This window comes from Mytilus trossulus, chromosome 12, assembly GCF_036588685.1.
Source record: "Mytilus trossulus isolate FHL-02 chromosome 12, PNRI_Mtr1.1.1.hap1, whole genome shotgun sequence".
Classification (NCBI taxonomy): Eukaryota; Metazoa; Mollusca; class Bivalvia; order Mytilida; family Mytilidae; genus Mytilus; species Mytilus trossulus.
The window spans coordinates 37,601,791-37,669,016 of record NC_086384.1 but is presented as its reverse complement, the minus strand read 5'-3'; the positions used below and the strand labels follow the sequence as shown (position 1 = coordinate 37,669,016).

The window sequence follows — 67,226 nt, the reverse complement described above, 5'->3', positions numbered from 1 at the left end:
ACAGATATCATCGACATGAGCACTTATGCAACCACGAAATCTGCTGGTCGATTGAATTCCATCGACAAACATGTATTAGCCCTCGATTGTGGCTGTAAAATGGGTTGATTGATAGCACGGTATTCTTTTAACACGTGGACTACTTTTTTTCTATGAAAATTCATTCATTTTTGCACCAATTCCAAGTAAAAATGATTGATTGGATAGATATTACTTTTACCACACTATTAAATAAAAAAAAAATATTGATACGAAAGACTGGTGTTTCATAATTTGATCGATAGTTATTTTTTAGCTCACCTGGCCCAAAGGGCCAAGTGAGCTTTTCTCATCACTTGGCGTCCGGCGTCCGTCGTCGTCCGTCGTCGTCGTCCGTCGTCGTCCTGCGTTAACTTTTACAAAAATCTTCTCCTCTGAAAATACTAGGCCAAATTTAACCAAACTTGGCCACAATCGTCATTGGGGTATCTAGTTTAAAAATTGTGTCCGGTGACCCCGCCAACTAACCAAGATGGCCGCCATGGCTATAAATAGAACATAGGGGTAAAATGCAGTTTTGGGCTTATAACTCAAAAACCAAAGCATTTAGGGCAAATCTGACAAGGGTAATAGTGTTAATCAGGTTAAGATCTATCTGCCCTGAAATTTTCAGATGAATCTGACATTCCGTTGTTAGGTTGCTGCCCCTGAATTGGTAATTTTAAGGAAATTTTGTTGTTTTTGGTTATTATCTTGAATATTTTTTTAGATAGAGATAAACTGTAAAAAGCAATAATGTTCAGCAAAGTAAGATCTACAAAAAAGTCAACATGATCAGTGGACCACTTTAGGAGTTATTGCCCTTTATAGTCAATTTTTAACCATTTTTCGTAAATCTTAGTAATCTTTTAGAAAAATCTTCTCCCCTGAAACTGCTGGGCCAAATTATTTGAAACTTGGCCACAATCATCATTGGGGTATCTAGTTTAAAAATTGTGTCCGGTGACCTGGCCATCAAACCAAGATGGCCGCCACGGCTAAAAATAGAACATAGGGGTAAAATGCAGTTTTTGGCTTATAACTCAAAAACCAAATAATTTAGAGAAAATCTGACATGAAGTAAAATTGTTAATCAGATCAAGATCTATCTGCCCTGAAATTTTCAGATGAATTGGACAACCTGTTTTTGGGTTGCGGCCCCTGAATTGGTAATTTTAAGGAAATTTTGCTGTTTTTGGTTATTATATTGAATATTATTATAGATATAGGTAAACTGTAAACAGCAATAATGTTCAGCAAAGTAAGATCTACAAATAAGTCAACATGAACGAAATGGTCAATTGACCCCTGTAGGAGTTATTGACCTTTGCAGTAAATTTTCAATCTGCTTCCTTTGTTTAATATTCACATAGACCAAGGTGAGCGACACAGGCTCTTTAGAGCCTCTAGTTCATGTTTTTCTGTCACTTCACGTGTACATGCTGCATTTTAAAAAATACCCCCATTTTATCTGTATATAAGTGCATAAGAAATGCAATAAAAACATCATCTCTAATTTAAAATCGGGCATACCAGGTAAGATTGGATATAGAAGACAATATCAATGTGATGCATATATCTGTGTGTCTTTTTCTTTCTAACTGTCTTCGTCTAGTTTAATAGTTCTGCATTGTATTTATTTGCCTCTTTCCTCTTTTTATACTTGTCAACAGAGGAGCGATACAAATGTTTAAATTCAATCAATCATAAAATATAATGACCAGGAAAAACTGTTCAACTATTCAACAAAATACTTTCATTTGCAAAATTGCGGAACATGATGACTAAAGTCGGCACGCTATTTCTAATAAGAGAGTTAAGTATTCAAGTTTGCAAAGGCATTTTACATTGAAGCAGACCATGTTAAAGTTAAAGTTTTTAAGTTCTAATATCATTTGTTTTGGTATGAAAAAACAATTTATAAAATATCAAAAGTTCGAGTTAATCAAACATTTGATAAGAAAATAAAACTATGTTGAAAAAAGACCAATTGGGCAAGTATTTAACTTGGTACAGTTTTCTAATTTCATTATTTATGGAAAACATTGTCTTATATTGTTTCTTTTGTCGACTTGTTTATATTCTTCTTTATCTTTACTTCTTCAAGCAACTCAACATATTTATACAATTTTGATTTATAAAAACAAAATAAATTACAATTTTATGGGGGTGTAAAGAAGTTGAACAAAGCACACTTTATATAACGTGTATTTGTCGTGGGAACAATTATTTAAAAACCTATATATTGCAATTTTATTTAAAAAAAGTGTTGAACCTTATTTCAAATGGTAAAAATCACAATAGGCTCCCGATGCCTCCTTTTTCCTTAAATCTCAGTGTGTTACCCTCGTGATCAAATCTAAAATATTTTTTTTTATTCTCAGAGTTTATTTTTATATAGGTTTTATTATTGCTTTTTTTTCTCTGTGTGTATTGATTTTAAATGTTCGTGTTGATTTTAACCCTTCAAATATTATACATATTCTACTTTTCTAAATATCAGTTCATGGAAGCCTTGTCATGTTCTACAATCATGTAATTATACTACATGTGTTTCAAACCAAGAAAATGGTTAACTATAAAAACAAATCTGATATACATGTACTGCGACATCATCTCATTTTAGATAATAAAGTAAGAACAACATTGTTTTTTTTAAGTTTCAAATTATACATATTTATATTACAGATCTATTTTAAATGAGAATTTCACAATTAACATATAAAACCACCACTTATGCAATGATGTAAAAGAACAAACACTAAAAAAGAGAGAAATATTTTTATAAAAACTTAAAACAACCTCAGATCTCAGAATGAATAATCGAGGTAATATATATTCTTTGTATGTTTATAATCTTGTATGAATATTGTTAGTGCTTCATAAGCCTCTAAAGACTGGCTGATATGGTATACTATTGCTAATGTATTGAAATGTAATTGTAATTTCATGTATATTGTATCAGGTTGCACTTTAAATAAAATAAAATCTAATCTAATCTATACAAATTATTTCTTATTGAAACTTTCGAGTTAACGAATTGTAACTACAATTCATTTATTATTCTTTTGTAGTTTCCGTAACACCGCTGTAAAATGAACGCCAAGTGTACATCTGTGACCGTAGCAGTACTATTGTTAGTCAACAACATAGCAGCACATGGTGCATATGGCCCCGTTGGGTATTCTAGCGGCGGATATGGCGGAAATGTCGGTGGATATGGAGGATATGGCGGCGGTCTTGGTGGGATCGGAGGTCTTGGTGGAATAGGTGGTTTGGAGGGATTTTGTCATCAGGATTGTCGTCAGAATATGCTAATCCCCGTTTTTGGATGAAATACGTACCTAAACAGTATGCAGGAATTGTACAGAAGTATGCCACTGGTAACATTGCCAGATCTTTTGTTGTTCAATGGCTCAATAGCCAGAATAAGAAATTGTAAAATTGTCATATGTACATTTGTTACAATCTTTTATTTGTACCTGTTGTTTTGTATAATATAACTATTTCAATAAAAACTGTTTTTGTTTGATGTTTTTTAAGTTTTGTTCATAGCGATTTAGTAGTGTAAAGTTGTACTTTACATTAATTTGTCAAGTATCTATAATACTAAAATTACGAGGTCCAATTTGTCAGCCGTCATCACGTGAAAACGACGAATCAAAGAATTCAACTTTATATACAACTTATATAGTACAAAGGTGTAGATTAAAAATACACCACTCCAGGCTCTTTTGTTTTCCACGTAATTAATATTGCCAATAATTAAGAAGTGCCGGGTCGAATCCGATACCGATACCAATAGTATAATCACCTGTTACTTATTACCTTATCTGTAGGTTCCGCATCTGACAGGGTCACCACCAAACAGTGTATGCAGGATTAATATGCTATATACACGGGTCATAATCCCAGGGTTGACACTACTAAATTGTCAAATTGTTACCTTTATTTTTTTAGAACAATGAATTCTTTTTATCTTAGTAGAAAGTAAAATCACAAAAATAATGAACTCAGAGGAAATTCAAAACGGAAAGTTCAAAATCAAATGATAAAATACATCAGTAGACCTTTTTTTTTATTAAATCATTGGTATATGCATGTACAGAATGTTAAGGGAATTATGATTTTACTTAATTACGTTTTTTCTATCACGGATGCACAATTAGGGACTTATTGCTGTTGATACACGAAAAACGTTTTACGAATTGTGAAACAAGTACATATGTATAGACTATATGTATATGATAGCTTGTTCTAACATGTACATTAAACGAATACATGGTACTGCTACATGTATGTAATGGTCAGTTTCAAATTATGTACCATAATAGTTATACGGTTTCGGTACATACGATATATTATTTCTAATCTAATGTAACATTATGATTCAAAGGAATGTTCGATAATTGTCCTGAACTTTATTTGTCCGTCATTTCTTGGTATCACGAAGGTTTCTATAAAATATTCACGTCATGATAAAAAAATATCTGAGGCCACAATGAAAAAGTGATGGATGTATGACGTCAATATTTCAAACGTCGCAGTCTATCGGGTCAACCGGCACAGATTAAGGACAGCCGTCCAAAAAATAAACTTGTATATGTTTCTGTATCAATGAAATGTTATAAGTCTCTCCATGTCATTTTGGTCAAACAGTTGCATATTTAACATGTTTAATAAATGTTTGCTTGCGTTGCAGAAAGACAACGCTATGAATAATGAAGCTATATTTATGAGTCAAAAGGTGTTCACTAGTAACTGCTCTGGATATCTAAAGAAACGTATTTCTGCATTATCTTTAACAATTATGTTTGGAGCATAATTTTATTTCTCAGCAAAACTGTTACATTCTACAATAAACTACAATAAGCATTCAACTACAATTAACATTTAGATACTTAGATTCAGTAGGTTAAGGTTAATCCTTCCTGATTAGACGCGCGGATTCAGACAAACGCGTACCCATTGCTACCTTAAAAAAGAGGACATAAGCATATCAGAGAAGTAAGATTTCAGTAAAGTGTTTGTTTTAATGAATATATGAATAATTTAAGATGCTGAAATATGATCTTCTAAATATAATTTTCAGGAGCTCAATTTTCCATCAAATCCTGGATCCATGCAAGAATTTCACTTCAAAATATGCTACTTGGTCACCTATTTTCAAGTGCACTTCTGATGATCTATAGAACTTACATATATTTTGTTTATTTGAGTGAAAATAATTCAAATTTGTAAGTTCTTTTCAATTTGTGACGATTTTTGATAAAGTCAATAGATAAACTCATCATTGATACCAGGACTAAATTTAGTATACTAGTATACGCCAGACACGCGTTTCGTCTACAAAACACTCATCAATTACGCTCGAATCCAAAAAAGTTAAAAAGGCCAAATAAAGAACGAAGTTAAAGAGCATTGAGGACCAAAATTCCTTAAAGTTTTGCCAGATACAGCTAAGGTAATCTATGACTGAGGTAGAAATGCCTTAGTATTTCAAATTTTGTTTGTATTTGCCAGTAAGTAAGGAATTCACCATTTTGTAATTACCTTTGAGTTTGCATTAGTATCTTTAGTATTCACTTCATACATGATCCAACAATTTCTTATTTTGAACCAATCATGCTGTTTGTATTATTGAACATTCATTGCACAATCATAGTTTACATGTTAACCTATTATTTATTTTATTTTTATTTATTTTTTTGGGGTGGGGGGGGGGGTGGTTAATACATCGTTTTTAATATAATAGAATTTAATGCAATTGTCATATTAGTTAAAGGTCTGGCTAGCTAAAAAAAACGGTTGTTTTGCACCATTTTTCTACAGAAGAAACTGTCTTCATCAATCTACGAATATGATTGTTGCTAACAATTCCTTGGGTCTCTTCATTATTTGATTTTGTAATTTGCTTATAAACTTTCCGTTCATAATTCGGATTTCGGTATTTTGTGAGATTTTACTTTTATTTTACTTAGTCTCTCCTCTTGCAAAATACGGATATCTTTACTATTCTGGTTAGTCAATGAACGAAAGGACGTTTAAAATATTCTTAGAACCAAACAGTTAAAAACACATTTTGAATGCAATTGCACTTCTTTTAAAGAATATGAATCCGTCAGTACATGTAAACGTAAGATTATTATCATCATGAATTTGTCATGTGGGTTATTACCTTACTAAATTTCATCAACACATATACTACCAAATTGTCAACATAATGTGTTTATCATGTTGCAGCTTGTTTTGTAGTGTAGATTGTGTGTAAGGGCCTCGTCCACCTATCCAGAAAATTGAAAATGTGGAAAACTATTTACTAGTTCAGTGATAATTGACGTCAAACTAAACTCCAAAATAATGTATAAGAAATGAAAAAAAATAAAAAATCATACGAGACTAACAAAGGTCAGAGACTTTTGAATTGGGACAAACATTGGCGGGGGGGACTTTTTTTTTTAAAAATAAACCATTTCCCCCTACCTGTGGTTGTCATGTTGCTTCGTGTTTTGTATTGTTGAAGGTGTTTTTATTTGTATTATATTTAACATTGAAATTAAAGTGCGAGGTTTGGCATGCCACAGGTTCAACCCACTATTTGTTATATTAAAATGTCCTGTACCAAGTCAGGAAAATTGCCATTTAAGAAGGGATATAGTTACGATACTGTTGTAAGGTCATTACATATTGCATATTTTGGCTTTAATATTGATTCACTTATAGGGTCTTTGTATCGTAAATAAAAATATTTATTTAAAAAAAAACAGTTGTTGGCATGACACGGGTTATGTTCATCTCATATATTTTATGATAGTTGTAATCTATTAATCAGTGTAATTGAGGTCTGGAGCTGGCATGTAAGTTAACTGCTAGTAGTCTGCTGTTATTTATGTATTATTGTCATTTCATTTATTTTCTTTTGTTACATTTTCTGACATTAGACTCGGACTTCTCTTGAACTGCCACTGGACGTTAAGCAACCAACAATCAATCAATGAATTATTTATGTAATATTGTCATTTTGTTTATTTTCTTTTGTTACATCTTCTGACATCAGACTCGGACTTCTCTCGAACTGAATTTTAATGTGCGTATTGTTATACGTTTACTTTTCTACAGTGGCTAGAGGTATAGGGGGAGGGTTGAGATCTCATAAACATGTTTAACCCTGACGCAATTTTGCACCTGTCCCAAGTCAGAATCCTCTTTCCTTTGGTAGTCTTGTTTGGTTTTTAAATTCAATTTCTTGTGTATAATTCTGAATTTAGTGTAACGTCCATTATCACTGATCTAGTATACATATTTTTTAAGGGACCAGCTGAAGAATGTCTCCGGGTGCGGGAGTTTCTCGCTACATTCCCTATTTCCTTTCCAAATTTTATTATTATATTATAGTTCGTTTCTGTGTGTGTTACTTTTTAGTGTTATGTTGTAGTTTTCCTCTTATATTTGATGTGTTACCCTCAGTTTTAATTTGTAATCCAGATTTGGTTTTGGTTTTTTTTTCAATCGATTTATGAATTTCGAACATAGGTTTACTACTGTTGCCTTTATTTGTAGGTTTCGGCCACTTACCCAATCCATTTCAGTTTTTTTTTTATAAAATATGTTATAAATTACCTAAAGTGTAATAATTGTAACTTATATTGCAATATTTTATTTGCATTGTTTTAAACTCAACAAAAAAGATAATACGAAAAATCATATACAATTAATTAAAGACCAAGTGTGACCAACCAAAAAACGGCATAACATACACAAAATATAGTGATTAATTTTCAACCTTCATATATTTCATTAGCGATAACGACATATATACTGCCCATATGTCGACAAGATATAATTAATGTAGCAATATATAATGAGATGTTGGTATAAATAGGAAACAAACATTTCTACAGGTTTAACAGACCTACGACTCCAGTTTACCCAAGGTAAGAAATACATGCAAAAATTTGTTGAAAATTTGTTTTCTAATTTTTAACATTATGATACTCAATAAAATGAGAAATTTTTGCAAGTACTTTTAAGCGTATTTATTTTTCAAGTACTATTAAGCGTATTAATTTTTATAAAAAATACGTCTTTTGAAAAATTATAAAGACCTATCTCAAGTGCACTATTGTGTGTGTATAGCAGGACGTTTTAACGTCTTTACGTTTTTCAAAACAAATATTTTATCACTTTTGTGGAATCTTAATATTTTGGGTTTTTTTTTGTCTTGTTGTAAGCTTTTACATGCTAAAGTCGACTAAATTTTATTTTCTTATGTGCTGTTTTAATTGAAAGAATAAAATATAAATATAAGTATTTTATAAAGCACAATAAAATTCCAAAGTTCATAAACCAAATCAATTAAGATTAATCAGCTTGTCTTAACTACCAAATGAATACAGATATCAAAAATATAGTATGCATACAATAATTGTAGACATATAAGACATAAGGTAAAATAATACATAGTTGCGAGGATGATACAGCAGATTATTATCTCGGGAAAAGAAATGTTTACATTGTCATATAGGGGTCAAATCCAAGCTATCACACTCATAGCTGTGTGATATTCATTCTTACTACTAAAAGTTCTGTTAATGTTTTCCTTTATGTTAGATTATAATTGAAATATTTGTTTTTTTACACTTTTTTGAATTTGTTATCATTGTCTGTTATATAGTGATTTCGAAATTGAATTATAATCAATTAATTGAATAATTTGTTAGCGAGAGGGTGACAATAAAATAGTACCCACTGAGTACGTTTTAATAATACTTAAACCTACTTCACGTTTTGAATTATTCGTGTTTATTCGTTTATGTTTGGTAACAGAACTGCAAAAATGAATATGAATATTTAGGGTTCCACTGTATAATGATTATCATTTTCTTTTTTAGATCTCCATCAGCAGAACTGAAGATGAATACACAAATATTAATGGCCTTTGGCCTTTTGTTGGTAGTCAACTACTCTGCAGCATTTTTTGGCGGTGGTGGCGGTGCAGGTGGTGGAATGGGTGGGATGAGTTCTTTTATGAAAATGATTCCCGGCGGAGGTGGCGGTGCTGGTGGTGGCATGGGCGGTATGGGCGGCATGATGGGAGGTGGAAGCGGCGGCAGTGGAATGGGTTCTTTTATGAAAATGATCCCAAAGGGAATGCGTGGCGAAAATGGTCAGGAACCATCATGGATGAAATTTGTTCCTGGTCAGTTTAAAGGAATGGTAGGGGGCATGATGAAAAATCAAGGTAACGGCGGTAATGGCGGAAATGGCGGACAAGGACAAAACCAAGGTGGTGGTGGATTTGGACCTGGAGGTGGATATGGCATGTGAATAACGAAATCGTTTATAGTAAAACATGAACACAAATAGTTTTTATTTTGTTAATTTTTGAGTATTTGCTACACATGTTGTATGTTTCATTGTGAATAGTCTATTTCAAATAAATTATGTTTTATTACATTGTTATAGTTAATGATTTAAGTTTCATCCGTTCCACACAATTCAACCTTCATTTTTCACCGCAGAACTAGTATTTACTGATTTTGTTACATTGTTTTTATTGGCAATTCCCAAAACAATAAGAAATCCGACATTACAAAAATGTGATTTTTTGAAATTCCGTAATAGCATTAAATAAAGGCAACAGTAGTTTATGTATTCCCCTTTTCGAAAGTCATAAATTGATTGAGAGAAAACAAATCAAAGTCACAAACCAAAACCGAGGAAAAAACATCAACTTTAAGAGGAAAACATCGAAACAAACAGAAACATCAAAGCGCAACAAAAAACCAAACGACAATGTAACACACACTGAAATGAAATACAATGTAACAACTGACAATTTCCTGACTTAGTACAGAACAGTTTAAGAACAACATGGTAGGTTGAACCTGGTTATGTGGCTAGCCAAACCTAGGTAAACATTACATGACAGGATTACAGTTCAAATCAATGCAGGACAGATAAGTTCACAAATACCTGTATAATAAAACAATACAATAATATATTTCGACATGCTATTAGTTATCATGGGTACCAGACTTACAATTAAATCTCCGAAATAGGAACAGATTTGATATTAAATGTCTTTTGTAGTTATATAGCTCTGCAGCTGCTTCGGGTCATATACATCCATGGCTTTCAAACATACGCCATTTGGAGTTCTTGATGATATGTCAAAGAAAGCATTTTCGATGTTTAAAATTCACAAAAGTAATAAGACAAGAGTTTAAAAGAAGAAACATCTGTAATATTAGTTCTATAAAAATAAAAGGTGATGTGGTATGATGGTTATATATACCACATGTACAGTACTCTACTTTTCGCTATACAGATGATGTTCTTTCACTAACTAACTCAAAATTTGGTGACTATGTCGAACGCATCTATCCCATCGAAATAGAGATAAAGGATACTAAAGATACAGTTAAGTCGGCATCATATCTTGACTTACATCTAGAAATGGACAATGAGGGTCGGCTGAAAACAAAACTTTACGAAAAAGAGATGATTTCAGCTTGCCAATTGTGAACTTTCCGTTTCTAAGTAGCAACATTCCAGCAGCACCTGGATACGAGATATATATCTCCTTATTAATACGATATTCCCGTGCTTGCATTTCTATCATGATTTTCCTGATAGAGGTTTGCTGCTCACAGGGAAGTTATTAAACCTAGAGTTCCAAATGGTGAAGTCGAAATCATCCTTTCGTAAATTTTACAGACGGGTTAGAACATATCAGATATCATTTGTGAAACAGTTATTCCATAACGGTCAACCATTCTCAATTTTATAGGTTGACCGTAATGAAATAACCGTTTCAAAAATGATATCGGATATGTTCCTAACGTCGTAACTACACTCCCCTTTCCTTTCATGAATGTGACCTACCGAATTAGACTATTTACCGGATTTGTTATCACATAAGCAACACGACGGGTGCCACATGTACGGCAGGATCTGTTTACCCTTTCGGAGCACATGAGATCAACCCCAGTTTATGGTGGGGTTCATGTTGCTTGATCTTAAGTTTTCTATCTTATGTCTTGTGTACTATTGTTTGTTTGTTTGTCTTTTTCATTTTTAGCCATGGCGTTGTCAGTATATTTTCGATTTATGAGTTTGACTGTCCTTCTGGGATCTTTCGACACTCTTTTACAATGTTAAGCCACAATACGCCCTTCAACAAAGCAGAAAACCTATACCTAGTTGACTATAAAAGCCCCCGACAAAAAATATCGAATGATTCAATTGAGAAAAACTAACGGAATAATTTATGACAAAACCATTTACGAAAAACAATTATGACAGAAATAAAACAACGACAATCACTGAACTGCATGTAACCAGAATGTGGCGTTGATTAAATGCGCCAACGTTCTCCTTTCATAGGACACTGGTGTAACGGCAAAATACAAACACAAATTATAATAAACAATAGAACAAAACCGAATATAAGAAACCGTAAATTAACACCAAACAAACCTTAAACCACTTAGTGAAAGACTCCATACTTTGAACTGGAATTGGAACATATAGAATATGGCGGCATTAAACTTGTTTGAAACCGTCAACCTGTCACCCTAAGACGAGAAAGTAATATAACAGTACAAACTACCAAAATCAGTTAAAAACGCCTCATTCGTTAGATCGATACAAAACAGAAAATATCTTTAAAATACACAGACAAGACGTGACAGGGAATACATATATCTCTCAGAACAAAACAGACACAATGTGAAAATAAATCTAAGATTGATATATTTGATATTTGATTTTTTTTAAATGGCGGGAAAAGGCCGACTCGGACGTTTATCTTATATTTGCATTGGTATATAACGTGCCTAAAATTTAAACAAAAGAAATCTAGAAACTGCTTAAATTTTGGTAAATGACATTTTATGAGCTATTGAAGTCTTACATGAAAAATATTTGTGCGTTTTGGGGCTACATATGTTACCCTGTATTGATGGAAAAAATCGAGTCCGATCATCTGACACAAAGGAGTAGGTCTGGTAAGGACCGATTTTGGCCTCAAATTTCAGTTTCATCTGACGAAAGATTTTGAACACTTTTTAAACACTCAAGTGACTATTTCATTTGATTCAATTAATTTATCTGAAAGATTTTTACTAATGTAGTCATGAAAACGCTCCTATTTAAGCTCAAATATGAAAAATCGACCAAATATGCCAAAACATGTCACTTTTCAGATGTTTTTTGTCAAACATGAAAGTGGCCGCATGTCTGTTCATCCTCAACCTTTATATATGTTATGTATTATTATCAAATACAACTTACATTTCAAAATTGTGGATGAACACGAATGCGGCTATTTCGTTTTACACGGAAACCGTCTAAAATTTAACAAAAAAACTAGAATTGTGAAGATTTCAGTAATTTAGCAAGACTTAATGGTGCTAGTACCCGATATATGTGCATTGTATTGTCAAAAACAGCCTATATGTATGTAGCAGAAGCATTATACTATCCAATAAATAACGTAAAGTTCATTTTTAAACAATTTTGTAAAACTGCTTTATTTTGGGGCCAAAAAGGGTTAAGAATAGATCACTTTCGAGTTCATCTGTCACCGGAGATAACTCGTGCCTACTAAGTTTCAAAGTTGATTGGATTCCAACTTCATCAAAAACTACTTCGACCAAAAACTTAAACTTGAAGCGGGACTAACGGATTGACGAACGGATGCACAGATCAGAAAACATAATGCCCATAAATGGGGCATAACAATCACATCAATACAATCTTAGGTATAAGTATTCCACGTTTGCAAACATGAGAATTGCCGTGAGCACTGATATTAGTACCATAATAATTTTGATTCGAGCACCAGTGACGACTCGTATGTAAACGAGACGCGCTTCAGCCTGTAAAGTTATAAATGTGTTATCTTTGATGATTTTAGCCATCAGTTTGTCGGTACGGTTCGTAATAGAATAATACTTAATGAGTATACTTATATGTCTAGCATACTTGTCGGTAATACTTTTTGAAAGTTTGTAAAATGTTTGGGATTTTTCGAATGTTATTGTTTTAAAACTTGGGATGTAACTCATTCGTGTAGAGATAATGTTATACATATATGCTTATCGACGGCCAATTGGTCTCAGTAGTTCAACAATAGTATCACTAGCCTGTCAACACTTAGGTTGAGATTTCTTACTAAGTTCTTTGGAATCCGAACTTCATCAACTATGCAAATTTTACTGTCGTTGGTCGGTGGTTCTTTCCGGGCACTGCGGCATCTTTACCCATCAATTAATCTATCAACCATCTATTGTGTGCAAATTTGCATGTCGTTGGTCGGTTGTTCTTTCCGGGCACTGCGGCATCTTTACCCATCAATTAATCTATCAACCATCTATTGTGTGCAAATTTGCATGTCGTTGGTCGGTGGTTCTTTCCGGGCACTGCGGCATCTTTACCCATCAATTAATCTATCAACCATCTATTGTGTGCAAATTTGCATGTCGTTGGTCGGTGGTTCTTTCCGGGCACTGCGCCATCTTTACCCATCAATTAATCTATCAACCATCTATTGTGTGCAAATTTGCCTGTCGTTGGTCGATGGTTCTTTCCGGGCACTGCGGCATCTTTACCTATCAATTAATCTATCAACCATCTATTGTGTACAAATTTGCCTGTCATTGGTCGGTGGTTCTTTCCGGGCACTGCAGCATCTTTACCCATCAATTAATCTTTCAACCATCTATTGTGTGCAAATTTGCCTGTCGTTGGTCGGTGATTCTTTCCGGGCACTGCGGTATCTTTACCCATCAATTAATCTATCAACCATCTATTGTGTGCAAATTTGCATGTCGTTGGTCGGTGGTTCTTTCCGGGCACTGCGGCATCTTTACCCATCAATTAATCTATCAACCATCTATTGTGTACAAATTTGCCTGCCGTTGGTCGATAGTTCTTTCCGGGCATTGCGGCTTCATTACCCAATATAAATTTGTCAATCATCCATTGTGTGCAAATTCGGTTGGGATAAACACTCAGTAACGTGATGTGTTTATTTAGATTTCCAATTTCTTTGGTTATGGCGGTACCTGATGAAGATTACTGCAGATCATCTATTTTGCGAAGTGAAATATTTACGTCTGGTTTTCGTTTGTTGCATAAACAAGTAAATGAGCTGTATGATAACTGCATTAAAGTTAACAAAATAATCATATTTGTACTTTTTTTATTATTTATATTACTGTGGAATCATTATTATTCGTTGGATACCAATTTTCGTGGATTTCGTGGGAACAGACAAACCACGAAATTAAATGTTCAACGAATACCAAATTTTCTATAGGCTTGTATGCAGATTTCTCCAAAACCACGAAATTAAATATCCACGAATATATAAGTTTTCCTCAATCCACGAAAATTGGTATCCACGAAAATAAATGAATCCACAGTAAACACACTGTTTGCATTATTTTCATATTTATAAATACTTATTTGATTATCTAAATAAAAAATAAAACGTTATAAAATGTGTACGTTCAACGTAACTTTCTGTATTTACCATTTTTAAAAAAGCACACAAAAAAATGAACACCAAATATGGTTGAAAATTTAAAAACAAAAAAGAGCTAAATGACCTAAAGGGACTTAAAAAGAAAATGCAAATTCACCTAAGGTAGACTCTACTCAAAGTCAGTAGTTGAATATGAAAGGTTCAGATACCTGGGGTAAAAATTCAAATCTTTTCAAACACTTTTTAGTCTATTAAATACCTGATCACAAAATTTAAAGTTCAGTCAATAAAAGTCGACGACATTGAATTAGGTGTCTTCCTAATTTTCATCTTCAGTCTATTTATAATCGAAGAAAAACTTGAAATTGTCGGATCCTGGAAGAGAATTGATTTGAAAAAACTGAAAAAAGAAACGTGAGTACTAATAATATCTAAGAATTTATATTTTAATGTTATTTTTAATTCACTTATACTAGTATGTTTAATTAGTTACATTTCATCTAAGGTAAATTGATTATGTAAATAGTAAATCTACTTTTGTCTGTCTCCTATGTTTAGTACCTATGATGATTTTGTATTATCTTTTTATAAAAACAACCAAGTTATCAAAATTTCTAAAGTGCATACGTTTGCCCGGAACTAAGCATTTATAGATAATGACACACGAGTCAGGAATAGAAAAAAATGCCTGTTGTGTTGACATTGTCTTATCTTGTTGAAACCGAGCTTATTGCGAGTTATACAATTATTACAAACCATTTTTTTTCCTATTTTATATAGTCGCCACAACAAAATATTTTGTCTACCCACACGTGTTAATATATTCTCGTGTTATTTGGTTTAATTTTATGATCGAGCTCCTGATGAATTTGAAGTCAAAAAACTTGGGGTGATCTCAGATGCTCCGGAGGGTAAGCAGATCCTTCTCCATATATGGCATCCTTCGGGTTTTCCTGTTGTAAGATATAGATTGCCCCATAGATTACACCAGATCAATAGTTAGTTCATCGTAACAGGCATAACCTATAACATATCTTTAAACATTCAGTAAAATTATTCGAAACAAAAGTTCCGACTCCCTGAATTTAACTGTCCCCAGTTGGATTTTGGCTAATAATGTAAGGTCCACCCGTAATTAAAAAAACAATTTAAAGTTGGTCTTCAAATTCATGATTTTGAGCTGTCTCAGTACATTATTATCTGGGAATGCTATCCGTACGTACAATATTTTAAAGTTTTATTTTCAATTGAAATCAGAATAAATATTTGGGGAAATATATATTACGAAACCGACTGTTTATGTAGCAGTGTCAAGTAAATATTAGTTGATATCAAAAATATTTTTAGAACGCACCAAATATCTACACAAATGCATGCACATAACGATATTTAATGTGATTTGATACATGTATTGACAACATGTGCTATAAAAAAATTAATAATAATGAACTCCGAGGAAAATTCAAAAAGGAAAGTCCCTAATCATACAGCAAAATCAAAAGCTCAAACACATCAAACGAATGGATAACAACTGCCGTATGCCTGAATTGGTTCAGGCATTTTCTTATCTAGAAATGGTGGATTAACCCTGGTTTTAAAGCTACTTAAACCACTCGCTTGTATAACAGTCGCATCAAATTTTATTATATTTACAGCTATGTGTAAACAAAAAAACCAGACTTAATATGTAAACATGTCAGATTTAGGGGTACACAAATTAATAGAGAACAATGAAAAAGAAAGAAAATAGAGGATAAATGAACAACAATAACACAATAGGGTATCAATGGAAAACAATAGAAAAAATATGGTATCTATGGAAAACAATAGAAAAAATATGGTATCAATGAAAAACAATAGAAAATGAAAAAAAAATGCCATTAGCAAATAGAAGAAAAAACAAAATATGCTATGATTTAAAAAAAAATAATCAAATAGGAAAACGAATTAAATAATTCACACAAGAAGCTCCTCCTCCTTTATCAAGACCATTGTATAATATAGCATATGAAAGCGACTTTCAGATGATTTACTGTTGAACAGCTGACTTCAAGGTTATAGAAACCTATCATTTATGTAAATTCTATTTTAATTCCGTCTCGTCACGGTTTTGATTAAAGTTATACAATTTTTTATATTTTTAAACGTGGCACAATTTCCATAATGCAAATTGATAATTGTATAACTTTTGTAATCGGGTTAATGGTTTTTGATTTCTAGAACCACGTTTTTTTTTCAAACACAAACGTTGAAACGTGCACCGAGTTATTTATCATTACAATGAGGTAGCATCCTGTTATAGCTTTTTTTGACCCCAGATTGTTTCGTAAGATTTAGTTTTGTAAGATTGAGTTTGCATATAAAACGTGAACGTTGTTATAAAAGTGTTCCAAATATTCACTTATATAAAAATAAAAAATATAAATATTGCGTGCAACGTGGGCAGTAATTTAACAATATATTTTACTTTTATTACCAAAATCTTCCATAATGTAAAAGTATCACACGTTATCTTATATAATGTTCCGAAAATTCACTTATATAAAATATAGATTTTAATTCATTTCACATGAAACATGTAAAACCTGTCCAACATTAAACATTCTAATGCAATTTGGATGTAACAACTTTTTTAATTGGCTAAAAGTACCGTCAAATCCACAGTTGACCAATCGCTTCTAAGTAGGGACCCGCCATTTTGAATTGATTCAATCAACAAATGATCGATTACTACTATATAATCGAAAATAGAACAACACATACTTGAATTCGCCGTTTTGATGTAATTTTATCCGAATTTGAAGCGTACGAGTAACGTAATAACCTCCAGTTTGTAAGATTTCATTTGTATGACTTCACGTTTAGCCATGACGTCTTTGTGCCAAAATCATGCTTGAAGTTTCGCGGATTTTTTTCTATATGTCAAGTTTAGACTTTTTCAAGTTTTATCGTATTTTTTTTTTTTCATAATGCATTAGAATCGGAATAACAGTACTTTAGTTGAAGAGTTGCCACCGTCAATTTTGATTTGACGGTCGCAAATCGCCGTTTTATTGTCTCCGCTAAGCGTCGCCAGTAAAACTGCATTTGCAACCGTCAAATCTACAATTGACGGTATTAATTTTCAACTACAGTACTGTTATTCCTTAATTGGTTGCAACGTGGGGGTTATGTAACATTATATCTTACTTTTATAATCAAACTATCTCATAACTTAAAGGCATCGCATATTATTTCATATAAGTGTTCCAAAAATTCATTAAAAAAAACATATGAATTTTGAAACCATTGCACATGCATCATGTTAAGCTTGTCCACTATTAAATATTGGCTGCAATGTAGGGAGTAGTTTAACGATATATTTGAGTTTTATATAATCAAACTATTTCATAATGTAAAGGTATCGGATATTATTTTTTACAAGTGTTTCGAAAATTCCTTAATATAAAAAGTATTACTTTTAAATTCATTGCACATACAACATGTTAAGCTTGTCCAATATTAGATATTGGATGCAACTTTGGGAGTTTTTTAACATTATATTTGACTTTTATAATCAGTCTTTCATAATATCAAGTTGTCGCATATTATTTTATATAAGTGTGCCAAAAATTCTGTTATATAAAAATATAAATTTCAAGTCATTGCACATGCAACAAGTAAAGCTTGTCCAATATTAAATATTGGATGCTACTAGGGGAGTGACTTAACATTATATTTAACTGTTATTACCAACATCTTTCATAACTTAAAGGTATAATATTAGTGTAATCCGAAAGTTCACTTATATAAAAATATAAATTTTAAATCATTGCACATGCAACATTGAAAACTTGTTCAACATTAAATATTGGCTGCAACATGGGGAGTTATTTAACATTATTTTTTATTTTCAAAATCAAGGTCTTGCAATATATAAAGGTATCACACATTGTATATATAAGTGTTCCGACAATTCACTTATATAAAAAGATAAATTTTAATTTCATTGCATATGCCTCATGTAAAGATTGTTGAACAGTAAACATTGGATGCAACTTGGGGATTAATTTAAAGTTATATTTTACTTTTATTATTACAATTTTTCCTTATATGAAAGTATCGCACATCAAACTTATGTAAATGAATATTCTGAATCCGTATGATACTACTTGTAGTCATTCAGTTGACTGATCGAATATTAGATGTTATATTTTTGAAAGTGCAAAAAATTATTAAGTTTTTTCTCTAAGACATATAATAGGTAAATTAAAGGTTGTCAGCAACCTACTCTTTCAAATATATGTGTTTACATTTATAATAAGTAAGGTGAATGAATCTTTTTGTCCTTGACCGAAATTTTACGAATACAGGTCCATACAGATCTTCTATGCTCTTCAACTTCTTATGGTCTTTCGCTTTTTAAACTGTTTTAATTCGAGTGTCACTGATATTTAAAAGCAATGCATCTGCTTTATACAATCTTAAGGATGGTATCTTTGCTGATATTATCTAGTACTATATACTAACAATTTTTTGTTACCGTTTATCTATCAATTTTGACATATTAGATTTTGAAAATTTTAAATTGAGAAGGGTTTTTTTTTTTATTTAAGTTAGCGAAGTGTTTTAATATGTAAGCAATACAGAAATTTCTTAACAGCTTATAATTATGTACTGGTTCATCTTAAATTTGCGTTTTTGTAATCATTCGAATTATTTTTTTGTTCAAATAGTCAAAAAGTGTTCGACGTATTCTATTCGTGGGGAACTTTTGTACAAAAACTAAACTTAATACCACCTATATTACATGGTTTTTGATGTGTCATGTTTATAAAGTACATGTCAACCTTTTCTTTTATTTATATAAGTAGTAAATGTTTGTCACGGACTTGCCAATGTTTCTCATAAATATCACCCAGATTAGGAACATAAACACCATATCTCTAAACAATGAATATTTTAACCAACATATATTTGTAGTCCGTACCAATTGACATAGGTTGCAATTAATAAAAAGACGAAAGAATCATGTATAAAGGCGACGGGAAAATAGTTGAATATTATTACTAGATAACTATTTTTGTTTTATCTTAAACGGTCATTTTTATCTTAACAGCTATCAAACGACTGCACAATAAATTATTCAGACATTTTCAGTCTTTGTGAGGCTAGATATAAAATTTGGTTTTAACACAAAAGTTTTAAAATAAGAAAATTTCTGTACAAAGTCAGGAATATGACAATTGTTTTGCATTCGTTTTATGTGTTTGAGTTTTTAATTTGCCAATTGATAAGGGACCTCAGATTTATTAATTGCGGTAAATTCAGCACTCTGCAGACAACTCGTTTGAAGTCAATTTTACATCATTTAAGAAATATTCAGTCTATATCCAGACTTTTCAGTTGTTGTTATTTATCTGTACGCATAAGCATTATACTCAACTCCAAGGAAAATTCAAAACGGAAAGTCCCTAATCAATTGACAAAACACATCAAACGAATGGACAACAATTGTCGTATTACTGACTTTATACAGGCACTTTCAAATGTATAAAAAGTGGATTGAACCTGGTTCAATACCGCTAAACCTCTCACTTGTATGACAGTCGCATCAAATTCCGTTATATTCACAACGGTGCGTGAACAAAACAGACATATAATAGGGGGAAAAGTCACAAATTATCCAGAAAAAAAATAATCAAATATGGTAAATACCACTACGCGAGTAAAAAATTTTTGTCGTATGCCATTTAAAGTATTTTCAAATTTATAACAGAACAATAACATAATGACATATAATAGAACACTAACATAATGACGGGATACTTGATAGTACTAAATATATTGCAAGCGAATCGCCTAATTAGTTTTTCAATTACCATGATAGTGGATATGTCTTAAAATTGAATGAAATAGTATTCAAAATAGCATAATTTATCGCACCGAAATGATCGTTTAAGGTTCATTTATTAGTTTATGCTTTCTTAAGATTGAATTTTTTTATTCTTTTTGGAACATAATACGTAAGGTATGCCATCCTTTTGCCTAAAAAAAGGAAATCCTGATACATGGTTGATAAGTGTGAGAAGTTTGAATGTAAACTACGTTTGTAGACCATTCATCAATCAGTTTAAAAACAAAACTTGTCCCAAAGTCGTCCTCGTCGTACGCGAAAAGAACAAATAACACACATTGGCGAAAACTCAGCAGAATGGGTGTAGTTAATGCATTTTCAGAATAAAAATATAACAACAAAAACATATATTAGAGGCAACAGTATTTTACTTTGTCAGGAATATGACAGATATTTTCCAGTCGTTCAATTGATCGAATAATTCAACTGATTCTAACGTTTTTAAAAGTAGAGTTTTACTATGTATAATGTGTCTCTTCCTACTCCAACCAGAATTAAGAATGAAAATGTCGATGTGTCAAAGACCCGACCAAAAAGTAGAAACAGGTCAAGGCCAACAAAGTATTGAAATATGAGTTTGACATTTTACTAGTTTGTCCCTGGTATTCGCATCTGTTTATCCAAACAAAACAAAATTTAACATTATGTTTTTCCTTAATATTGTTTGAAACGATTCTTTTCTGATTATATTTTGGTCTGACAGTCTCTCGAAATTTGAACATCGATACAATACCGTTACTTTTATTAAAAACAATGACGATTTGAGATAGAGTTCCTCTTTCTGAAACATTTATTATGGGTGCATACCGCCATTCGAACAATCGTCTGATGTATGAAGGATGTACAAATAAGACTTTTTGTGAACTTTCATTTGGAAATTTTAAATCTAGTAAATGTCTTCTTATTTTTCTCACGTTAGTACATAATACTATCTTATTAATAAGATATATTTTTTTAAAGAATGAACTGTTGTTACCTTAAAGCTGAAAGACGAATTGGAAACCTGTACAGTATCTATGGAAAGGCTATTAGCAGAAATCCAATACCTACGATTATTTTATCGGTTCTTCTGAATGCCATATTGGGAATAAATATCAAATGGATGCAAGAACTAGATGATTATAGTACATCTTATCTTCCTCCTAATAGTCAGGCAAATATAGATGCACAGAAAGTAAAATCCAGCTTAACAAATAGCGATTTTGATCATATGTTCTATCATCAGCTAAATGGGGATGAAATATATGGAAGTGTGGTGTTAAGCGTGGATGACAATATTATTCACAAGAAGTACAAAAATGAAATATCAACATTCCATAAAACAGCTTTGAACATAAAAGTAAAGTCATCAGATATGAAAATTCATACTATTGAAGATTTATGTGTCAAAAACAATGGCAAATGTTTCATCCTAGGTTCCTGGTATCTTGAGGACTATTTTTGGGATAATTTTGAAGCAAATAACATAACGTATCCATACTTTAAAGATCAGAAAAGGGATATCTACATGAGTAACCAACAATTTGGAAAAGTTACAGTTCGAAATGGAGTACTTAAATCAGCAGGATCGCTTCGTATGACATACTATCTGAAACAGGACACGGCAATAAACAAGGCTTTATCAGTTCAATGGTCGAAACAATTTGTTCATGAACTGAATAAGTTTAAGAACAGTTCAATTAAATTGATAGTTACTAACTCTGAAACAATGGCAACTGATATTAGTAGAAATAATATGTGGGATCCACCCTTCTATGTCGTGGTATTTCTTGCGATTGCAACGTTTTCATTTGTGGCTACTGTCAGCGGGAATTGTTTAACTCAACGAGGTCTACTTGGAATCGCGGGTGTTCTTTCAACTGTCATCTCCATAGTTGGTGCATTTGGTTTATGTGCTGTTATAGGAGTTGAGTATGTAAACATGTGCAGTATAATGCCTTTTATAATCCTTGGTAAGAATTATTGATTAAAGGTGCTAAAACGGCTTTTTTATGATTTACTCCTTAAAAATGAAATTTAGAATTCAATTATAAGGAATGACTATGCGTGTAACTTAAACATAGGCTTCACATGTTTTAGATTATTTCGAATAGACAAAAAACTAATATTACGACAATTTCTTAATTCATGGTTTCTATAAGGGAAAATTTTTATTAAAAATAGAATGTGGTATGACTAGAGACAAATTGCGTATGGGTAAAACAAGCATTGACCACCTTACTGACTTCAACAATTACCAAAACCAAAACTGTATAGCAAGCTAGAAAAGCTTCTTGATGACAAAGTTTAAACAAATTAAAACAAGACAACCATCGTTACAAAAGATACAATATGAAGCAACCAATGGCAAAAAGAAAAAAAAACACAAAAATACTGAACTCCGAGAAAAATTAAAACGGAAAAGTCCCTAATCAAATGGCAATTTCTAATGATAAAACCACCGAATTATATACTCTTCTCTTTTCTCATGTACATTTTGTCATTGTAGGTATCGGACTATACAACATGTTTGTTCTCCTTTCTGGTCTTAACCGAGCTTCTGTAAAAGGTACAGTAGAGGAAAGAATCGGCAGTGCAATGAGAGATACTGGTGCCTCCATTACTATTTCTTCTTTGACAGATATTACAGCTTTGTTAGTAGGTGCATTGATGACAGATTTGACAGTCATTAGAAGTTTTTGTTTTTTCACAGGTACTAATATTATAAATTATTATTTTTCATTTGTATATCCGATTTCTGTTTTTTTGTTTTGTTATTATCAACCATTTTGGGTGAACGTTATACCGAAGAGAAAGGCCGAACTACATATTCTTTTCAACACAAGAATCAGTATCAAACATTTATACTATAAAAAAAAATGTGTTGTATGATTCCAAAAGAAACAACTCTTCGTCAGACTAATAGAAATATAAAATTTAGGAAACGGCACTGCTGTCAACAATAAGTAAAACTCATAGTTCATAGTCAGTCATAAAAGGCCGAAATTGACAAATGTTAAACAATTTAAACGAGGAAACTAATGGTCTCGAGTCGGTTTGCCAAAAAACTTACGATTCATCGTAAGTATAATACTGAATTGTTCAAGACTTATGGTCAACCTTATTCGCAAGTCATTATGGGGAAACCGACTCCTGATGAACATACAAAATAATGAACGAAAAACAATATGACATACACCAACAAACAACAAATACTTAGTGACAGACGTATGACTTTGAGTAGGTATATACATAATATGGCGGAGTTTAAGTCTGTCTGTTGTTTATTTTAAGTTTAATAACCAAACACTTACAGGTTTTTATTTTCATTTTCAGGCACGGCAGTTTTCCTATGTTTTCTCAACCAAATGACTTTTGTACTTGCGTGTGCAGTTTTACACGAGAGACGAGTGGCGGGTAGCATGCATTGCATTACCTGTCAGACTGTCTATACTACTGACCAGATGAAAACGGCTCATTATAATAACAAATTGACAATATTCTGCTGTAGCGGACATGAACCTGAACATTCAGATGATCTTCAAAGTTATGCCGAAATGCTTCCCGCTCAAACACTCCCCAAATGTTTACTAAACATACCCGTAAAGGTTATTATTCTCGTCCTTTACTTAGGGTATCTTACATTTTCTATCTGGGGTACAACGAATCTTGGAGTAGGGTCTCAATTAACCGATGTGCTTCGTCAAGACTCGGTTTCTCATGAAATGAACAATTTTGAAAAAGAGAACTTTGGAATGACAACAATAGTATCGTTTAATATACAAGGTAACATTGATTATAGCCAATCTGATGTACACCTGAAGGTAGATGATATGCTAAAATCTGCTAAAACAAATATTTTGTTTGACAACAAATTTGAAATCAATTGGCTTAAAGAATTTAATAACTTGTACTCAAACGCAAATTTTACTGAGATCGAATTTATAAAGAAACTACATGTATTTATTGAAAAACATCCGATGTTCAAAAATGATATTGTTTTCGACAGCAACAAAACACATGTTTTATTTTCAAGATTCTATGTGATGACGATTAATTTAAAAAGTTCAAGTGACCAACAGCTTCTGTTTGACGAATCGCACATGATAGCAAGATATTCATCCCTTTATGTGCAACCGTTTAGCACTCAATTTGTATATTTTGAACAAAACGAATCGGTTCTTTCCAAAGCTATCTTACAAATTGGCATCACTTTCGCAGCATGCGCATTAGTTTCTTTTGTATTGATATTCGATCCAATATTGATTTTGTTTCTGATTTTTACTGTTGCATCGATCATAGTAGGAGTCTTCAGTCTGATGTCAATGTGGAATATAAATCTTAATTTATTTACAACAGTTTACGTCATAATATGTACAGGATTTTCATTTAGCTTCGTTGCTTATTTCTGCAATTCTTTTATACATTCTCAAAGATTTGACAGGCAGGGTAAAGTTAATGATGCTATCATACAAACAAGCGGTTCGATTATTAATTCTGCAATTTCGATGGTGATAAGTATTGTTATCCTTCTTTTTTCACAGTCCGAAATGTACACATCGTTTTTCAAAATTGTCTTGCTGGTTATCCTTTTAAATGTTTTCCATACGATTTTTGTTCTGCCAGTCATATTCTCGGTATTTGGACCAATATATGACAGTATGGACATGAAGTCCAAACAAAGAACTTCATCTCGGACACCATTGTTTCCGTCTCGTTCAGCAGCCACGTGGTCTATTACATCCGGTGGTGTGAATGCTTTCGATAATAATTTTAAACGACTTAAGCTTGTTTCTGAAGAGAAGGTAAACTAACACATTCAATGTTAGTACCTCGTTATGCTTTTGACTATGATAACTGTGTTACTAATTTTTTCGTGTATATGTGTGTGTCTTGTTATGCTTGTGTTATAAATGTATAAAAATTATCACTGCTAATAAATACGCTCTTTTATAACTTTTATTGTTCTGTGCCTTTTTCGTCATTTTTCTTTACTTGAAGAAGAAAAATACGAAAATACCGAAGGGAAATCATAGCTCATTAGTCAAAGAGAGAGAGAGACGAAATATGAAAGACAAACAACAGTCTATAAAATGTTTAAAACTAAAACATTGAGTAACACTAACCAACCAAAAACATAGGGTAATCTAGAGTACTCCGAAGGGTGAAGGAGATCCTCATCATTGTTGTTTCGCCTTTTATATCCTTTTGTAAACACTCACGATCATATATGTCCTATAAAATTCATGTATTTGAACAGAAAGGATACATGCGTGGTTCCTCTTATTAGAATGTATACATATCTTGGTATGTTTGGCCTATACAATAAAGTGTTCAAATCAGAATATTGTAGCTTAAAAGTAGTTATGTGTATCTTTGTCAGTATTTACAAAAATAACCAAAAGTTCTTTAAAATTAAATGAATATTTACAAACAAGATACGGTCGAATGATACTACAAAATCTAATTTTTGCACTTCAATTACGAAAATTGTTTAATGTTACACTACAAACTACATTCCTTATTGGTAAACTGGAAATTTATATCACCTGTAAAATTCATATTGGCCTATATGGTGCATTTCTGTAAAGTTTCGTTACACATATATAATGGTCCATTATGGTGTATTTTGGTAAACTCGCTTACATAAGTGACCATTTCGGTGTATTTTTGTCCATTATGGTGTATTTTGGTAAACTGTCTAATATAAGTGACAATTTAGGTGTATTTTTGCGAATCCGGTGGATTCATTAATATGCGTTGGATACCAATTTTCGTGGATTTTGAGGGTACAGAGAAACCCCGAATATAATCTTCAACGAAATACAAATTTCCAAAGGAATGTATGCAGACTTTACCAAAACCACAATATTAACTATCCACAAATATACATAAAGGCAACAGTAGTATACCGCTGTTCAAAACTCATAAATCCATGGACAAAAAACAAAATCGGGGTAACACACTAAAACCGAGGGAAACGCATTAAATATAAGAGGAGAACAACGAAACACATGTTTTCCTCAATCCACGAAAATGGGTACCCGCCTAAATAAACGAATCCACAGTACCGAGTAATACAAAGCATTTGTGTCTTAAAAGAATCTGTGGTTAGGTCTTTTATGTATTATCGGCACAATGTTTTAAATCACCGAAAATCTAGATAACATCTTGACAGGTACTTTGAATTATAACGGTTTTTCTTTTATAAATTGTGCCTTGGATGGAGAGTTGTAACCACAGATTCTTTTTTATGTCTACGTACCACTGAAAATGAAGACAATTTACCTTGCTGTTCCCCTTTTATCGAAAAACTAGCATCATGTTATTTATTTCACATTAATTGGATAAAAGTGAGAAAAGTAGAGCGATTTTACGTCATGACTACAACCATCGTTGTACAAAGCACTATTTTTTTGATAAAAGTGAGAAAAGTAGAACGATTTTACGTCATGACTACCAGCATCGTCGTACTAGCATCATGTTATTTATTTCACATTAATTTGATAGAAGATACATTTATATATAAGCACTTAAAGTGTATACATCGTCACTTGGCTGCCACTTTTTAATCTATAGGTAAGCTTTTTGTAAAAGCTTTTTTTCTATGTAATTGTTGACGTTTACGGCGCTAAATATATTTGCTGTATTTGCCGTTCGTCTTTATAACGTTATGTTTTTCCTATGAATATTATTTCAATTTGTTCGCGGCAGTTTATTATTTGGACTTCATTTGGACACACAAGATGATTTTTATAAGAGAGCATATCGAGAATTGTTTGGACCACACAGTAAATCAAAACAAAGTAAAGTATGCGTATCAACTCAGTTCTTTAATTTGTGTTCGGCCTTTAACCAATTAGCCCTTGCCGTTGTCAATTTGGCCTTTGATGAAGAAGAACTCGACGAACTTATTCGGCTACCAACCTCGTCTTCGGCAATTTTTTCCATTGATCCGTTGATCCATTCTGAAAAACTTTCCCGGAACTCCGTCAGGTTTTTTAGCAGCTATCGAAATTCATCTCCAAAGTCTCCACTACATGTACAATTATAAATCTAAACAGTTCATATGAGCTGTTTTAAATTCTTCAAAACGGTCACAAAGTTTGACAGAAAAACTTGAAGGAGTTCCGGGAAAGATTTTTAGAATGGATCAACGGATCAATGGAAAATATTGCCGATGACGAGGTTGGTAGCAGAATAAGTTCGTCGAGTTTTTCTTCATCAAAGGCCAAATTGAGAACGACAAGGGCTAATTGGTTGAAGGCCAAACACAAATTAAAGAACTGATTTGATACGCATACTTGACTTTGTTTTGATTTACTGTGTGGTCCAAACTTTTTTATTTTTACGCCAGACGCCATTTTCGTCTACAAAAGACTCATCAGTGACCCTCGAATCAAAAAATGTTAAAAAGGTCAAATTAAGAACGAAGTTGAAGAGCATTGAGGTTTCATGTTCTACTGATTATTCTTGATTATTTTTCTATAATTTCAATTATTCTAAGTGAAATTATTTTATTTTCATTTTAATTATATATCAAGTCAAATTGTATTTTTCTAAATAGCATATAAATATGTAAACCCTTACACATTTACGTGTACGAACTGGGTTGTCGCTTTTTGTAAGAAAGTTTTATCCCTACTTTACACTCTAACTCGTTTCAAAAAAGTATAAAAGCAAAACAATTATATTTGATTTAACAAATATATTCAATTAAAAAGTCTTATATCATTTTGACAATGGAGAATCAAGTCAAATTTGAAAATTAATAATCAAGTAACATTTTGTCAATTGAAAATCAAGTAACATTTTGCCAATTGAAAATCAAGTTACATTTTAACAATTGATAATCAAATTACATTTTGCCAATTGATAATCAAATTACATTTTGCCAATTGATAATCTAGAAACATTTTGCCAATGTATAATCAAGTTACATTTTGCCAATGGATAATCATGAAACATTTTGCCTATTGAGAATAAAGTTAGATTTGCCAATTGAGAATCAAGAAACATTTCGACATTTGAGAATCAAGTAACATTTTGGCGATTGAGAATCAAGAACTATTTTGCCAATTGATAATCAAGAAACATTTTGCCAATTGACAATCAAGGAACATTTTGCCAATGGAGAATCAAGTATAATTTCGCAAATGGAGAATTAAGTTACATTGGAGAAATAATCAGAATTTTTCAAAAGGGGTATTCAATGACGACCAAGCAGATAAGTACCTACTGAAGACTCCGGAGATTGTACGATGCGCTTCATGTACTTTACACTGATGTTGAAATAGTACAACTAAGAAAATATTTGTTGAGTTTTTGGCGTCCATTTTTATCCCAGTATTTTTAATTTTTTTGCCAGTAAGTGTAAGGTAATCGGTATCAGTCACATGCATATTAAGAACGATAAACATAAAAACTTCTTGTGTTTTATTCTTATACAACAACAAATACATTACATGTACAAAGCTGTATATTTGAAAGCCAAAATATATCAGATTTGAACAAGTTAATGCGCTGTATAACCAAAAAGGACATAACAATGGCCAACTCGATCTAAGGTCAACTTTGCGTGAAGGATTCGAAACCTTGTTTCTTTATGTTTCTTAAAATATAAACGAAACATTTTAGAAATGTTACTTACAAATTATGATAGTTCTGAAATACTGACTACTGAGTTGTTGATACCTTCTCCCATCACAAGAGGTATTGGTTTAGTATTGTTAAAGGAATAATATAAACACGTTATACAGTAAGTAAGTAAGTAAGTAAATTTTTTATTATAGTGACATGTGTAATCACATTTCAGTAAAGTACAATATATTATATACACAATAAAATACACCCGACCCATTGGGTCTATAAGTCACTTTCAAAAATTAAACGTAATTCTTTATCACGGATTTCAAACAAAGTAATGAAAATTAAAATTAAGCTTAATTCAAAATAATTAATTAATAGTGAAAAATAGTGAAGAATTCAAACTTATATAAAAGAAAAGAAAAATAAGTTGTCAGAAGATCGATTTAGTAAATTTCCAGTTGAATGCATAATAAATTAATATTTACAAAAATGTATAATAAAGAAACTGAAAATATTCATATTGACCATGAAGTAACCTTTTTATAATCATCAATGAATTAAAGTTTTTGATAAATAACTAAGCTTGTCCGAATACAACTTGACGTCGTTTCCTAATTGCGTCCACCAGATATTTAGCAGTTTTTCGTGGAAAGTTGATCAAGATATGATAAAGTTTTTCGTCATTGCTCATTTGCAAGAAGTTGACATCTGAAATAATGTCTTTGAAATGTTCATTTCTGAGTTCAGTATAAAGCGAACAGTCAAGAACAAAATGTGATTCATCTTCAATATTGTTTTCGGTACAGAATTTACAGATGCGTTCCTCTCGTTGTTCGCCAATGTACCTTCCAGTCTCTATTCTTAGTGGTAGAATTCCACACCGTAATTGTGCTACGCACGATCGTTGTGATTTGCTGAGATTCAGTTTAATGTATGATTCTTGTTCAACCATTGTTTTCAGTTTAATGTACGTTCTAAGCTTGGAAACTTTAATAATGTCCCTTTTCCACATAGATAGATAGAAGTCTTGTAATCGTAAGTCCAATAACGACATATCGATGATTTCCTTACGTTCAAAATGGCTGACAAAATCAAGCTTAATAAGAATGTCTTTAAAATCAAAGCATTATACATTTCATACGTCCAAAGCGCTATTTTAGTTCAAAATACATCAAGAACATCGACCACTGAGGTGCATTTCTGTGAACTATCTTTTACGAATTACTCCTAGAACTTCGGAAATTTAAAAACAACTGTGTTTTAAATCATCTAAAATATAAATAACCTTTGTTTACTTGTAAGACAAGTATAGATCATTATCATTGAGGACAACAAGCCCACTTTTCCCTCTAATTAAAAGACTAAAATCATGTAAATTCTTACATATTGTCACTTATTTGTAAGAATTTGGAGAAAGGAGAGAGATTTTTTCGTTAAGACTTAAACCCTTGTTTGTCGTACGCTTCGTCCTAAGAGTACTTTGACACATAGTTAATTATTGGTCAAAAGCATCGTTAATGTGTTTTATTCCCATGGTTTATATTCATAGATACTAAGTTTTATGTAAATAGTTCTTATGCAAAACAAATACGTACATAAGCAGCTTATTAATTGTTTTATTGTACATCAAATAATTGATTTATGTTTTGTAGTTTATATGGAGGGTACATGTTATAACGCTTACGGGGGCTCGCGGGTCTAAATCATTTTTGTTTAATATAAGATTTAAATGCCAAAATGGAATTTTTGCACCAAGGGAAGATAATTTGGAGCTTTTTTAATATTATAATTTTAAAAGTCATCTGGGGTCAAAACAAATCAAGTTTTTTTTATTGATTTTTGTACCATTTCATGAAGTTAAAACAATTTTGTAATAGAAAAAATATGAAATGAAAAATAAAAAATAAAATAATTAAAATATTGCTAAGAGTTTTGTACCCTCGAGCCTCCTTAATGTTGATCATTTTCAAAATTTGTAAATCATGTTTGTTATCAAGTTAGTTTGTATTTTAAATACATATCACAAGACATACCATGCAGTTTAAAAGCATTAATAAACACAAAATGTTACCAAATAATTATGTCAAAACACAGATTTAAGTTTACTAGTTGATTGGGTTTTACTGCTTTATTATAAAGTATATTTCCCTCCTTTACATTTGAATACGTTTTAAGAATATAATTTAAGTCATAGAACTACATACAACTTAAATCATTCTATGGAAAGTCTGGGTTAATTTTTCAAAATAGAAATGGTCAGAAATTTAAAAAAGGGGATTTTAAGACAAACAATCAGACACGTACCCGGTGAAGTCTCGGGAGTTAGTATGATGAGTTTAATATAAGAAGTTTGCACGTGGTTAACATTGATACATTTAACAACCCAGGAAGTAATTTTTGAGATTTTTTATAACATTGTTTGGCAAAGTATTATTTCAACTATTTGATAGAAAATTTCAGGTCTTCGATATAAACCCCATGTACATAAAGATTGATAAACATTAAAACTTTGTATCTAACTACAAATATAATGCAGGTTCTGGTATAGACCAATTTCATGTTATCGACTTTTGACTGTGGATTGTATACTTTTTCTCCAGGTTACCTACTCTGTGTAAGACATATTGATATCCTGTCAATTACGAGCAACCGAAAGAAGTAAAATCAAATATATAATCGGTCAAATTTTGTTTTCTTTTTTTCGATGATTTAGTCATTTATAGACAACATTAATCAATTAACTTTCCCTCAAAACTTTTACGGCTAAAATCTTGAATTTACCAATTTACTTTGCCCTTTCTGGACCGTGCACCAGGTTGTCCTACCACAGAGAAGGTGACCGGTCGAAAAGACATAAATTCCGAAGTCAAAAGTCGGAAATATGAAAAATGGTCAGTTTGATTTATAATACGAGAAGTTCAACCTGAAATAACAATAAACATCACTTCCCCCAATATCGTGAGTTTATTTTTAGTTAGCGATAAGTATTCAACCCGAGACGTGAGAATTTATTTATGAAATAGTAATCGCGTAATCATGACAATTTTAAAGCGTACAGGAAAAAGTTAGTCGAAGAGAAAACAGTGTTTCCTGTTAAAACAAAGCATGGTAACAGCACGGGTTTTTTTGTATAACAAAATATGTATTCAATTCAAAAATATGTTTACATGAGCACTATTATCAGCTTGAGTTGAACGTTCAAAGTCAATTACAATTTGACCTTATGTGGCCCTGACAGATCAAAAGCACCGTTTGATTATTTTGTTCTCATAATTCATATTTATACATACTTAATTGTATATATAAATAGTACTTATGCGTATTAAATGCATACATAAGAATGTAATAAATCTGTTTGTTGTATATAAAATAATTCATAGACGATTAGTATAAAAAGTTTAATTGACGAACTAAAAGAGGGGCGAAAGATAGTATAACTCACAGATTGAAAATAAACTGACAACGCCATGGCTGAAAAATAAAAAGACAAACAGACAAGTAATAGTACGCAAGACACAACGTTGAACGCGAAAAACTAAGCAACACGAACCTCGGCCCCGGGGATGATCTAAGGTGCTCCCGAAGGGTAAGCAGATCCTGCTCCACATGTGATAACAACTTAGGGCACGAGTTCTAACGCTTAAGATTTCAACTTGTAACAATCTCAGATTAGTGACCTTTATCGCGTATTTTTGTAAATTGTTTTATATTATCCATCAATATTGGGGTTTTCTGTATTAAATGAATCAGTGACTATGTCTTTGAAAAACATGATTTGAATTATTGAAAATGCAGATAACATTTTCACTGAAGACAATTTACATTGCTGTTCCCTCTAAAAAAAAAAAAGAAGTCTATCATCATGTCATTTCTAACATTTATGTGTAGCATTGTTTGTACAAGACATTGTGATCGGTCGCTTGACCCTAAGATTAATTTGACACTTTGTAATACCACGTACGGTCAAAAGAATCGTTCTTTTTTTTCTATCATGATTTTTTTATACATGCTATGTTTTATATAAATATATGGAATTTTACATACACATGTAGTTTATATTGTATATAAATAGTTATAGTACTTATGCCAAAATATACAAACATTAGAATGTAATAAATCGTCTTATTGTACATTAAATATTTAAACGTCGTTTTGTATTTGACCATATGAATAAACAAAAGTACAAAAAGGTTAGATTGAGGGACCCCCAAAGGGTTTTATTGCTTAATGCTGATTTTTTTTTTTAATTTAAGTAAAATTAGTATTTTAATGTATCAATACATATTATTTATTTGAACAGCATTAATGAAGTTCCAATATGTAAGCACACACATTTACGGTTACTAAATATCCTTACTTTGAACAGTATCTATCACAACTCTAATAAAATATGAAATACAGAAAAGTACCAGAAAAATAGTACTCGCATTAACTAATATCAATTCACATTTAATTTAGTTTATCAAATATGAAAATTGTATTATGATTGCCAATGAGACAACTCTCCACTGGAGACAAAATAACACAGAAATAAACAACATGTACATTGTATGTATTTGAATAGGTTTTTTTTTCATAAATACACCTTATGTAAGAATCCTGGGTTTTGATTGGTTGAAAGCCAGTGTAATTTTCACCTATTCACTGTTATCAAATTGATATCATTCATTTTTTAAACGCCGCCGGGGTATTTGTAAAAAGGATATGCCTTTTTGCCCTTTGTATTTGCCACACAATTCTCTATTTGACTAGACACTTGTAACGTCACGATCATCCATGCGTTTTTTAACATTAACATTCGGTGTAATTAAGCAGATATATCATGTGCTTGAGAATGAATTAACATTCTCTCGACTGGTATTTTGATGAAGGAAAAGGGTACATGGCATCGTTTTGACTGTGCAAGATGTATTCATATATTTTTTCAGCATGTTGCGTCTTGGACGATAAATCATATGCATTGTGTAGGGAAAGTGAAAAGTTAAATAACAAAATACCGAACACTGAGGACAATTCAAAATGTCAATTCCCTAATCAAATGGCACAATCAAAAGCTCAAACACATCAAACAAATGGATAACAACAGTCAAATCTATGACTTAGTACAGGCATTTTCCTATGCAAAAAATTGTGGATTAAACCTGAGAAATCTTTATCCCGATTGATAATTAACAAAAACTTTAAAATTTTATTCAATTAAAAAATATGTTGACATGGAAACTTTTTATGGTTTGAGTTGAACATCTGTCATACGTTAAAAGTCAATTAAAATTTGCCCTCATGAAGCCATGACCGGTCCACAGCACCCTTCGATTATTTTGTTCACATAATTCATATTTATATATACTAAAGTATGTATATAAATAATACTTATGCATATAAAATGCATACATATTAATGTAATAAATCTTTTGTTTTATATCAAATAATTCATCGACTGTTAGTAACTGACCTCATACTAAATTAGTACAAAAAGGTTACTACTTAGGGCGCATGTACTAACGCTGAATGCCGATTAGTATTAAGATTTCAAAATTTGTACTGTTATATAAGCGTTATTTTTTGTAAATTTCTGTGAACTGTCTTATGCAATCGACATTTATGCTGAATTTCTGTAAACTATTTCATATAATAGACCATTATGGTGTATTTCTGTGAACTGTTATTTATCATCGACAAATATTGTGGATTACTGTGAACTGTCTTACATTAGTAACAATTATTTTGTATTTCTGTGAACTATTTCATATTAACGGCCAATATTTGGCAATTCTGTTTTAGGATTATATTTAATATGATTAGGTCCCTGAAAATATGATTTAAAAAATGAAAAATGCAGATAACATCTCACTGAAGACAATTTACCTCTCTATTCCCTCTCAATCAAAGACTAGCATCATGTTACTTCTAACAAATGTATTTGTTAGCATCATTTGTACAAAGGACTTTGAGTATTTAAACACATTGAAATGCTACGAACGGTCGAAAGCATCGTTCATTTTGTTTTGTTTTCCATAATTAATTTCTACATATACTTTGTTTTATAAAAAAAATTACCTGAAGTCAAGCATAGAAACGGAACTTAAATCTTAAAATTCCCAGATATGGTGTTTAAAATGTGTATACCTTAAAGTGTCACTTGGAGGTCAGTTGTACAAACAAGAAAATTCCGATATAATTACCTATCCAACAATTTTTCATTTGTTGCCAAAGTATAGTTATTATATGGTATAGTAATTAGATGGTATAGTAATTAGATGGTATATCAAAAATTGATATATGTATAGTTCCTATCAGCTATATCGTATATTAGTTGTTTGCAAAAAAATGTATGAGAAAGAGTATGCTTCTGCTAAAATACTAGTTGTCAACGTGTACCTTATCAAATGGAAATTTTGTTTTAAGGGACCGGATAATGTAAGGAAGTCACCGGTCATATTTTGTGTTGGATACATATTTTTTGTAATAATTGTTGAATTCTAAATTTCTTTAAGAACAAAGATTAATCAGAAATCTGTCTTTTTCATAAGTGCATATATGTCTTGTATATATGCAATTGCACCATTAACATAAAGTTGTTTTCATTATTGGGAGCTCATGGTTTCGTTTTTAAGAATCAACGCTTATCCAATGTATCTATATCACATCACATTTTTTTTTAATAATGGTCGAACGATACTTCATCCTTAAAGGGGCACTACTATAATAGTAATTAATTATGTGTATGATTAGCTTCTATTTTATATTATTAGTTAGTCTTTTTTTTTGACAAAATACAATAAATATATGACAAAATGATATACAGATATACAATTCCTGTCGTTTATGATTATTTTTATTTTTTTTTTTATAATGTCAATCTTATAGTGGCTTAAAAGTGCAAAGGACGATCCTTACACAACTAAACAAATTAACTTATTATTAACAAGTGCATTTTTTCTTAGATAGTTCTGTCCACGTTTTGTAACAAAAGAAGTCTGATGTGGTATATATTTTTGAATAATCCTGTTTGTTTCTTATAAACTAATAACGATATATTTCATTTACATAAAACTGTATTATGTATTTATGTCCTGGTAGATTCCTCCGTTATTCGGAGCGCCCCTCGAGAGCAGTATCCTGGAAAATTTACATAAACGTACATAATAAAGGTTGTTATTGATAAAAGTCTTTTGTTAATTCGCCACAAAATGATATTTTATCGGAAATAATACAAAACATGTAAATTCGGGATATAGTATTTTCCCCCGATTTAAATCAATTCAAATGTTCTCGTTAATTTTACCAGCAAACTATATTTACGGTAGCAATGTTATCATTAAATTGTTCATTTGATTCAGACAAAAGATGATTTTACCTGTTTTATTGTTAATCAAACTTCTTTTTATTAATATCAATTCCTAAACTTGTCGGTTTCTTGACAAAGTATAATAATTGTTTGGCAAAATGATATATTGATGTCATAAATTACAATGTTATGGTTTTTTTTTATTTGTGATAATACAATTCTTACAATTAAATCAGTATAAAGCAAGCACTCCACTTATATATCGTTTGTACAACCAAGAACATATGTACTGCGAACTATGTCATATGTTGTACTTTAATTGATCCTAATCCCGATAAAGTACACTAGTACTAACAAAATGAAAATAGAAATGGGGAATGTGCCAAAGAGACAGCAACCGTACCAAAGAGAAATAAACAGATGAAGGTCACAAATATGTCATCAACAAAGCGAGACGATTCTGCATCCGGAAGCGTGCTTCAGCTGGCATGTATATATCGTTTTTATATAGATTATACTGATCTCCCGTTTGAAAGGTTTTACACGAGTTTTTGTGGCCCTTTATAGCTCACTGTTTGGTATCAGCCAATTTGAAGGATACGTGTTGAAGACCGTATTTTGACCAATAATTGGGTTTTTTTTGCAAGTTGTGACTTGGGGTGGAGGGTTGTCTCATTGGCACTCATACCACATCTTCTTATATCTATATAAGTTTTGGAAGATACGAACAAGAACAATAGTAAATAAGATCGATTTGCAGTCAAACTCGGGCGCATATTCCTTTTTCGTCAGTAAAAACATTGTAGTATTTAGATATGAATAAAAAGATGCACATAGAAATAATAAGATGTGGTATGAGTGTCAATGAGACAACACTCCATCCAATTCACACGGTGTCAAAAATAACTTTCAAAGGTTAAAGAACTGCCTGCAACATGCAGCCTTGGCTGATATCAAACAGCAAGCTATATAGGGCCTAAAAAACTAGTGCAAAACAATTTAAAAAGAAAACCAACGGTATAATCTATTTAAAAAACGATGCACGAGAACCACTTATGAAGCACATCAACAAAAAGTCAAATAACAAAAAATCCGAACGCCGAGGTAATTTCAAAACGAAAAGTTCGTAATCAAATGGTAAGAACAAAAGCTCAGACATATCAAACGAATGGATAACAACAGTCAAATCTATAACTTAGTAAACCTGAGCAATCTTTATCCCGATTGATGATCAACAAAACCGTTAAATTTGTATTCATTCAAAAATTTGCTGACATGGAACCTTTTTATGGTTTGAGTTGAACATCTGTCATACGTTAAAAGTCAATTAAAATTTGCCCTCATGAAGCCATGACCGGTCCTTAGCACCCTTCGATTATTTTGTTCACATAATTTATATTTATATATAGTAAATTATGTATATAAATAATACTTATGCATATGAAAAACATACATAATAATGTAATAAATCTTTTTTTGTTTTATATCAAATAATTCATGGACTGTAAGTAACTGACCCCATAAGTACTAAATTAGTACAAAAAGATCACTACAACTTGAGGGCGCATGTACTAACGCTGAATGCCGATTAGTATTAAGATTTCAAAATTTGTACTGTTATATAAGCGGGTTTTTTTGTAAATTTCTGCCTTATGCAATCGACATTTATGCTGCATTTCTGTAAACTACTAGTACTTCATATAATAGACCATTTTGGTGTATTTCTGTGAACTGTTATTTATCATCGACAAATATTGTGCATTATTGTGAACTGTCTTAGATACGTGACCATTATGGTGTATTTCGGTGAACTGTTATTTATCATCGACAAATGTTGTGCATTATTGTGAACTGTCTTAGATACGTGACCATTATGGCGTATTTCTGTGAAATATATAATATTCATAATATAGGCCAATATTTGGCAGTTCTGTTTTAAATGAATGAGTGATTAGGTCCCTGAAAACATGATTTAAAAAATGGAAAATGCAGATAATGATAAGATGTGGTATGAGTGTCAATGAGACAGCTCTCCGTCCAATTCACAATGTGTCAAAAATAACTTTCAAAGGTTAAAGAACTGCCTGCAACAAGGAGCATTGGCTGATATCAAACAGCAAGCTATACAGGGCCTTAAAAACTAGTGCAAAGCAAATTTAAAAAGAAAACCAACGGTATTATCTATTTAAAAACGATGCACGAGAACCACTTATGAAGCACATCAACACAAAGTCAAATAACAAAAAATCCGAACTCCTAAGGAATTTCAAAACGGAAAGTCTGTAATCAAATGGCAAAATTAAAAGCCCAAACAAATCAAACGAATGGATCACAACTGTCATTTTCTGACTAGGTACAAACATTTTCTTAAGTAGAAACGACAACCGCTGAATTTCAGGTTTCGGACTTAGAACAGGTCTTAAGCTGGGTATTGTTAGTCTGTCTCTTGATTTTATATCAAATAAACTCATCATAGAAACCAGAATTAGAATTTTGTACTTGCATCAAACGCGCTTTTCGCAAACAAAAGACTCATCAGTGACACTCGAATCTAAAAATGTTGAAAAGGCCGATCAAACAAAACGAAGTTGTAGAGCATTGAGGGCCAAAACATCCTACAAGTTTGGCCAAATAAAACTTAAGTTATCTATTCCTGATGTAGAAATCCTTAGTGTTTCAAAGGTGCAAAGTTTTGTCAACAGCTGATTTATAATTATGACCATAGCAATGATAATTCATGTCAACACAAAAGTGCTGACTACTGGGCTGGTGATATCTTCGGAAAATAAAAGCTCCACCAGCAGTAGTATTGACCAAAACAAAATAGGCATTCTGTTCAAAAGGTTCAGTTCGGGGTGTTGTACTTCTGCCTTTTAAAGTTATATCAATATTTCCCTACAGTCGTCACAACTCGGCCAATTCCTGATTCAGTCGATGATTGCCGATTGGATTACCTTGTTAACTGGCCACCCGCTGATTGCCGATTGGATTACCTTGTTAATTGGCCACCCGCTGATTGCCGATTAGATAACCTTATTAACTGGCCACCCGCTGATTGCCGATTAGATAACCTTATTAACTGGCTACCCGCTGATTGCCGATTAGATAACCTTGTTAACTGGCTACCCGCTGATTGCCGATTAGATAACCTTGTTAACTGGCTACCCGCTGATTGCCGATTAGATAACCTTATTAACTGGCTACCCGCTGATTGCCGATTGGATAACCTTATTAACTGGCCACCCGCTGATTGCCGATTGGATTACCTTATTAACTGGCCACCCGCTGATTGCCGATTGGATTACCTTATTAACTGGCCACCCGCTGATTGCCGATTGGATTACCTTGTTAACTGGCCACCCGCTGATTGCCGATTGGATAACCTTATTAACTGGCCACCCGCTGATTGCCGATTGGATAACCTTATTAACTGGCCACCCGCTGATTGCCGATTGGATAACCTTATTAACTGGCCACCCGCTGATTGCCGATTGGATAACCTTATTAACTGGCCACCCGCTGATTGCCGATTGGATAACCTTATTAACTGGCCACCCGCTGATTGCCGATTGGATAACTTTATTAACTGCTGATTGCCGATTGGATAACCTTATTAACTGGCCACCCGCTGATTGATACTTTGACATATGCAAGAATGAAACAACAGCAGGGGTCCAGTTTAATTCCCCTATTAACAGAGCGATGATGAGACAGGTTAACAAAGAATTTTTCCGTCTGTTTTGCATCAGTTCTGTGTCCTTTGGTCACTGATGGAGAGTTGTCTCATTTTAATAATTGCCAAATCATTATAATTAAATAAATGAAGTAAATAAGTCATTATTTGAAGTTATCATAATTTTATTATCATAAATGTCTTAATGTGAATAGTCAGCCATAAGTGGACCTATGAATATTAATAATTATTTATTTAGATATAGGAAGATGTGATGTATGTATTTACATATTTGATACGCATGAATAAATAAACATATATAACATTTACAAAATATAAAAGTCTGCAAAGGTGTTTGTATTTGACAGTTATAAAATAATTGGTCAACCATACAGCAGGTAAGTTCAATAATTTCAATGATTTCATTAATATCAAAATTATTGGTAAAAAACTTTTGCTTTTGAAAATTATTAATGTGGATTCATTATTTGTTATTGGATACTACTTTTTGTTAATGTCGTGAATCCAAATGTTTAAAGAATGAAAAATTTCTGTAGACGCGTATACAGGTTTCGGCAAAACCACGACATGAAATATCCACGAACATGCAAGTTTTGCTTTATCCACAAAACTTGGTAACCACGAAAATAAATGAATCCATAATATATCTTTTTTTTTCTTTCTTGAGGTCGTTTGAGCTATATTTCCTCCTTTGATTATATTGAAGTAAGGTTCAAGTGTTTCTTTATATCTTTTGAGTATAGATATTAAATGTGGTTTTAATTTATAAAAGTTAAACGTCAGTCGAACAAGACCATCTTAAAACTCCATGAAACAGAGATGAGGGGTATGTTATCTCTCTAGAACACACTTTTGTTTTCATTTTGACTTGAAATTTGATTTTAAATCATTAATGTTTGTAAATCTAATTATTCAGTATTAATTTCAATGGTGCGTGGTGAATGTTTAGCCGCTTTGCCATGAATTCATCTTTATTTTCAAAAACAGGCGAACGTTATTTGAGGACAATAAGGTTTATCTTGGGTTGAAGACTTTTGCCCTCCAGCATTTATTTATACAAACAATAAATGCTGGAGGGCAAAAGTCTTCATATAAGTCTATAAGTCTTTATAGACGAAAAAGCTTGATGATAATTCATTTATAGTATATTCTTATTTTAAAAGCAATACTGCTTTGCTTATACTCAAATAGATATCAAAATAACATAACAAAGTACAATTAAGTAATAATTATTCATTAATACAATTGAAAATAATTTTGGAACTGAGTATACATTTATACAATTTTAAAGCTTGATATACACATTTAGAAATTATTAATTATTCCAGGTTTTTTTTCGTTTGTATGTTTTTTTTTGTATTTTAGTAGGCCTCATTTTCTCTGAACAGGTGTACCGTGATTATTATTTAGGAGCGTCGGACTGTTTCTGTTCTGTGGTCTTGAGGAATTTTTGGTACATCCCCGTTTGAATTCTCTATTCTTGTTCAGCTACGTACGAAAACTATCAAATATCATTAAGTTCTTCTATATTAGGAAGAGATAACAAAAAAAAAAAAGACAAAAAAAAGAAGTTTAAATGCTGATTGATTCCTTCAGCAATTATGTTTAATCTATATACGAAATCCTTCATACATGTATATGATACCTTTTTTAAATAAAAAGACATTAATCCTCAGTCCTTAGAATTTTATTTGCACGCATAACAGATTCTAGCGTTTCTGTCTATATTTACAAATCTTCCAGTTTTAATCGATTGCACATGCAGACAACATTTGATTAGGAACGGTTTATCATACGCAAGCTTCCATTTGATTTTCAGGGAGGTTGGAGGTGGGGGCTATGATGAACATTTTGTCCTGCCTATTTATTTTTCACTTTTTTCTGTCCTGCCTTTTTTATTGGTATATCCTGACTTTTTTTTTTACAGAAATGATCGTCCTGCCTTTTGTATTAGTATATCCTGACTTGTTTTTACAGAAATGGTCGTATTGCCTTTTTATTTTGCAAAATAACTCATCCTGCCTATTTTACTCAAAAATCCTGTCCTGTTTATATTTGGCAAATTCCATCCTAACCCCATCCTACCCCCTAAAAATCAAATGGTAGCCCCCTTAACAGGTCTAGACTACTGTGAAACATTGCAAATAATAACTGTCATACATGTACATGTATTTCAAACACTGGCAGCAAGGAAAGTTCTTTGCATCAGCTATAAATCTATCAATGACCCTCTCTGTGTCTATTGACTTTGTTAATAACAGTGTGTGTCAATTAGTCATGACCGATGACCTATGACTGCTTACATCTACGTCATTTTATGTCGTCTGGTAGCGAGTTGTCTCATTGGCAGGCATCACATATCTAATTATTGCTATATAGTGATTACTTGATAACTAATAAATCTTTGAATATACATGACAATATACAATTGATTTTTTGACACTCAAACAAATCACCATAACAGATTTTCAGAATATGGGTGTTATTTTTTAACGATAAACTCCATTATCGCTATTTTGAGTAATTTTCCTTTGATCTTTTTTTGTGATAAGTTTTATATCATGCTACTCGCTTGAGATGGAAAATTATCGCTAGAAACTAAGGAAGTACGTGGCGTTGCTAAAGAAATTGACATGCAATTGACAACGTCGTCGTAGTCTTCCGAGTGCAAAATACACCCTGTTATTTATATATGTTTATATAAATAACAAGTTCCAATATCGAATTTGTTTTATGAGATCCTCACACTTTACAACCCATATTCACTATGTTGAAACATCTATATCAATTACTTTATGATAAAAATCAAATTATTTAAATGCACCTAAGGCGTGCAAGACCTACAGCCATTAAAGGTCGTTAAAAACTCAGATTCCATCGTCGTCGCCGATTGCAAAATACACCCAATAATTCACTTTGCTTGAATCATATTTATAATTGGAAAATGGCAATTGTTATCTTATAGTTCGTTTCTGTGTTTGTTGCAGTGTCGTGTGATTTTTTTGGTGCACTTTAGTATTTCTGTTGTTTCGTTGTTTTCCTCTTATATTTGATGTGATTCCCTCAGTTTAAGTTTGTAACCCGGATTTGTTTTTTCTCAATCGATTTATGACTTTCGAACAGCGATATGTTGCCTTTAAGTTGCATTTAAGTAATCGTCTGGAATTTTAATAATCAAACTAATTCACTAAATACAGCTTTTATATCATGAATTGACAGTATTAAAAAAATACCTTTACAAATCTACAATAAACTGTAATGTATAAATTCGTTACACAACCCTTCATAAATGGTTCATTTATATTCTAGTTTGGAGTCGCTTCGATAATATCTCATTCCAAAAAAAAAATATTCAGTAAAATTAAAGGTTTCTTTCTGATTCATGGACAATATCATATTCCAAAAATAATTATTCAGTAAAATTTGAGGTTTCTGTCTAATTCCTGAACATTGAATACATGTATTTCAGTTTCATATTTTGGATTTTCAGTTTGCTAGTTTACATTGTTGTGATTTTTTTTCGCGCAAATAAAGGAACAATTCGCGCAAACGTAACGCGACGGATTGTATGAATTTCTTTATTGGAAACATAAAAGAACTGATAAATCAAATTCATTTAATAAACTTGTATTTACCATTAGCTACAAATAATTTACATTATATATGGTGTTATTTTAAAAGTTGTGATGTCAATTTGCAAGTAAATGTTTAATCAAAACCGATTCTGTTTACATAAACCTTGAAATGTAAATGTATCTACTAGTAAATCCTGTGCTGCTATTTTTTGTGAAAATATTGGAGAAAATAATTTGTTTAATTGATATTGTATTATAAACATATGAGACAACTCTCTACCAGAGACCAAAATGACCTAAAAGATAACAGCTAAAGCTCACCGTATACATTTGTTTTGTGTGTTTATCGGTTTAATATAGGTTTTTTTTCATAATAAATATTTCCACATAATATCCACGATTTCTGTTGGAATAGGTGTTGAATCCAATTGGTAAGCTGTAAGTGTCGTCTCGGACATTATAATAAAAAGCGCACCTAAGCAACTCATTTTAGCGACAGGCAATTAATTATATGATGGCCACTAATTGCGCTATTTTATAATCATTCCTAGAAAAAAAATACGATCGATCTTGTAGCTATCATCTAATTTTCTTTATTTTTTTTATTACCAGACTCTTGACAACTCGTTAATAAACTTTTATTAACTGGTACTTTTAATATGCAGATGACATTAATTTGACTGAAGTACATGTCACATGTCTCCCTAATTGACCAATGATTACGTGTCGAATATCAAAATACCGCAATCACTGTCAATCAAAACGCCCCGCCCAGAACACAGGTTATGAAATGTAAAAAACCTAGGTAGTTATAGAATGCTCCGCCCAGGACACAGATTATGAAATGTAAAAAAATCATAGGTTGCATAAGCAAAACTGTGCTAATTATTTAAAACACCTTTCGTCCTAGATCTGGTGAGGCATGCAGTTATTTAATAAAATAAATGTGCATTTTTTGTTAGCGTACTGTCAATAACCAGTAAACTTACGAAAGGTAAGAACACATGTTATTTATTTCATAGCAAAATCTAAACAGCTATTTATTCATTTAATTTACTAAAATCTAAACAGCTATTTTATGTATTTTATTTACTAAAATCTAAACAGTGCATCATTGTATTTATTTTATTTATTTTATTTTCCAAAAGCAAAACACATCTTCATTGTATTTATTTCTTTTATATCTTTTATACAAAAACATAAGAAGCCACCCATTGTAAATTTTACAAATAATCTTCATTTTAAGTTTTAAAAAATATATGTATATAATATGATGTCGTGCTTGCTTTAATTGAATTTGTTAGAACATTATCAAGTCATAAATAATGTTGAATGTTCTCTATTCTAAACATGAACACATGAACATAACATTTAAATCGAATTATACTAGTCAACAAAAGAAACGATACAAGACTTTTTTTTCAAATTAAAGTTTTTGCGTTCATTGGACCAATATTGAACGTAGTAACACTTAATCATTATGGAAATATAAAGCTGTTTAAAAAAAAAATTTGCTTTTGTGACGTTTTTTTCGCGATTTTTTTTTATTTTACAAAAATAAAGTAAAGACCGCTATGACCGTTCAAACGGAATTTTGAAACCTTCCGATAAGTTTTGATTTTCATTATCACATGTGCATACATTGCAAATGAAAGCTTTTTAAAATAGTGCATCTCATTTTGTTTTATATTTAATACTTTTTGATACATTTAATTTCAAGGTCGTGTATCGTTTCTTTTGTTGACTAGTATATGTGTGAACTCAGCACTAAAGTCTACAGACTAAGTTTACAACAGCAAAATATAGTTTCCCCTTTTATCCTCGTTAAAATGTATACATGTGTATACTTTTAAAACACGATTTTTGTCGGCCTTTTTAAATGTTTGGTCCTGCGTTCACTTGCAGCAAGCTATTTTGTAAAGAATCAAGGTCATTAGTATTTACTTAGATATATATATTCTAATATAAATTTACAAGCTTTAAATTGGCAAAGTATTTTATATAACTGAAGGGACGAGGCTTGAATTTCAATGGCATCCTTAATTTTTGAGAATAGACAAAAAAAGTCAAATTGAATACTTGTTAAATATTATTTGTTTAGGTTCCGATTTCACTTAATATCAAGTCTAATTCCTAAATAAATTTATGTTTGCATTAATTAAGTTTTGATGTTTAGAAACAAATTGGATTTTTGAATATCTAAATGCATTCATTATGTGTATGATTTTAAAGAAGTATCAGTTAAAATGATTTTCTGTAAGCCAAAATGTTTGTCTGTATCCGTTTCTTTAAAACCTCATTTTTATAGCAACCCTTCATAATGCAAAGAAGCTGGTGTGTTGTGTTGAGTTTGAGTTTGGAGTGGTTCTGTCGAAAGAATAATGCTTTACCTCAAATTTGAGATGAAGAAATAATTATCGAAAATTCAAGCGGGCACTGACTCACTAAGACTACAAGACCATATACGAAGGCCTTCTTGACTAGCTAGGAACTATTAAAAGTTGGCCCCTCCCATTTTCAGTCTACTCCAACATCACTGATTCTTGGTTACATTATGACACCCAAATCACGAGACACAACAAAATCGGAATTTTGTAATCCGAGATTTTCATTCCAGGTATACATTTGATTTCATTAAATCCTACTTCAATGTAAGATACGCAGTAAGGTAAGGATCAATAATTTTCAAAAAAGGTGGCTGTTAAGCCATTGTTAGGAATGTCACTTGTAAAAGTTCTATGCGTTTACATCATACACTGATGATGTACATGTAGCACCATAAGGGGACCCGGATCCCTCATACGGGTTTACCCCGCCTTCCCATCAAAATCATTGTGTATAACAGAAACGTCCATGCAAATAGCGTTACCGTCGTTGTTTTATTGAAATTTAAAAAATATATATGCATTTTTTTCTCAGCAGCTCTGGCTATTGTTGGCGGCAGCCGACCCTTTCCCCCCCCTCTTTTGTTATGTTTTCCGAATGTCCAGCGGTTAATATTATTATGTCTGGTACAACTGTATATACAGAATGATATTTTCCAATAAATAACAAATCCCTAATTATCTGTCAGAACGCAGGATAATAAATATACTATTCAGAATGAGTACAACCTATTTAATACCGTAAAATATGACTACATCACCTGTGTGTAAGTATGTAAGTTATATATAATATGTCTCAAAAATTAATTGTGTAACTCCTCGGGGCAGATTTCACGTTACACAATCAAGGTCATCTATCCTTATTGTTTCACATTTAGTGTTTCACGTATAATATGAAGTCTGTTTCATTGTTTTACCCGATTTTTTTTTTTGATTTTTCCATTTTCTCTGTGCTTTTTATTTCAAATTATGGGCTAAAATGTAAACAAAAGAGTAAAATATATAAAAATAAAAATAGAGACGAGTCTTTTTCAGGTCATACACTAAGAAATTGTCGTTTTTCATTTTCAAATTCATAACCCAGACGAAGGGAGACAAGCAACTTTGAAACGGGTAATTTTTTATCAAAAGATGAAAATGATATTTATTTATTTATTATACATTTGAAATATAAATATATCTTTCTTACAAGTTGTGAAGAGATTTGAAATTTTATGAAAAGTTTCCGAACAGGTTATTATTTTACATTGAAAGAAAGTACACAAGGTCTTCATTTTGATTTAATAAACAAAATACGTTCTGGAATCCCGATCACGGGTAAAACTTACAAGACATAATTAAACATATATTTATTGAATTTGGAGGAAATATACCTTCAGGATTGTTCAATTATGTTTTAGGCTTAAATTGAAACACAACTGAAAATAACAGTCTTGTATACGTGTACCTCATGTGTAATTGAAATAAGAAAAAAGCGTAAGCAAAGAATAAATACAAGAAATATTTTCAATACTTTGACTTGCGCACGTTACAATGTCATAACACTATTCACTATTTTCAGGCTCATAAAGTACCGTATAACCTGAGTGTTTAGCGGTCAATATGATGCAAGGAGGCCACGGCCAGATGGGAGGCCCGATGGGCGGCCCTGGAGGCCCTGGAGGAAGCCAAATGGTATGTTTTCAGTATTGTCTGCAATACACTACAAAACTTAAACCGCGTGTGGTTAAAAAGGGTGATTACCAATAAGACAGAACCCAACAATTGTTCAATAAAAACTCGATAAATGTACAAGTTATTTAAAAAAATACAATAATCGATAATATATAGATATAAGAAGAAGTGGTATGAGTGCCAATGAGACAACTCGCAATACTAGTCACAGTTTATAAAAGTAACTATTATAGGTATTATAACTATTAAAGGTACGGTAACCAACTCGGAGCTTTGGATTACACCGAACAGCAAGTTATAACAAAAATGACATGTGTATAACCATTCAAACGGTGAAGGCAACGGTCTTATCTATATAAAAATAACCGAGAAACGAGAAAAATTTATAAATGACATCAACAAACGACAAGTACTGTACATCAGATTCCAGACTTGTATCAGGTGCAAACAAATGCAGCGGGTTTAAACGTTTCAACTTTTAATAAATACCAATATCTCTATAAAACTTCGTCTAAATGTCTACAGCTGTTCGGTGTAGTCTTTTCAGAAGACTTAAATTGTATAGTTTCAAAGGTACGGCTAGACAATCTTATTTTTACAAGAAAGAATGAGTATATATATATTATATATATTCCATATCTCATTGACTGAAAGTCTAAATAACCAAAAGCATACTTCTAACGTCTATAGATAATTATTTGTTTGAAAAGATATTCATACAAACTCGTTTCCTTTTTCTTTACACGTGTTAATATATTTATTGCAGTAAAGATGCACAAACACATTTTAAATAAACTCTTAAAGATGTCCTTCAATCGGACACATTCGCTGATTTAATATTTAATTTAAGAAAGAACATCTCGGTGCATGCAGTTATATTTATTTGCTACTGAACTATCGAAATGTTTGGGATTTTTTTTATTTTCCAAAAGAAAATGTATAGTATATACTTCATATTCATGGGAAAAAACTAATTCTGTGTTTTGAAACTAACTTTTGTCTATACGTTTTTGGCAGATATGAATGTAAATATTCAGAAATGTTGTAGAAATAAGAAGGATTTTAAATCAAAATGTTCGGTAGCTTACAGAATATGATTATTCTTAATTTTAGACCTAAGACTTCTAGATTTGTTACTATATATCAAAGAAAGTTAAAATGCACAAAGCAAACAACCAATACTTAGATATTTTGATTTTCTTTTATTAACAGGGGGGATTCATGGACGATGAGGATAGTAAAGCATTAATGGAGGAAGCCCGAGAGTGGATGGGTGATAAGGTTGATGAAATGGGACCGCAAGGAAAAGACGTAAATCCTATGGACCAGTTACCTCAATTTAAGTCAAGAAGGATAAATATTGAACCAGATAAAGAGTAAGTTACATCAATATATATTGATATCATTTATTAATATTATGGTGCAAAGCGTGCAGGAAATATATTGCCTTGCAAGGAGCAGCATACCTATGAAAATGAGGCTTAAATTTTGGAAAACATAAAATTAAATGTATTCTGGAATAGATAATTGTATTTCCAGGACAATTGCATCTCATTTTTTCGGTCAAAATTAAAGTTTTTATGTTCTTTATTTTTGTATTTACATTTGAACATATTTTTTTCTCTAGATCCGGTTTAGATCTAGATAACGCCATTGCTATAGTCGGTGTGGGTGGAAAATTTCCTGGCGCGGAAACTGTTGATGATTTTTGGCGGGTTCTGGTGAATGGAGAGAACCATGTGGTAGAAATCCCGCCAGAAAGATGGAATGTTGAAGAATACTATTCTGCAGATTACGACGAACCTGGTAAAACATATGTCCGCAGAGGTGGATTTTTATCAAAGTATGTATATTATCATACTTACATTATCACTGAACTAGTAATTTTTTTTATTTAGGGGCCATCTAAAGCACAACTCTGGGTGCGGGAATTTCTCGCTATCATGAAGACCCATTGTTGGGTTTCTGCTCTTTGGTCGGGTTGTTGTCTTTATGACAATTCCCTATTTCCATTCTCAATTTTGTTTTCTTGAGATGCCGATAGACATTGTTACGATTCAATAGAAATTTTCAGAAAACTCTAAATAGCAGTGCTGATTTTTTTAAGGATTTATTTGATTTTTCAAAGAAAAACGTAAAATTTAATCAAGTATAATTGATGATTAAATTCAAGGTATTACATAGTGCCTGCATAGTCTGCAAATTTTAGAGGGTTTTGCATATACATGAGTTGTTTTGTTTTAACTTTTTATGGGTCTTGAATACTCAATATCGTTGAACAGTTGTATGTATAAAATTATTTACAAGTAGTGTGGATTTGTTATTATAAGGGTGTATGATGATTTTTCAGACTGGGTGTAATGCACAGAATAAACCCTTATCGAGGAATTGTCTAGAAAAAGTTGTGACTTAAATTAACAACAACAAGCAATGATATTGCAGCATTAAAATGAAAAAGTTAAAACCATAAAAAATTATTACTTTACTGCGGGTTCAGCCTAGTTATTTGAGTAGTTAACCATTAATAGCGATTTTTAGCCACCAATATTAAGGAGAAATTCGCGTGTTAGAAACATATGTGATTAAAAACCAATTAATTCATTGATAGCGGTTTCACAGAATACAAATATGGTTGTTTTTTTTTAGCTTTGATGAGTTTGATCCAAAAATGTTCGGAATTAGCGAACCGGAAGCAGCTAAAATGGACCCTCAACAGCGATACATTCTAGAGTGTGTTCACATGGCACTTGAAGATGGCGGTTTAATGAGAAAAGATATTCAAGAAACACGGACTGGTGTTTACATTGGTATGTTGAGCATTAAAAGCAGATGACAAAACAATTTATACTGAATCCAAATTTTCCTCATATCTTAAAGTGTAAAATTTGTAGAGAAAACATGATTAATTTGATTGATAGCATCGAAAAAATAAATTCTGACTCAGACTTAAAAACAAAACCCCTTGAAGTTAATTGGTTGCTCTCTAACTCAATATACAAAAAGAAGATGTGGTATGGTTTCCAATGAGACAACTATCCACAAAAGACCAAAATGACACAAACATCATTAACAACTATAGGTCACCGTACGGCCTTCAATGTATGTTTAGCTTATGTGCAATACAACGTTACTTTTGATAATCCGTCAATTGCCGCGTCCATAATCGATCCTGTAATGTAATATCCATTTGAAGGAGTTGTTTTCCTTTAAAGGTACATATATTTTTTAACAATTAAGAGCTAGCAGAAAGCGCAAATTTATGTAATCTTTTTGCTTTCAAATTTACATTAAATTGCATTTAATCTTTTGTTAAGCTAAACAGTGATACAACTAGGTATATTTTTATTTTAGATATTGGTAAAAACGTTCGAATATTACTTTCAACTCATCATTGTGTTTTGCTTCAGCAGTGGCCCATGCACTTTGTCATATTAAGAACCAGTCTAAACTAATATAAATAACTGTTAATAAGACAGTTCGCTGTATTGGTGCTCCTTAGTCAGGTTAATTTCTCTTTGACACTTTTCCCGTATCTATTCTCTATTTTACAGATGGCATGGGGACACATTTTGTGTTGTTAAAAGTTTGTTATAACAAGATCAGTTATATACACTACTTTAAATTATCAATTGTTAATTGCAGGAGTAATGAATGACGATTATAAAAGTTCTGCTACCGAAGACCCAGCAGTTGCTAGTAACTACACACTGACAGGGACTGCTCCAAGTATTATAGCTGCTCGTATATCATACGTCTATAACCTCCTTGGTCCATCCATGTCTATAGATACCGCATGTAGTTCATCTCTGGTTGCTATACACTTAGCATCACAAGCTCTGAAAAGCGGTAAGTCTATGTATGGAGATGTGGTTTAAATACCAGTGATATAATAACTATCTAACAGAGAACAACAGCAGTGAAAATCAAGTATAGGTCCCGTTGAGTTACCATATATGTCTTTATATATTTGAGAATGGTAAATGTCGAGACAAATTTTCAAAATCTTTCACATTGATGAATCAAACCAAAAAGAAAAAACAAAGTTAAGAGATGCGCATTGATAATAAGTTAAAAGGCAACAACTGTTGACGTCATTTTGGTAATGCCTGTACCAAGTCAGGAATATGACAGTTGTTGTGTATTCGTTTGTTGTGTTTATTGTTTTGATTTTGTAATTTGATGTAATTTTCCACGGAGTTATTTTAAAGAATTTTTGAGATTTTACTTTCTTTTTGTAACACCGAATATCGATCCAGTTTCTGAACCACAATATCATTTTGAAAATATTTTCGTTAGGTGATTGTACTATGGCAATCTGCGGGGGAGTCAATAGTATTCTGTATCCAGATATCCTTATTCCACTGTCAAAAGCAAGAATGGTATCGCCCATAGGACAGTGTCAAGCCTTTTCTGATACAGCAGATGGATATATTAGAGGCGAAGGAGGTGGCGTCATTGTTCTTAAAACACTCAAGGATGTAAGTATATATTCAATATTGATTTAAGATAGGTGTCGATTTTTTAAGAAGTATTCTACAGCAGGTTTCAAGGACCAAGAGGGATAGATAATATAACTTATAACTTAGTAAATGATACAGTACCTGCCTCAAGTTGAATTTTCGAGGAATGGTTTTGATTTTATCGTGATATAAATTCATCGATTTGCTTTCCAGGAATGGCACAGAATCTATACATGCACGGTAAACAAAAAAGCAAAATAGACAGCGGATACCGCTATTTGCTGTTCTACATCCAAAAGTCACAAGGAGACCATCTTTATCATACATGTACTTTGAATCATTTGAAGGCAAATTTTCTAAAGTACTACTTGTTTTCAGCTAACAACTTTGTACATAGACTCGGAACGTTAAGATATTGACACAGTATATAGCCCCTTGTCTCGTTTTAATCTGTACATATCCATTCTGAATACCAGATTAGTATCAATGTTAAATTTTAGTGACATTATGTATATTTTATTATAGGCAAGAGCTGATGGTAACAAAATATGGGCTACCATAGCGACAGGTTGTAACCAAGATGGTAGAACAATGACCCCAATTACAGCGCCATCTATACAGATGCAGACAGAACTGCTACAAGAAGTTTACGAAAAGAACAATGTCAGCCCAGACTTGGTGCAGTATATAGAAGCTCACGGTAACTATACATTAATTGGTGTACTTAATTAATTACTTATGTTCTGAATATGTAGTGTAACCCCCTCAAGTTTTATTTTGTTTTTGTAAAGATGAAATTTGTATTTTATCTTTGTTATTCCTGTGAATACTTACTGAAGTAGGTTTAATTCAAGTATTTGATTGTAGTTATATTTCTTTTTCATTTGAACAAATGAATGCTTGCTCAATCTTTTGTGTCCTTTGTTGTGTTTTGTGTACCAGTGTTCATCTGTTTGTTTTTTTTTTGTCCATGGCATTGTCAGTTTATTTTCAATCTATGAGTTTAAATGACCCTCTGGAATCGTTCGCCTCTCTTTTCTTTCTGTCTCCTTTTCATCAAATATAAATTTTCGAGGGAACGGACTAACAGTACGATGAAATTATTTACGCAGTTACTTTTGTATTGGAATATATTTATTGAAATAATTTGACCATTTCATCAACTACCGTGTAAAGGAATGTACATATTGCACTAAGGGCTTGATTAAAAAAGAGGGTGTATTTTGGAGAATTCTAAGTCCCTTTTGGATGTTTCTGATGATATATTTATTTTGGTAGGAACTGGTACACCTGTTGGAGATCCTATTGAGGCTAACAGTTTGGGTGAATTTTTCTCTAAATACAGAGAAGAAGGAAAAGAGGCACTAAGAATAGGATCAGTAAAAACAAACATTGGTCACTTGGAATCAGCAGCAGGGGTTGCTGGAATCGTTAAGGTTCTTCTTATGATGAAGCATGGCAAAACTGTTAAATCTCTTCATTTTGAGCGACCAAACCCAAAGATTGATTTCCCAAAATACAACATGGCGGTGTCAATAGCTGTTGAAGATTGGCCGACGTTAAACGACGGAACAAGAATGAGTTGTGTAAACTCTTTTGGATTTGGAGGTACAAATAGTCACGCAATTATAAAACAGTTTCCATTAGAAGATGTACAAGAAACCGATGATGATACCAAAGATAAATACATTGTCTTTCTGTCAGCTCTGGACAATGGTGGCCTGACAAATAGTCTTCAACATTTCATAAATTGTCTGAAAGACACATGCGTAGACAGCCTAAAGAGTATTGCATACACAAGTTCCTGCAGACGAGAACACTTCAAGTACAGACTTGCGTTCGTGTGTGAATCAAAGGAAGATCTCCGCCAAAAAGCAGAAGGACAATTGAAAACGATAGAAAGTGTTCGACCAGCTGGTTTGAACCCGCCAAATGTTGTGTTTGTGTTTTGTGGTGTTGGAACAACCTGGACTGGAATGTGTCAAGAACTTTTGCAAAGTGAAGCAGTGTTTAGTGAAACTGTAAGAAAAGTGGACGAACTATTGAAGCCTTATACTAAATGGTCCATTTATGAGAAATTGAAAGATGCAGCAGACTTGAGTGAACCATTGGTTGGTCATCTGGCTATTTTTACTTGTCAAATTGGATTGACAGAGCTCTGGAAGTATTATGGTATAGTACCGAAAGTTGTATTGGGGCAGTCCGTCGGAGAAGTGGCCGCTGCATATGCTGCAGGTTGTCTATCTCTTGAAGATGCTGTCAAGGTCATATATCATAGATCGTCAATCTTATCAAAGGCAACAGGAGGGTCCATGTTTGTGGTTGGCAGTAGCAACACAGAGATGGTAGACGAGTTATGTCAGGAGTATGATGGAAAAATAAACATTGCCGTGTACAATAGTTCTAAATCTTCAACCGTATCCGGTGATACTGATATCGTCAATGAAGTAATGCAAAAGCTGAAAAAGAAAAGTGAAGAAGAAGACGAGCCCATTTTCTTACGACCACTTCATGTTAAATGTGCCTATCACAGTCATCATACGGAAAAGTCAAGCATTGATCTAGAAAATGCCCTCAACGGGTTAACTGGTACAACACCTACAACGAAATTATTTTCGACTGTGACTGGTGAAGTAGCCACTGATGAACAATTTGTTACGGCTTCTTATTGGAGGGAAAATGTCAGGAAACCTGTTATGTTTCAAAAAGCGGTCCGAAATGCTGGCTTACTTAATACTATAAATATATTTGTCGAAATTGGCCCAAAGCCTGTTCTAAGAACACATTTGAGTGATAGTTTCGCAGAAGGAAAGGCAATAAGCTTGCCCTCTATGAACGTGAATTCAGAATCATCCTGCATAATGGATTCACTTGGAGAATTCTACAAAAATGGTGTTAATCCTGAAATGGAACGAATTAATCCGTACACTGCTGTAATATCTGATATACCAAAGTACATACCGAACAGAATGAAATCGTTATTTGAAGCCGACAGCACAAAACTTAGAAAACAAGGTCGAGGAAAATTGGCATCAGCTCATCCATTCGTAAAACGACAGTCCGACGATAATACACCTTTCAAAATAGACATCAGTACCACCTCTACTCCTTATGTTTATGAGCACAACGTAGCAGGAAATATTTTAGTTCCCGGAGCTTTGTATGCTGAAGTGGCAATAGAAGCTAGTAAAAGTCTGCTACAACAATCACCTTTTAATCTCGAAATAGGAGTTGATTTTCAAAGACCTCTCCGTTTATCACCAGGCAGCCCTTGTGAAGCCTTTGTAATGCTAAAGTCGTTAGAGCCATTGGAGAGCATGACCTTTACGATACAAACAGGAAATGACATCATAGCAAAGGGAACATCAAGAATTATCAAGGAAGATGTAAAGGTAAATTTTGTTGATATTCAGAAGATAAAAGAAAGATGTAAAATATTTCATCCAAAAGACCAGACATATGAAACATTGAAAACACTTGGCTTTTCATACGGTGATGACCTACAGATACTTGGTGATGGATATAAAAATAGAACTGAATGCCTTGTTAATGTGACCTTGTCAGACTTGCTGATCAAAGATTTGAATACAACAAACATTCACCCAGCAATCCTCGATGGCCTTTTACAAACACCTGGAATCATTTTTGAATTGATGGAGGAACGACCTTCTGGACAACTACTTCCTGCAGGATTTAAGAAACTTATTTTGAGACGATCCCCAGAAAAAAATATGTTAGCATACATGAATCTTACATCATTTTCTAAGGATGAAATTTTGTATAACCTACTTTTACTTCAACCTGATGGTATAGTAGTGGCTGAGGTCAAGGACTTTACGATTAGAGCAATTGAAAAATCAGAGAGACACAACGGTCAAATTGCACACAAAATAGTTTGGACAGAAGTTGACTTGCAAGAAGACATCAAGAAAACATCTGTAGGCCTCCCACAATTACATGACAAAGATACACAAGATGATGAAGAATCAGATAAGAGCTCTTTTACTTGTAAAGCAGATTTGGAACTCCTCAAGGATGACTATGACAAACACTCAAACAGTTCAGGTTATTCAAGCGAGAAAAAAGACAAAGATAAAGATGGAGGCTCCAGTTTATCAAGCAATGAAAAGAAAGACACGGACAAAGAATTTAGCTCAAGCGACGATGAAGAAAAAGATGTTAAAAAGGACGAGATATCAAATCCACCAAAAAACAGAAGGTTTATTTTCATTTCCCGGGATGAAAAGACAAAGCAGATTTTTAAGGATCATGTTTATGGTGATCTTGAAATTAGCTATTACATTGCCAATAATTCAACCAATATCATCGAAGACATATTGGAAGAACATTTCAAACCCAGTGAAGCTGAATCAGTGAAAGACGACAAAGAAACATGTATTATTTTTGCAAATGGAAGAATGAAAGAAGAATATACGAAGGATGGTACCGTTTTACTAGATGATTTGGTCAACAACTGTGATCTATTACTGACCATTTTAAAGTTCATGGCAGATAGACAGGATTCGATTCCAATCTACATTCTGACTCAAAGTACTCAATCACCCGACGTATCAGGCCAGTTTAACCTTGTCGGATCAGAGCTATGGGGATTGGTTCGGTCAGTTCTAAGGGAACAAAGTTTCAAGTTGTATCTCGTAGATATCGATCCAAGTTTTAAGGAATGCATGAAACAGTTGCTTACTGTTCTCAAAGGAAACAATAAAAGACTAGAAATACCAGAAATTGCCATCAGAAAGAAGAAAATATATGAAAACGAGTTTGTAACGCAACCAGATTCTGAAAGAATAAAAACTCCAAAAGTCAAGTCAATTGACAAGTATTGTGTAGCAGAGTACAGGAGCAACCTTCCAGATGTTTTGCATGATACCTTCTATTCCCTACAGGAGATGGATGGAGATATGTTTGATCAATCAGTGTTACTTCAGGTATCGAAAGCATGCCTGCACACCAATTCGTTATACCCATTGACTTTTGAGAATGCAGTGGAAGCAGTGACTATCTGGCCGCAAGATCATAAAGATGGTTACGGAGTCCTTACATTTGAAGTTGTTGGCAAAAGAATAGATAAAAAAGACAAGAAAGATAAATCGATGAAAGAATTTGTAGCGTGTTATCCACTTAAAATTCAGTCTGTTGTAAACATTCCTAAATCATGCATGGTATGTCTGACAGATTTACAACCATATGTTCCCGGCATGCTTTGCACTACCTCTCTTTTATGGGAATTAGTAAGCAAGTTACCATCAAAGAAAAACTACCTTATTCTTACTGACAATGAAAATGAAATGTCTGCAATTATCTTAAAAAATCTAATAGCGTCTAGAAAATCAGGACCAGCTATGGTGTTCAAATTGGAGGAAATCATGTCACCTGACCAAATTTCACCAATAGTTATCCCATTGATGAAAATAGATCTTCAGACGATACATGGATTTTTAGAAGCAGCTAAACACGTGACAATGATAGCATCCCTACGACAGTTCCTTCCTCTACAAATTGAGCGTTATGTGGCCGCCCGTTCATCTCATATCCAATTCGTCACTGTTGATGTTGATGAGGTTTTGTCAAAAACCAAACTCCCACAGATTGTCCCAACAGTTATCAATTGGCTGAAAAAGCAGAAACATAAGCTTTTGTCCAAAGATCAAATAAGACTTGAACCTTCTGACACAACTTTACTACCATTTCCAAGTGATGTTGTAGACGTCACTGGATCGAGCGATGCACAGATGTGCGATATTAGAATTCCAGATAATCTCATTTTCAGGAAAACAGCTGTATACGTCATTATTGGTGGGATGACGGGTCTTGGTTGGGAAATTACAAATATGTTAGCAGAAAGAGGAGCAGGATTCATCGTCAGTTTATCAAGGAGGGAACCTTCAAATGAAAAACAAACTAAAATCAAGGAAATGTCAGACCGTTATGAATGCTTTATTACAACTATGCAGACAGACATAACTAGTATAGAGTCTCTCCAAGAGTCATTTGATCGAATAATATCAGAAGCTCCATATCCAATAAAAGGCATTTTCCAGGGAGCTGGTGTTCTTGATGATGCTCTATTTATATCCATGACAAGAGAAAAACTACAGAAAGTTCTGATGCCAAAAGTTCTAGGGACATGGAACTTACATATTGTATCTGAAAAACTGTCTCTAGATTATTTTGTCATTCATTCCTCCATGACGTCTGTCTTTGGTAATGCTGGTCAAACAAATTACGGAGCTGCAAATGCTTTCCTTGACTCATTGGCTCACTATCGTCGACATCTTGGTTTATGTGGTCAAAGTATAAATTGGGGTCCTCTCAAAGTAGGCATGGCCATTAATGATGACAGTCTTGAACAGATTTTAGAGAAAAGAGGACTACTTTCATTAAGTATACCAACCATTAGGAAAAGTTTAATAGAAGTCTTGAAGAACACATGCCCACAAGTAACGTATGGCGTTTTTGATTGGGATGTAATAGCATCAGGACTTATTTCTGAGGACATGTCCCTTGTACAGTACAGATTTAGAGGTTTTGTCGACAAAATATTAGAACAAAGAAGATCTAAGATGAATTCAGCATCATTGAACTTTGACCTAAATGAAATAATGTCTATACCAAGAGCAGAGAGAATGGAAGCCATTATGAAAGCATTGTTTATTCTGGCGAGCGATGTTTTTGGAGTAGAACATTCATTGCTCAATGAAGACACGCTAATATCAGCTTTGGGTGTTGATTCTATGCTTGCTATGACGTTTGCACAAACAGTCCTGAAGGTTATGCATGTCAAAGTTTCATTAGTTATGCTGCTGACAGACGGAACAACAATGATGGCACTAGCAGAAGCAATAAACGACAAACTTGAAAATGGTAATGCCGAAGAGGAAATAAAAATAAAGGAAATTGAAACTAATGTCGCAAATTCTATGACACCTTACGAAAAGAGAGCATACAATGGTCATATGAGGAATAAATATGACCCATCTTTGTACATGTTTGGGGATATAACTGTTGATAGTGTCATAGCTATGCCAGAATATTGGAAACCGTTGATAGTAAAAATTCATCAAAAGTATCCTGCTCTGCGGACACTCTTTATACCGGGTCATGACGACATAAGATATGGTGTCAAACGAGTTATTCTGGAACCGGAAGAGATTGAAATAGACTTCCGCATTGTTGAGAAATCTCTTCTACTTCACAAAACTAGACATCCTCCAAACGTAGATGACTATCTGTTTGATCCAGCAACAGACCTACCAATGAGGGTTTTCTACGCCAAAAAAGGTCGCCAAGCGATCATGCGATTTTTATTCAACCATTTAGCACTAGATTTGCATTCCATCTCGATGATGATGAATGACCTTCGACCAGACGCCCCTAATGAAGACCCTACAGATCCAGTAGATATAGCACTGCATATTGAAAGACGGTTGATCGACGATGATGTCGAGCTTAGAACCTTCTGGCAAACTGTAATTCCAGAGAATCTCCAACCAATGTCATTGTCTTTGACGGGAGATTTAACAACAGATCCAAACTTCTTTGAGTTTACTCGAGTAAGAGTACCCGAAAAGGTAGCTACAGGGATACGACCTCTGCTTGAAGGTAACAAATGTACCCTGTTTCACCTTTTTGCTACCATGTTTGAAATTCTACTACACGTTGAACTACGCCAACCAACAATTGCTATAATGACAACCCTTGACTGCCGAATGTTTTTCCCTGAGTTGAAGAGAGAGGCAAACCGTTTTACAAATCGTATACCGCTATATCAAGAATTCGAAGACAGTTCAATACAAGTTGCTGAAATTATTCAACGAAATAAGATAAAGATCATGAAGGCATTAGATCACGGATATATGCCTTTTATTGACATCATACAGGACGTAAAGGGCCACCCTGTCAATGAGATTTTCCGGCACCAAATTGTAATGGAGGAAACTACAAAAATATCATCCCTAGCTATTGACCATGGAAAACGTACACCAATTAAAATTAAGAAACTTCAGGTAGGAAATTATTACAACGAAACCATCTTTTATGTGTGGAATGATGAAACTACGAAGAAACTCGAACTTGAACTGGGATGTAGTACACTTATAATTGACCAGGATAGAGCTCATAATCTTCTCAACTTTATGCTAATGATGATAGAGAGATTCGTAGCAAATCCGGGTATTACACTAGAGGAAATGACGTCATATAACGTAGCAAGTTGTAAAACTGGAATATCAACTTCAGAAAAAAATATTTCAAGTGAGTACTGATTTAGTTTGTATTTATACTGCAATTGATATTGTAAGTTTAGTGCAATATGTCGACAGCTTATCGTCATATATATCAATTCTTATTCAATATAATTTACTAAATATAATTTCTATCCTTTAATTTCTTGAAGTGAAGGGATTCTTAATTGGATCACCCACATACACATTCATTTACATACATTGCATATAAACACATAAATCTTAATCCGCAGAATACATACATTTAGAAAATCACAATAAATCAACAGCACTAAAGAACAGTAAGACACAGCTGCAATTCACAAAATTTCTCCAAAGTATAATTTATTGCAACCGAGCAGTTTTGCTAACACCTTTCAACTGGGAATATAAACAACATTATCTTAAAAGTACAATTATTTTTTTGCAGATGTTTTCATGAAACAGACAAAGAAAGGTTGGGACCATGAAGTATACCTCTTCCTTGGATCAGAGGATGAAAAATTCATAAAATGGGGAACAAAACCCCACAAGATGGACAGGAGAATTGCATACACCGATATCACAGATATAAGAATGGTCGATATGAATGGTAAGCCCATGTTAAAATAATATGTAATCATTGCTTGTAAGACAAGGACCAAATAAAACGTGAATGTTAGCATTCAATATATGGCATTCAACATTGAGCAAGACCAGTAGAGTAGAAATACCCATACCGTACAATCAGAAAACAGCGACATGTAATACACAAACAGTTGTAATATTTTTTTATAGAAACAATAACGTTGGAATATTTATCATAAAAATTTCCGCATTTCTAAGAAAGGAGATTTATATTATTTGCTGTATTAATTGATTGCGAATAATTATTTGACTAAGTAAGGATTCAATTTTATTCGTTGAATACCAATTAGCGTGGATAACGTGTGTATAGGTGAATAACGAATCTCAATCAATTTCAAAGTAATACAAATTGATTATTGGTATGTTTTTAAACTTAGGATGGAAAAAACACAAGATTTTATCCGAGCAAGTACAAGTTATGCTTTTCAAAAATCGATATCCACGAAAATAAATACATCAACACTAACTGCGACTGTCATAAAAGTGAGAGGTTTCGCTAGATTTAATTCCATAAGAAAATGCTAGTTCCAAGTCAGAAATATGGCAGTTGTTTGCCATTCGTTTGGTGAGTTTGAGCTTTTGATTTGGCCATTTGATTAGGGACTTTCCGTTTTTGTAATTGTGCTTGGAGTTCAACATTTTTGTTATTTTACTTTTTTCAAGAAGTTAGTTACAATCGAATCATTTTTTGCAATATGTATGTACGTCTAGACACATGTATTAAGCAAATCTTTTTGAAACATAGTGTCGTAATATGTTTCTTACGGACTATCTTAACATGTGGTATTTACACTGGTCACCTACGTAAATTATCAAGTATTCATTGCAGTTAGTATAAAGAACCTTCTTCCATTGGTATATACAAAAAAAATGCCAACAATAACAACTTGTTATCTTTAAATGTGTTTTATGAATATATTTCAAACGTTCATCATCAATTCCATCGTTTGTTGAAACCTTGAAAATTTTCATCAGCAATGGGTTGTGTTTATAAAGGGACGTAACACCAGAACTACTCATGTATTGAAATATGCCCCGCCTACTTACCTAATTTGGAATATACACGGTCCCCACGCAGTCGCTTTTAACCAATCATATTCCTAGACATGTAAGATATTCCTTATCTTAAATTTATGAAATATAAAGTATACTAGTAATTAACGTCTTGTGTTTCATCTTTCAGATCAGACAGCTCTTATCTTGTGCACCAATTCTCGGACATATGTCTTCAAAACAAGCTTAAAAAACCAGGCCATGCAGTGGTGGCTTTCAATTAGGGAAAGGTCTCTTGGTAAAAGGACGATTCCAAAAGATATGAAAGAAACAGCTATGAAGGAAGATAATAAAACACTTGATGACACGAAAAATGAAATTGACTCTGTAGACACGAAAGATGAAATTGACTCTGTAGAAGAAAAAGAAGTTATAATTACTTCTTTCTGAGCCTATTTAGTTTTGAGTTGTGCGAAAAACCGGTTCGGAAGCTCTCTGGTTTATCAAGAGCTCCGATAACCCCCGACAATCCGGAAAATTATTGACTTCAGCGGAAGTTGACTTTTCAATTAGTGTTATTCTTGTATTTTAAAAATAACTCACTTGTAGAAAATGTGTGTAAATTATCAAAATGTACCAAGATTTCTTTCAGTGATACATTTATGTTCTAATGCATTGTAATATTTAAGAGGAGTTTTAAGATTATATATTTAGAATAAAATATATCAAATATTGTACTATACATTTGGCAGAAGAAAAAGCTATAAATACATTTAATATAAGATCATGTAGACTGAAAACAATGGCTGAATATCAAGAGGGATATTGTAAAATACATACTGTTCCTATAAACGCAACATGTATAGGGCTTGTTTACATTATATCAACATGCATAGTGCTTGCTCATATTAAAGCAACGTGCAAAGTGCTTGTTCCTAGTAAAGCAACGGCATGTACATAAAATCGAGAATGGAAATGGGGAATGTGTCAAAGAGACAACAACCCGACCAAATAAAAAAATAACAGCAGAAGGTCACCAACAGGTCTTCAATGTAGAGAGAAATTCCCGCACCCGGAGGCGTCCTTCGGCTGGCCCCTAAACAAATATATACTAGTTCAGTGATAATGAACGCCATACTAATTTCCAAATTGTACAAGAAACTAAAATTAAAATAATACAAGATTTACAAAGGCCAGAGGTTCCTGACTTGGGACAGGCGCAAAAATGCGGCGGGGTTAAACATGTTTGTGAGATCTCAACCCTCCACCTATACCTCTAACCAATGTAGAAAAGTAAACGAATAACAATGCGCACATAAAAATTCAGTTCAAGAGAAGTCCGAGTCTGATGTCAGAAGATGTAACCAAAGAAAATAAACAAAATGACAATAATACATAAATAACAACAGACTACTAGCAGTTAACTGACATGCCAGCTCCAGACTTCAATTAAACTGACTGAAAGATTATGATTTCATCATATGAACATCAGGCACAATCCTTCCCGTTAGGGGTTTAGTATCATACCATCATAACATATATGAGAAGAACATAACCCGTGTCATGCCAACAACTGTTTTTAGAATAAATGTGTTTAGTTCCGACGCAAAGACCTTATCAGTGACTCAATATTAACGCCAAAATATGCAACCTTTAATGACTTGACAACAGTATCGTAATTATATCCCTTCTTAATAAGTCTATTCAAAGGTTTTGTAAGTTTCTGAGGTGAATAAAGTACGTGTTCCTATGCAAAATTCTGTTCTTATTTTTAGCGAGAACAAAACGGTGAATGTAAATTTGAGATAAATCTTTTGTTTATTGTATAATTGTTACATGCATATGCAGAGTCAAGCAACATAGACAAGAAATATGTTTTCGGTTTTCTATATAGTGTTAACGTTAAACCCAGAAGGTTATAAATTAGACAGCTCATTCTGGTTGTCTTTTTTGAAATGAAAATTGCATATTTTATGATGTCTGGATTTTTTTCCTAATGAAGGCGACCAAAGACCCCATGCAAGGCTTAAAATAATGTGCAAAATGATACTAGTAAATAACTTTCGTACTTTTTTGTTGGGCTGCTGTCTCTTTTACGTATATCATTATTTATAACCGACATTATCAAGATGATTGCTTTCCTGACTGACTTTTTATTACGTAACTATGATGGATCTGTTTTATAATAAACAGTAGTCATTCCCATTGGAACCACCAACTGTTCCCCTCTTCTTGCCGACTTGTTCCTTTATTCTTATGAGGCTGACTTTATACAGAAGTATCTGATAGAGAACGAATGAAAAGCAGCTTGCAATACCCTTTAGCAGCATGTTCTGCTATATAGATGCTGTTTTCTCACTACATAATTCGCATGTTGGTGACTATGTTGAACGCACCTATCCCATCGAGCTAAAAATACAGGATACAAAAAAGTAGGATTACAATAACACTGAACTCAATGAAAAATTCAAAACAGAAAGTCCTTATCTAAATGCTAGAAGTAAAATAAAAAAATGAAAAACCGCATCAAACGAATGGATGGTAAGTGTCATATTTTTTACTTGGTTCAAGCTATTCATTATATAGAAAATGTAGATAATGGGTAACAGATACAAAAGATATAAAAAAAGAAGATATGGTATGATTGCCAATGAGACAACGCTCCACAAGAGACCAACATGACAAAGAAATTAACAACTATAGGTCACCGTACGGCCTTCAACAATGAGCAAAGCCCATACCCAATAGTCAGTTATAAAAGGCTCCGAAATGACAATGTTTAACCAATTCAAACGAGAAAACTGACGGCCATATTTATATATAAAAAAAATGAACGAAAAACAAATATGTAACACATAAACAAACGACAACCACTGATTTACAGGCTCCTGAAGTCTGCCGCACATCTTGTATGACATCTCAAAATTTACAAGGAGGTGCGGTTAGATAAGAGTTACAACTAAAGGGATGATGTCAGCTTCCCAATTGTAACCTTTCCATTTTTATGTAGCAACATTCCACCAGCGCCTGCATATATATATATACTCAATAGTCCAGAACTTGTATTTCCTATCATATAGAATTAATGCTTACAAGGAAGTTGTTGGACAATTTCAATTGGCGAAGTTGAAATCATGTATTCGCAAATATTATAGACGCCATCAAGAGTTGGTTGACCGTTTTGAAATATCTGTTCCACAGATGATTAAAAATATGTTCTGATTGGCATAACCACAATCTGTCTGTCCTCTTTTCCTCGAATATGGCCTAAATCTTTTAAGACTTTTCACGGTGTTTGAAAATACATAAGCTACAGAACGGGTGCCACATGTGGAGCAGGATCTGCTCATCCTTCTAGGTTCTTGTTGGGGCTCGTGTTGCTTAGTCTTTAGTTTTCTATGTTGTGTTTTGTATACTGTAGTTTGTCTTTTCGACGTTTTTTATGGTTGCTTTTTTGCCACGGCATTGCCATTTTTTTCGAATCATGATGTTTTTAAGCTTTGAAAAATGCAGTTAAAATGACTAAACCGGAATAAGCGTTGATCAGCGTGCATTATGATTGACCATGATTGATGTTTTCCTAGCTTCCAGTGTCAAATATTTCATGTATGTTAATCGCGAGAACAAATTAACCGTAAAGATATTATAAGATATTCAATGCGAAATTGGTACAGCTACTGGAACATGAGGATAAATTAGGTAAGAGTAAAATTTAATCTTGCAACTAGCAACCTACTCAAAGTGTTTTTGCAAGGGTTCAGAGAGCGTGACACTATCTACACAAGCCTTTGGATTCATCGTCCGACTAAAGACCGGATTGAATACGAATGTATACACCCTGAACCACCACAAGGACTCCAAAGATTCACTTTCTGTCTCAGAAGCGCTTTACTGGATTAACCTTCATCAAGAAAGCTCAGATATTTGAAGGCCTGTGATGTATAAGGAACGAAACAGCTGATAATCTTTATGACCAAACAGACCTACGAATTAAAGCCAAATCCATATATGGTCAAATTTGCCTAAGGGTGTTGATACCTTAGATTCTTAATCATTTCTAAGTGAATAAACAGACAATTTAAGAAAGGTGTGTTATTAATCGTATAAGTTTCGAAGTGCTACCCAGTGATCTGATGAGGGCTGACTATTCACCAACAGCATAATCAGTAAAATTGAGAATGGAAATGGGGAATGTGTCAAAGAGACAACAACCCGACCATAGAAAAAACAACAGCAGAAGTTCACCAACAGGTCTTCAATGTAGCGAGAAATTCCCGCACTCGGAGGCGTCCTTCAGCTGGCCCCTAAACAAATATATACTAGTTCAGTGATAATGAACGCAATACTAGTTTCCAAATTGTACACAAGAAACTAAAATTAAAATTATACAAGACTAACAAAGGCCAGAGGCATGTTATTACGGCGGACGGTGGCAGAACACCAAGGGATGTACATTTTCTATAACCCAGTTAACCCTTTTGGATTCTACGTGCATTATGATTTACACTGAAACTTTTATATCGGTCCTTATACCTTATACATAGACATCAAAGCGAAATGAAATTTGAATCAATTTTGTTAACCATGAGTTATCATTTGGTTTTTACTATCTACGTGGCCTTTAATATCAATCAAAATGAAATGGTTAGAAAGTTCGTATTGATGACAAATCAAGATAATTTTCTGGATCCGTACCTGCGTACTGACAATAAATAAAAAGCATACTCACAAGATGCATGTCTTCTTGTATTCAAATATAACAAGCACGTAATATACAATGAGATAACACACATCCCTCGGCTTATATTAAATTCAAAAAGAAATAATCCAATATAAAATCAGTTTTGAAGTGTTTTGTTACTTTTAACTTGATATCAAAGCCCACATTATACCTATAGACTCGTTTTTAAGTCTTCTGGTTGTTTATACGTGCGACAAATAGCAACTTTACAGTAATCTATTGTTTTACACGTGCTTCAAAATTTTCCGGTTCTTTACAATTGCTTCCAGCTATAAAATGTAATCTTTAAAGTGTTCGGTTTGTTTTCATTTGCTTTCAAATACCAAATTCCAACATAGCAGTGTTTTGTATCTTTTTCAGTTGCATCCGAATGTCATTGTGTGTTAGTATAGTTGTTTTCATTTGTTTACAAATGCCAATTACCAGCTTTAAAATTTGTTACGAATACGGTGCAGAAATGCTTACCCTTCCGAAGCACCTGATTTCACTCCCGGTTTTTAGTGGAGTTCGTGTTTTTTCTTAATATTTATTATTTATAACTGTTGATGTAAATGTCTTTTGGCTTTATGAGTCT

General features: G+C 32.7%; 3 protein-coding genes across 4 annotated transcripts; all 3 read left to right on the top strand.

Annotated features, from left to right (window-relative positions):
- The first annotated feature begins 7,819 nt into the window (after positions 1 to 7,819).
- LOC134692012 (uncharacterized) lies at positions 7,820 to 9,472 on the top strand. Its single transcript, XM_063552351.1, has 2 exons — positions 7,820 to 7,952; positions 8,910 to 9,472. Exon 2 carries the CDS (start codon positions 8,932 to 8,934, stop codon positions 9,343 to 9,345), a length of 414 nt encoding a protein of 137 aa, XP_063408421.1. The 5' UTR covers positions 7,820 to 7,952; positions 8,910 to 8,931; the 3' UTR covers positions 9,346 to 9,472.
- A 5,340-nt stretch (positions 9,473 to 14,812) lies between these two features.
- Positions 14,813 to 25,347, top strand: LOC134692011 (patched domain-containing protein 3-like). The gene is made up of 4 exons (XM_063552350.1): positions 14,813 to 14,926; positions 21,369 to 22,360; positions 22,897 to 23,100; positions 23,724 to 25,347. Exons 2-4 carry the CDS (start codon positions 21,370 to 21,372, stop codon positions 25,199 to 25,201), a joined length of 2,673 nt encoding a protein of 890 aa, XP_063408420.1. The 5' UTR covers positions 14,813 to 14,926; position 21,369; the 3' UTR covers positions 25,202 to 25,347.
- A 14,892-nt stretch (positions 25,348 to 40,239) lies between these two features.
- Positions 40,240 to 62,648, top strand: LOC134692010 (uncharacterized). Of its 2 annotated transcripts, none has more exons than XM_063552349.1 (11): positions 40,240 to 40,335; positions 47,479 to 47,591; positions 48,804 to 48,967; positions 49,219 to 49,434; positions 50,238 to 50,398; positions 51,234 to 51,437; positions 51,888 to 52,069; positions 52,577 to 52,751; positions 53,330 to 60,322; positions 60,722 to 60,883; positions 62,102 to 62,648. In XM_063552349.1, exons 2-11 carry the CDS (start codon positions 47,520 to 47,522, stop codon positions 62,359 to 62,361), a joined length of 8,589 nt encoding a protein of 2,862 aa, XP_063408419.1. In that variant the 5' UTR covers positions 40,240 to 40,335; positions 47,479 to 47,519; the 3' UTR covers positions 62,362 to 62,648. The 2 variants fall into 2 exon arrangements, with proteins under 2 accessions (XP_063408419.1, XP_063408418.1); XM_063552348.1 differs by lacking the exon at positions 40,240 to 40,335 and adding an exon at positions 44,358 to 44,527.
- The last annotated feature ends 4,578 nt before the right edge of the window (positions 62,649 to 67,226 follow it).

Coding starts and splice junctions, on each gene's coding strand:
- LOC134692012 (XM_063552351.1), top strand. CDS start 8,932: ATGAATACACAAATATTAATGGCCTTTGGCCTTTTGTTGGTAGTCAAC.
- LOC134692011 (XM_063552350.1), top strand. CDS start 21,370: ATGAACTGTTGTTACCTTAAAGCTGAAAGACGAATTGGAAACCTGTAC. Junction 22,361..22,896: donor AATGCCTTTTATAATCCTTG/GTAAGAATTATT, acceptor TTGTCATTGTAG/GTATCGGACTATACAACATG. Junction 23,101..23,723: donor AAGTTTTTGTTTTTTCACAG/GTACTAATATTA, acceptor TTTCATTTTCAG/GCACGGCAGTTTTCCTATGT.
- LOC134692010 (XM_063552349.1), top strand. CDS start 47,520: ATGATGCAAGGAGGCCACGGCCAGATGGGAGGCCCGATGGGCGGCCCT. Junction 48,968..49,218: donor AATATTGAACCAGATAAAGA/GTAAGTTACATC, acceptor TTTTTTCTCTAG/ATCCGGTTTAGATCTAGATA. Junction 51,438..51,887: donor ATCACAAGCTCTGAAAAGCG/GTAAGTCTATGT, acceptor TATTTTCGTTAG/GTGATTGTACTATGGCAATC.